This window comes from Papio anubis, chromosome 5 (assembly GCF_008728515.1).
Source record: "Papio anubis isolate 15944 chromosome 5, Panubis1.0, whole genome shotgun sequence".
Lineage (NCBI taxonomy): Eukaryota > Metazoa > Chordata > Mammalia > Primates > Cercopithecidae > Papio > Papio anubis.
In genome coordinates, this window is record NC_044980.1 from 108414761 (window position 1) to 108486849 (window position 72089).

Below are 72089 nucleotides of genomic sequence, written 5' to 3' on the forward strand. Positions count from 1 at the left end.
GAAGAAAGTACAACAAAAGGAGGGAAGCATTTTAGAACTGGCAGAGACCTTAGTTCTTAGAGCTCAGAAAAAAAATCATAGAGCTAGAAAAATGTTAGAAATCAGCTACCGCAATACTTTGAATCTTCTGGAGGAAAGTGAAGATTAGAAAAGTTAGTTCCACAGCAGCACAGTGGAATTAGGACACATAGTTCCTGAGACTCTCTGTCATGAGTTGTGCATACTAGGCAAAGAAGACTAGAATTATGGCAACCTTCTTTCTCACTTAGAAATGGCTATGGTTTTCCCTTTGTACTACTGACCTCTCCTAATTTCTCCACCATGAGAAAAGCAGACAGGTACATTGAGAAGCACCATTATGAAGCCTAAGACCCACCAGGCTTTGGAGCCAGGCCACTGGATATTTCAATGACTCCATCATCTACCAGCCTGTATCTTGGGTGTATTACATTTCCAGCATCTGTTTCTTGGCCCAATATTGGACACTGTACGACTAACCTTGTAGGAATCTTGGGAACACTGGAGATAATGTAAGTTAAGTGCCAAATACAGTAGATGATAAAAAATGAAACATATTATTACAAGCATATATTTCTCTACCCATTGACAGTCTTCATCTTTTTTTAATTCCTCAAATCATTGCATGTGCAGGAAATGCCTACAGCACTTAGCATGACTACAAGTGTATGCTAATTTAAAAAATAATTATGGGCCGGGCGCGGTGGCTCAAGCCTGTAATCCCAGCACTTTGGGAGGCCGAGACGGGCGGATCACGAGGTCAGGAGATCGAGACCATCCTGGCGAACACGGTGAAACCCGTCTCTACTAAAAAATACAAAAAACTAGCCGGGCGAGGCGGCGGGCGCCTGTAGTCCCAGCTACTCGGGAGGCTGAGGCAGGAGAATGGCGTAAACCCGGGGGGCGGAGCTTGCAGTGAGCTGAGATCCGGCCACTGCACTCCAGCCTGGGCGACAGAGCCAGACTCCGTCTCAAAAAAAAATAAAATAAAATAAAATAAAATAAAATAAAAAATACTTATGAACTTTTTCAAACATATAAGAGAGCATGGAAAATAATATACCATCACCAAAGTAAGTATCCATTAAAGATATGGAGCTGTCTTGTATATTTTAAAACTTTATACAAATGTTATCAAATTGTCCATATTATTCTATAATTCACTTCTCCCCAGCATTACATCTTAGAAATTTACTCATATTCTTACATGCAGCTTTCTTAGTTATTTTCAATGCCCTATAGTATTGATGTCATGAACTTGCCATAACGTATTGCTGCGTCCTACTGATGGACATTTAGATTGTTTCCCGTTATTCACCTATTACAAAGAATGCTGCATAGGCATCCTTCTCACTCATGCTCCTTTGGGTATGGGTGAGGGAGTTTCTTTGGGATACAAATCCAGAGGTAGAATTCCTAGATTTATAAGATATGCCCATATTCAACATTACTAGTCATTGCTAAATCGTGTTTCCAAATCACTGTAGCATTTTGTTGCCACCTTTGCTTTATTTTTTTAGGTTCTTTATTGAGATATATGTTACATACCGTAAAATTTACCCATTTCAAGTATACAACTCAATAGTTTTTAGTATATGTGCAGAGTTGTGCAACCAGCACTACAATCTAATTTTAGAACATTTTAATGTGATAGCGTTATTTATAAATAGACATAAAACATACAGAAATCTGTGAAGCTTGTTATGTGTCCTGTCCAGTATATACATGAAAAACCTCTGGAAGGAGCTAGTTTGTAGAGGTCCCCACAAATAATAGAGAAAAACAATGTTCTTGTTTTAAACCTGTAGTTTGAGTAGGTAGCTGGAAGGAACATTTCTAATTAGATTTGGAAACTGCTTAAAGGCAGGTTCCTGTTATTTGCTAATAAAAGCATTTCTAATTATTCACCTCAGAGTAAAATGACTCAGAATTCACTCTATCTGAAGAGAAATAGAAGTGGGTTAAATCAACTAAAGAAGTGATTTCCCCAGAACAGTTCTTGCTCACGCCAGAAAGGAAGGGAGCTGTGAAGGAGTATAGATGTTGGAGTAAACAGTTGTGAGAGGAGGTTCATTGGTAAAGGAGAAGAGAGAGCAACTGTCATTCTTTTTTTCCACAAGGTAATTCATTGAGCTTTTTTTTTTTTTTTTTTTTTTTTCTGTGAGACAGAGTCTCACTGTATTGCCCACGCTGGAGTACAATGCAGTGGCCTGATCTCGGCTCACTGCAACCTCTGCCACCCGGGTTCAAGCAATTCTCCTGCCTTAGCCTCCTGAGTAGCTGGGATTACAAGCACCTGCCACCGCGCCTAATTTTTGTATTTTTAGTAGAGATGGGGTTTCACCATCTTGGCCAGGCTGGTCTTGAACTACTGACCTCGTGATTCACCCACCTCGGCCTCCCAAAGGGCTGGGATTACAGGCATGAGCCACTGCACCCGGCCTCATTGAGCTTGTAATCAAATAATTTTCATGCTCTGAGTTATTAATTAATGGCACTTTCAAGTACTACTTACCTCAATCCAAACTTAATATGTTAATTGACAAGAGGATTGCCACATATGACACATATATACATATACATGAAAGTTGTCCTTATCCAGCTGTTAAGTGTTCAAAATCTAATAAATTTTTCTACTTGGAATCTCATAAGAAACATCAGGTCCATGGACACCACCACCAGTTCTCTTGTTCATTCTTCCTAGTCATTGGCTTAAGCACATCAGCTTCCAGATGCTGTGATTTCACTTCATCAAGTGCCTGACAGCTTTCTGAAATTTCCTCCTTGGCCTTCAGACCATCCACAGGTATGGAGGGTACAGTCGCTCTCTGTGACAGCTCAGCAGGTGACCTAAGACCAGGCGGTGTAAGACTGAGAAGAGGAGGAAAGTCACAGAGGCAGCGCAGATTGCTCAGGGCAAACACACAAAATCCCACCTTACCAGCAATGTAAGCATGGCAACAGCTTCTCACTAGCCCTGGGACCAGCCCCAGCACACTCACGTACCAATGGACTTTCTCTACAGTTGGGAATAGCCTGACTCCACAGCATGACATGTGGTTTCTTTGCCTGCACTGAGGTTTGCTACCTGCAAAATGTACAGATAAAGGACCCAAGATCCTTTGCCTGCACTGAAATGATTCTCCTGAATTAGATACTAATATTGAGCCACTCTACACCCTTTGGACACTTGGGCCTCAACTCAGATTTCCTTTGCAACAAGACTGTGAAAACCACTTTGATCTCTTTCTTGTAGGGTCCTTTGCTGGGCAGACAGATAACTCAGTGAAATCTAGTCTACGTATTTATTTGTTCCTGGAGAGGAAGTGATTAAGCTTTTCAGGCTGGAACAACATCCATCATCAGGAACTGGGATTGAGCCTTAGGAATGAGCTGTTGCAAATGAGAGGGCCCAGGGAAGTTATTTCTGTGACTAGTGATGTTATCTTCTATGCTGTGAGGTGGTTTTGCCAACCAATGCATTAGGATCTGCAAAATTGAAGCATGAGGGACTGAAGTGGAAAATATCACTGACTTGTGCTGGAAAGGGTTAACCCCAGCAAACAGCCTGTTGAATTCAAGGCGGAACTTAAGAAAGAAAGGAGCAGAGCAGACTAGTGATACTCTTACTCCCTTCTCCACTGAACCCAAGGGGAACAGTGTAACTAAACTCATACAGCCTATTCCCAAATAAGGCAAAATTATCTGGGAGTTGCTAAGCCCCAGAAAAGAGCTACATTAAATGGATTACACCCCCTGCCCTCCAAAATTAAATGAATACAAAGCTGATCCAGCATTTTTGAGTGTAAGGAGCCACAAAACTCCACTGAAGGCATCCAGGTCTGAGCCATTCTTCCTTCTAACTGGCTTCAAAGCTAGCACTCCTAGACTCCATTTTCCTACTTTTCTAGTTTATGGCCCAACTTTATTTACTTGTTAGAATCATGGCACTGTGCTCTTGCATCCTTCATGCCCTCAGCTTCCTCTGCACTCATTCTCATCATTAACAGTTCACACATCTCTTGCTGATCAAGGGGGCTCCTCTGCTTTTCAGTGGCCAACTAGGGGCTGTACTGCACATGGGAACAAGGCCTGGCATCTTCCTTTGTCTTTGTCTAAAATCTGTTCCCTAAAAGTTGCGAGGTTTCCAAGGATAGGATTGTGGGTATGTAAAAATGCATATGTCTCCTCCCCGCCAACCCGTGCTGCAGATTGAATGTGTGTAGGCGATAAAAAATAGTTCTAGTAGCATAGATATGGTAGCTATATGTGAGGCACTAGCTCATTAAATCCTCAAAATAACCTTTCAGGGAGGTATTTATGATCTTTATTTTTAGATGAGGACATTAAGACTCAAAAAAGTTAGACGTCTTGCTTAAGAACATCATTTATAGAGGAAAGAGGTGGAATTCAAATCCAGGTAGTCTGACTCAGAATTGGTGTTGGAAGATGTTGGGAGGCAGGGAGGCTAGGAGGTATCCACTTAGGGTAGAGGTAGGGAGAATTTTGAAATAATGGAACCAGCTGGGAGTCAGATGGCTCTTTATTATTATTGGGTATCAACAATTTTCAATAATGCAGTGAATTTTTTTTTCCACATGGTTGGAACACTCCTATCATCTTATTAGGCTGGACCCTGTAGTGTCTGTATACGGTGTCGGACGCTGGAGCAGTCAGGCTACACCTTGGAAGGGAGCTCAACTGAAACACTGAGAATGGCAGAGCAAAAAGATGGAAAGAACCTGGGATTGTTTTTTCACCTTTTCTTTTTTTTTAATTACAAGTTGAGCATCTCTAATCAGAAAATCCAAAATCCAAAACACTTCTGGTCTCAAGCATTTTGGATAAGGGATACTCAATTTGTACATGGTAAAATATATATAACGGCCGGGCGCGGTGGCTCAAGCCTGTAATCCCAGCACTTTGGGAGGCCGAGGCGGGCGGATCACGAAGTCAGGAGATTGAGACCATGCTGGCTAATCCGGTGAAACCCCGTCTCTACTAAAAAATACAAAAAAGAAAACCTAGCCGGGCGAGGTGGCGGGCGCCTGTAGTCCCAGCTGCTCGGGAGGCTAAGGCAGGAGAATAGCGTGAACCCGGGAGGCGGAGCTTGCAGTGAGCTGAGATCCAGCCACTGCACTCCAGCCTGGGCGACAGAGCAAGACTCTGTCTCAAAAAAAAAAAAAAAAAAAATATATATATATATATATATATATATATAAACATAAAATCTATCATTTTAGCCATATTTAAGTGTACAATTCAGTGGTATTAAGTACGTTTCGCAATGTTGTGTATCATCACCATTACCCATCACCACCCCCAACAGAAACTCTTGTACCCATTAAACAACTGCTCCCTATTCCTCCCTCCTCCCAGCCCCTAGTAACCTCTATTCTTTCTGTCTCTGTGAATGTACCTCATATAAGTGGAATCATATAATATTTGTCCTTTTGTATCTGGCTTATTTTACTTAGCATAATGTTTTCAAGGTTCACCCATGTTATAACATGTATCAGAATTTCATTCCTTTTTAGAACTCAGTAATATTTCAGTATATGACTGGGTTTTTAATGACATCTTTGAGCCCCTGTACCTTGGTGAATCTCTTGTTAACAAGAGGTTTTTCTTATGGTTTAGGCCATGTGGCATGGGGTTTTCCTAACTGATACATAAGACTCAACTCGGGTTCTTCTCTGTAAAGCTCCAGGGTGGGCAATAAGGCCCAAAGAGTACTCAAAATGAAAGCTCTTCAGCATGGTGCAAAATTTCCCAGATTTCCTGATATGTGTATGCACTTAGATATGTGTGTGTGCACATGTACATATGTACACAACACACAAACACATGACTAAGCCCACACCTTTACCTGTTTTCATCCTCAGTTTAGCTATTTTGTTACAATTGATAATTTCAACATATATAATAATTCAGCACTCAACATTTTTCTTCATCATAAAAAAATATGGAACTCCAAATTGGGTGAGACATTGTGTCTGGTGCTCTATGAAGTACAAATCGATGCTTCATTTCAAAACACTCTTCCACAATCTTCATTGGAGTTGAAAATAAACAAGTTTAGTCAAGAGTAAATAAAAACATTTATTTTAAAAATACCATTTAGCATCAATTGCCCCAAGTTTGGCAGACATGAAGAGTGGGCAGTTCATGTTTTATTAGTATATAAAATTGGCTTTACAGGAAGCATTATGGCAAAAAAATGAATACTTATTATGAAAACTGAAAAAGAGAAGTGAGTAGTCAGCTACTATCAGAACACTAAGGCTAAGAAAATGTTGCCATGCAATGAAAACAATCTCCTCCTCTAGTAAGTGCTAACAGAATAGGAGGCTTGACTTACTTGCATGCTCCCCATAGAACGCTTTGGTTCATGGCTATGAAGAGGTAACTGCAGAAAGATGTGCGCAGATCCCAGTACTGGTAGGGGATATACAAGTGGGGATAAGAAGAAAGAAATTAAGCAAAATGTCTTTACTCAAGGATCTCTATAAACATTTATTTTTAAGAAAACCTGAGTAAGCACGTATATTTTTTTCTGTGACTTTAAAAGTGTAATGACAGCACTAAAAATCAATTATGCTGTCAATATACAAAAAAGATATTTTCATTTTAAGCATATATAAAGCCTTCTGCAACTATTATATATCACTTTATCAAATCCGAACTTTTTTGCTTGTTCCCTTTTGTGGTTCCTAGTTTTTCACATCCTCATAGAGGACAAAGGCCTTTAGAGATCCATCAATTCAACCCTTTCATTTCACATATAAAGGAGGGTAAATAGTTTGCCCACAGTTACATTCATCTTCAGTGGCAGAGATTGGACTAGAACCAGGTCTCATGATCCTGAAGAGTGCTTTTCTCATTACATGACATGACTCATTCTCCACCCCATCCCTGATCGCAAGTGGACGATACTCCCTCAGTCTCAGATGGGCAGAAGGGCTGTGGTGAAAAGAAACAATCCTGTTTGGGGCCTCTCTGGCTTGTTAGAAGCATGGGGCTCTAGAACAGGAGGTAATAAAATACATCTCCTTCTATCCAAAGTCTTTACAAATAACCCATTACACACACACATGCACACAGTCAGGCTACTTTGAAGACCTAAATGAGAAATACTTCCTGAGAAGAGGATTGTGTGTGAGGGAAACTTCTTTAAAGCTTCCATAAGAGAGGTTATTGATTTTAAAAGTGAGTATCTGGCCACTCACACAGTTATACGCCTTTTAGAAGCTCTGCAAATAAAGCCGTAGTTACAGATGATGACTAATATGAAGAGTTTTAAGCCCCAGGGGATGTCTGAACACCACTCCATGAAGTCCCTGACTACCACACTATCAAATGGGCTGTGAATCGGTGGTGGGAAATGCCTCTGAATATGCAGATTTCAGCAGAAAATACATTTGACTGGGTTCTTTTAGAAAGTTCCACCATTCTCACATCTATTTCTGATTTTATATGCATCAACACTCAATATGCTAAATGTTCTATTCTGGTAATTCATATTTCTAGGTGACAGTACCCGAAAGCTTATTGCAACATCCTTGAGATGCGTCTCAGGAGGAAGTGTGATCAAATCTCCTGGGGCCATTTTTTTTCTGTGTCCTTTGAGATCAAAATTCGGAGAATAAAAGTGTTGTCACATTTTTAAAAATGTCTGTCATACAAGTTCTTGTTCAAGGTTCAGTACGAGGAATATGGATTGAGAATTCCTTTTTCATATCCATGAACTAGGAAAATTGTGAAAGAAAAGTCCTTGAAACTGACAATGTCAAGTTTACTGAAACATCAAAAAGTACCACAATTTTATAGATTGTCCTGCAGAAATTTATCTTTCTTGTGCTCCATAGGTTTCTTTAAGACTAAGACTCTCTTCTATTTAAACATTTCCTAGAAACTGCTTTCTCAAGTGAAGATTAATCATTTGGTTTACAAAACAGGAGCCAGCCACATGTTACATGTTTCGTCTCAGGCAATAAATTGTCTTTGTACCATATTTCTTGTCTCTTTCCATATAGTTTGTTGTGTCTTATACACAGACTCCTGAAAAATTCTTTCTACTTGTGTAGGAAAGCCACGACTTTCTTCCTCTAAGGCATTGATGGTTTGGAGGGCAAAGGGAGTCCTCTCTCGGGGAAGGGGGTTGTTCAGGGGCCGCATGGGTATAACAGAGTTGTATTTATGCTGCCTGTTAACAGAGTTCATTAGGGACGTATAGAACTGGAAATTACACCAGGTATCTCTTAAAAAGTTTTCAGTCAGTAATAAGATTGTCCATGCAGACCCATTTACGGCATCATCTAAATTCTGTAAATGCTGTCTGCCACATGGCATCTCAGCAAAGATTATTCCGGGTTTGATACCAAAGTCATCTTGTAGCAGATTCTGGACTCTGAGGGCTTCATCCGTGTCATCTTCTGCATGCAATATCACAAATTTGAGGAACACCTCTTCTTCAGCTTCTTCTTCAAGCATCTCTTCCACGCTTTGAGCTCCCTCCTGCTTTCTTGTTGACCCCTCTGTTATATTGCTGTGCTCAGCAACATTACGCAAGGATAGGTCTTCAGACTTCTTGGAATCTGACTCATGATATCCTGGACTTGTATCCACACTGTGCCTTTTACCCCAAGAGAGAGAAAGAGGGCAAGAATCTATTTTAGACTTCCCGATACCCATTATAAATATCCAAGGCAGAAGAGGAAAACTTTATGTATTTCTCAGCATTTCTTTTCAATCTAAAAGAAGTAACAAAACAGAAGAATATTATAAATTTAATCAAAACATTTAAAATGGAAAGTTTCATTCAACCTGAAAAGCTCAAAAAGATTATAATAGACAGATCCAACTACATAAATGACAAACAGATAATTGGGAAGCTAAACTACTAGCCTTTTGTAAGCTTCACAAGGGCTCTCAGAGGCAGCTGAAGGGTATGTTAAATAAAGGGTCCAATTTAATAGGAGATATTTGGAAAATGTAAATGGCGTTACATTAGCACTACAAACCTCCAGATTGAAATAAATTACGCTGGTATTTTCGTGAGAGGTACCACTCTATCTTTTTATGCAGTTTAAATCTAATTTCTCCATTATCAAATTACCATGCAGACTAGAAACAGGAAAATCTAAATAAACTGAATATTCAAATATTAAGCATAAATATATTTCGTATCAAGCACCAACAAAATAGAACACAAATATCCTAACAATGACTGGCAGCATCTCTACTGACTTAACATAAATGGAAAATCCAAAATGTCAAGTGAAATCATGTCCAGGATTCACTGGTTCAGAGCTTTTTTTTGTTTGTCAGGAGTCAGGCATTATGGTGATGGTGAACCTAATGGAGAATAAATTATAATAAGAGTGTGTGAAAAGTAAGAAATATCTTTTTCCAATAAATTCTGTAGCTACTGAAGAAAATATATTTATTCACCTAGGGAAAAATTAACATCTCAGTTTGGAAGTGAACTCTAGAAACAAAGACTTGAGACTTTCTCCAGTGAAATCAACAAAGAATGATTATAGTCTAGACTCAATTCTTGGTTTTTTTTTTTTGTTGTTGTTGTTATTTATTTATTTATTTATTTTGAGACAAGGTCTGGCTCTGTTGCCCAGGATGGAGTGCAGTGGTGTGATCTCAACTTATTGCACTGCAACCTCTGCCTCTCAGGCTCAAGCCATACTCCCATCTCAGCTTCTGGAGTAGCTGCGACTACAGGTACACACCACCACACCTGGCTAATTTTGTTTTTTTGGAGGAGATGGGGTTTCATATGTTGCCCAGGTTGGTCTTGAACTTCTGGGCTCAAGCAATCCTTCCACCTCAGCCTCTCAAAGCTCTGGGATTACAGGTATGAGCTACTGCGCCTGGCCTAGACTCATTCTTTTATTTAAAAAAATTCTAAATTCAGAGTGGAAGAACCAGATCAACTGTGAAAGAAAAGTACACCATGTGAATCTAATTTAAATAACTCTTTAGAAAACGTTGGCAATATTCCTAATAAAACCCCCTAAACAGGCAGTTTCAAGGGGAATTCTTTTATCAAAAGACAACATTTAGAATATATAAATACAGGTTTCATATTTTCAAATATGAGCCACAGGCTATATTCCAGAGCATTTTTACTTATTCTTTATGGGCAAAGGCCAGACCTCAAGAAGAAATTATAACATTCATAACAACATAAGTAACATGGCTACATATGCCTAAATAATTCAGGTTTAGAAGAAACTGTTCAACAAAAGTGGTGAAAAGTGTCATGGGAACGAAAACCAAGGAAAAAAACATAGAGAATTTCATTCTAATGTATATGAGTAAAAATGTTTGCAGCTGCCTCTGACTAGTGAGGAAACTGCTGACCACTCCCTGTCATTCACTCTGTCTGTACTTTAGGTTCTCGCTCCATGGTATATTGTGCTAGTTACCAAGAGGTATTCTAAGGCATAATAACTCTAAAATGTGACATATATACATCCAAAATAATAAAACCAAATTAATTTGGACTCTTCACTGATTAGGATTCACTGCTGACTTTTGTTCCTGCATTATAAAAATTTTTGCTATGCAAAGTTGCAGAAAGAAGTTTCCCCTGAATGAGAAAACAATTGTTAAACCATCCAGAGGCATCTATTTTCTGTCAATTAAAATGATCTACACTTATCATTGAATTCAACACCATTATCTTAGTCACTAGCTGGTACAGACAAGTGCTTTGAAGGAATATAACAGCCATTTATAAAGAATATGAAAAACTTCTAGGGTAAGATAGTGTGTCAAGGCAGATCACAAAATCTTTTAAAATAAAAACAAAGAATTACAACTTCGACTTATTTTTCTTAAATGCCAGTTAGCAAAAAAAGAGCAAAAGACTTCAGAAATCTATGATGCATTGTTCCAACTTCCAAGCAGTGTCACCCACCTAATCACACCGAGAGAAAAAAGCTAGTGGCAATGTCTATAAAACTTCATTATAACCTTCTAATCTGGAGGGAGGGAGTAAGGAGACTGCCAAGGGAACAAGCTGTGGAAAGCTGTGCTGTTCATAACATCACTGTGACTCAGACATGGAGAGATGGTAAGGATTCATTACTGCAGTGTGGTTCCCAGGGCTGGGAGGAAGTGAGAGGACATGACTGTGCTTCACTGTGGGCTGATTAACTCCATCAATAAAAAGGGCTCTATTGGAACAAAGGAAAGGCATGGCATGCTGAAGGAAACCTGAAGTTGGCCAAAGGAATCCTGGAAAGCCTCCTTTAAAGTCCTCCTCCATCAGAACAATTAATACCAGGCTTAAAAAATTTAGGTTTCACCTCCTTACTTCAGCTAAATGGAAGGAGAGTGAGGGTGCTACTTGGGAGAAGCATGTGAGACCACTGTTCATAAAAATTAAAATGTGTATGTATATACATTTTCATTTACTTTTTTTAAAAAAAAGGTGGTGGTGTGTCTCCATCCATTCTGTTACTTATCCCCATGGTCTCCTGCTAGTGACCACTTTTATCAGTTTCTCCTGCATCTTTCCACTGTTTCTCTATGAACATATATTCTTATTTTTCTTTCCTTTTTTCAAAAATGTCCCAAAATTCAAAATAAGAATATTTTGAAAGAATATTCTTGTTATTCTTTTCAAAAAAAGTATCATTATTCATATGTATACATGGCATATAAATGCCAAACAGCAGTGGATAGATAAACATTAGTATACATTGCTTTTTCCCTTTATATCTGCAGGGCTTTCCATAACAGCGCATAGAGAACTTCCTCTTATTTCCAACTACATAATCATGCAGCATGTGGCTATCCCATAATCATTCCCTGTTCTTGGATATGTGAGTTGTTTCCAGTCTACTTCTAGGACAAACTATGCTGCAATGGATAATTCTGTACAAAAAGCATTTCATATGTGCGCAAGTTTGTCTATAGAACAATTCCCCCAATGGGATTTCCATTTGGAACAGTGATTCATTTGGTCAAATTGCTCTCCATAGGGCTAAGCTTTTTTTTTTTTTTTTTTTAAAAAAAAAAAACTTATAACTTGATAGAATGACACCCCAACTCTATCCCTTGCCCCAGAAAAGACATAAGACAAAAACTACCAATTACTATTCACCAAAGCCCAACAGAATGAATCATATCCATCCCCTCAGGAAACAGAAATGTGAAGAAACATAATCAATCCAAATGGTGCCCTTAAACTAAAGTTCTGAAGGGAAGATCTTTTTTTTTTTTGAGACGGAGTCTCGCGCTGTGTTTCCCAGGCTGGAGTGCAGTGGCGCGATCTCGGCTCACTGCAAGCTCCGCCTCCCAGGTTCACGCCATTCTCCTGCCTCAGCCTCCGAGTAGCTGGGACTACAGGCGCCCGCCACCACGCCCGGCTAGTTTTTTGTATTTTTAGTAGAGACGGGGTTTCACCATGTTAGCCAGGATGGTCTCGATCTCCTGACCTCATGATCCACCCGCCTCGGCCTCCCAAAGTGCTGGGATTACAGGCTTGAGCCACCGCGCCCGGCCTGAAGGGAAGATCTTATCTGAGATAAGAAGGAAGGAGAGTCCAGAATGTATCCACTTTATATTTATGCAAAAGAGGACCCCAGTAGAATTCTCTATATTAAACAGAAGAGGAATGAAAGAAAAAAAAAACATGGCAAATATGCTATGGTAAATATGTAAAATATTACAGGAAATATAAAAGAATATAAAGAAGAATCATAGCATACAAAAACAGATTTAAAATTCCATTTCATGAAGACTATGCACTCTGGAATAAGACTGCCTGAGTGTAAATCCCCTTCCTGCTATAAAATAACTGTGATTTTGTATAAATTAATTAATATAGTTTTGCTTTGATTTCATTATCTGTAAAATAATTATAGTCCCTATCCTTAGGGGTTTATGAAGATCAAAATGGCTTAGAATGGTGCTGGGCCCATAGTAAGTACTCAATAAATGTTAGCGGCTATTATTGCTATTAAATATGTAACAAAGAAGCTAAAAAATTTATACAACAAATGTTTACATTTTAGGATGGTGCTACTCAAAGTGTAGTCCACGAACAAGATGCCAGTCTCTGAACTGTTTCTTACCAATGAAGACATAAGCAGATTGTGCCAGGATGTAAATCAACTACATCACTAATTATGCTGTTTAGTTCAGCTGACATTTTTTTTCCTAGCAAGACACTCTCAAAGCAGGAAGCAGCACGGTTTACATTCTGGTGCATGCGTCTTAGATTATCATGGACAAGCACTTTGAGTACCCTTGCTCTAGGAGGTACTAAAAAGAATATGTAATCAATGAAACAAAAATAGCAAAGATGAGATACATTAACAGAATTAGATAAAAAAGGGAGGCTAGAGACAAATCAAGGATCCAAACACTATTAGGAAAAAATAGAAACTGCAAAGGGGTGCCGTGGGGCTGGAGGGAGCCAAGGGTAGCCGAGAAGGAGATAAGCAAGAGGAGAAGCCAGGGGAGGATTTTGAGCAGAGGGGTGACATGATCTGACTAGTTTTCCTAAGATCACTTTGGTTGCTGCATTGCGAATAGAAGGCAGGAAGGGAAGGGTGGAAGCAGGAACACTCATTAGGAGTCTGTTGCAGAAACCCAGTAGTAACATGATGATGACTTGAACCAGGATGGCAGTAGCAAAAGTTGTGAGAAGTGGCTAAATTTGGGGCATATTTTGAAAGTAGAACTGAGAAGATTTGCTGATGATGTTGACTAGGCATTGAATATACAGTCTGTAGTGTAGGAGAAAGGTCCAATGGGGAGATGCATATTAGACCTTTATCTTTGTATAGATAGAATTTGAAAAAGACAATATAAGATCATGAAAGACTACACAGGATTTTAAGGAGGTGAGTACAGATAGAAAAAGAAAGGCTGAGCCCTATGGCACGCCAACATTAAGAAGGTAGAGTTATTGTGGTCATTATTATTAAGATTAACTATTCCTGCAGTGATTTTTTATTTGTATCATGTTACAAATGATTTTTGGATAGTTGATGATCTGTCTTTATTTTAGATTTATGGCAATTTGTTAGTCACTTCTACCCATTACTGCTATGACAACATGCAATTCATAAACCATTAATAAAACCATTAATAAAAGTAGAGTGTTGGGAAAAAAACAGACAAACAAAATAGAACAGAATGAACCAGCAAAGGAGGCAGAAAAGAACTAGTCAGGAAGGTTGATGGGTTGATGGAAAACCAGAAGAGAGGGTACCCCAGCTGCTAAGGAAAGAAAACAATTCAAGAGAAAGACAGTACTTAATCGACTTCAAATGCTTATGATGGTCAAGTATGGTGACCAATGAATGTAGCAATATTAAAATTTTAACATATTTAAAGTAATTGCACCTGGTACTGAATCCTTCAGCCTTGGGGAGCCTTTTTCTTTCATATCTGAACAGCACCATCTTGTGGCAAATATTTGTAAAATCAAGATTCCTGTGTTCAATTAATAAGTTTTGTTAATGTTTTATTTTTATTAATAAATATTTTGTTGGAAACGCACTCTGCAGCCAAACATGCTAGGTTTTAGAGATGTGAAGCCAGGACAATTAAATAAGACAATTAGGACCCACTGCACAGGTGCTTTATTCAGCATATCAGGTGCCATGAAAGCACTCAGGAGGGCCATCTGCAGCAGGGGACACTTCACACTTGCAAGACAAAGACAGGTGGACATTTTCTAGGCAGTGTAAACAGCATTTGAAAAAACACTGAGGTACCAGAGGGCAAAGACTATATGTTAGAATCATTTTGCACCAGATATTTATGGCTCAAGTCCACGAAGGAGGAGGTAGAAGAAGAAGGGAAAGAAGTGAGAGCAGGGGAAAGGTAAACTAGATTAAAAGAGGTTCCTTATAAGGAACCTAAGGTATTTTGCTCAGGACTTTGGCTTTCATCATGCTGGCAGACAGACAGCCCCCGGTACGTGTTAAATACGAGTGATCTGGTCTGACTTGATGCAGGTTAAAGTAGTCCTAAAATTGTTGATGATGAATATTACAGATATGGTCACCTATGGGACTTTGGGTTGTACCTGTTAGAGAGAAGGTGAGTGCACTTTTGTTTATATGAAAGAGAGTTGTATTCTATTGGAAGATGGCATACCATTATAGCTATTGCTGTTGTCTGGAAGTTTAGGCTTGCAAAGAAACTAGGCTACAGGACTGGAAGATGCTAGACTGGGAGAACAGTTAGTTAAGAGGCTGCTACAATAGTATAGGTGAGAAAGCAGAGCCCCAAACAGATGAAGTGATAGTGGAGACAAAGACATATAGGAGGTAATGGGGGTGGCAGAGAGGGAAGAGTCAGGGATGCCTTCCAAGCTTGTGCCTTGTGTAACTTGGTGGATGGTGGTGCCATTCACTGAGAAAAGCAATATAATCAGGATGAAGTGGGTTGGGGATGACCAAGTAATCCAGTCTGGGACCTATGGAGCTTGCATGCCCATGGCCTCCAAGAGTTGTCCAGTAGGCACGTGGACATGTAGGTCTGGGGCATAAAAGAGCATTTTGGATTGGGGATACAAGTTAGGTGCTTGCTTAAATCAGGTGAGTAACTGAGAATAGGTAGTGAAAAGAGAGGAGAGAGAGCTAAAGACAGAATCAATGACTGAAGAGCATATGCAGGGTGAGGGGCCCATAATGGAGCAGGAGTGGCCCAGGAGTAGCAGGAAACTCAGACGCAGAATGGGATCTGAAAGCCAGGGGAGGAGAGGGCTTCAGCAGTGGTGAGCACCCATGGCTGCCAAGAAGTCAGCATCCACTGCATTTAGCACCTTGACATTCAGAGGAAAAGGTTGGCTGAGAGGGAAAAGAAAGGCCAATACTCACACAACTAAATGCAGGGTCAGGAGAGGCTTTCATTAAGAGAAGAAATACTTGGAATGCTTACAAACTGAAGGGAATTTGCTAGTAAAGAGAAAGAGGGTGAAATACATGTGTAGAAGCTTCTTAGAATTAAGGTCTTATCCTCTTGGGCACTGGGTAAGCTCTGTCTCTCTACCACTGCTCCTTTTCTGAAGAGGAATAGGATACTTAACTCTTGAGTGTGCTGGGTCAGAGGATAATGTCTGTGATGAATATTACAGATGATACAGTGACCTATGGGACTTCAGGTTGTACCTTTTAGAGAGAGGGTGAGTCCACTTCTGTTTATATGAAGGAGAGTTGCATCATATTGGGAGATAGCATACCATTACAGCTATTGCTGTTGTCTAGAAGTTTAGGTTTGAAAAGAAGGGTGTCCATGACGTTAATTAGCCAAAGGGGTGTTCTGTGGATCTGCTGCAGTATCTACTAGAGATTTGTTCATCCAAAATTTATTCCTGTCTCTTTTTACTGTATCTTCCTGTACTTTATGTACCACAAGTACTAAAAACTTTTATCTCCCAGACTCCCTTGATGCTAGGTTTCCTAAATGTAATTTAAGTTCACCAATCGGATGTACTTACATGTCTGAGTTAAATATGCCAGGAGGTAGAACATGAAGCACCTGTTTTGCTGGCTACGATTCTGGTAGAGTTGGTGTAATTAAGAAGCTAGTTGCTTCCTGATTTGGCTTCTGAGTGTGCCAAAAGCCCCAGGCGAGTAGACAAATCTGTTATGTGGCTTTGAGAGGTGTTTCTAGAAACTCAACCTAGAGTGCAGTTCTTCAACTTTCCCAGTAATACTGTACATCTTGTAATATCTCATAATACATACCTTTCTACTTAAACTAGCTAGAGTAGATTCTGTTGTTCACAACTAAACTGTGATTGATACAACATCCAAAACACACTGTACCACCTGCTTCTGTAAATAAATTTTTATTGGAAGGCAGACATGTCCCTTCATTGATGTATGTATCTGTGGCTTACTTCATATTACAAAGGCAGAGTTGAGTATTGCAACAGAAATCATATAGCCCATAAAGCCTACAATATTTACTCCCTGGCCCTTTACTAAAAGTTTGCTGATTCCTCAACTACAGCATGGGAGTGTGCCAAGCTCTGCCGAGCTGTCAGGACACAATAGAACAGATCTGTGCCAGCCAGATGAGAAACATGTGGACTATTCTTAGACTTCTTAGACACTGGAAATATTAAAAAAATCGCATCTAGGGTAATAAGTATTTTCAGGAACAGAATGAGTAGAATTTGAGTCCATCTTGATCTTAGATTGAAATAACATTCTTGAGAATCAGCTGTCATTTGTTTTCTTTCTTTGGGGGATTGCAGAGAATCAATAAGGATGGCAAAGGCCCAGCCTAAATAAAAGGATTATCAAATATCAAATATTACCTATTGGCATTTATTTACAGTTAGAGTAAGCCAGTACCTATACTTTTCATTCTTAGCTATTAGAGCTTGCATTAGAAAGGTTAGAGTTACGGGATCTATCAAAGCCTAGCACTCCGTATCTTTCCTTCACTGCACTAATCAGAATTAATAATTTATGTGTATGGTTATCTGCTTAGTTTCTCATCTTTCCCTCTATACTGTAAACTCGATCAGAACAAGGATCAACTTGTCTTATTCGTCACTGTATTTCCAGAGCCTAGCATATAGTTAGTATTCAAGAAATGCTTTTTGAATGAATAAATTAATTAGACAGCTCCAAAGATATGACAGAATTCTGTAGCTTTAGAGAGACAGCCAAACAGATAGCTTTTGATCATCCCTATTATATAAATCATTGACTCAACCAGAATAGAAAGTAACCAATCAAAATATATTTTGTTGGATTTTCAAAATGATCAATTATGCTACATCTTTTAAAAAACTATGTGAATATAGGGTCTGGCGCAGTTGTTCATGCCTGTAATTCCAATACTTTGAGAAGTGGAGGTGGGAGGATCACTTATGGCCAGGAGTTTGAGACCAGCCTGGGCAACATAGCAAGACCCCATGACTACAAAAAACATTTAATAAATAAATTTAAAAAGCATGAAGATTACTTGAGCACAGGTGTTTGGGGCTTCAGTGAGGCATGACTGCACCACTGCACTCCAGTCTAGGCAACAGAGCAAGGCACTGTCTCAAAAAAAAGAAAAAGTTATGTGAATATAAATATGACATATGCATTATACATAATATGGAAAACAGAAAAGATTACAAAGTAGACAAAAGGACCATTATCTATCAAGAAATGAAATATGAAAACTTTCCATAGTGCTTCCCATACCTGGATTCAGAAATTTCTGTACAAGTTGGTTGTCTTATTGACAGAAAGCAATATTAATGTACATTTTCTAAATTGCTTTAGTTTGGTTTTTGTTTTAACGAGGGAAATCCTTTCAGGGGATACATTGTATTAAAAACTCAAGTTCACTTTCTTTATTACCCATCCATATCCTATCTATTAGCTACAGATGTATACAGATGTCTCAGCTGCTGACAATCAGTTTTCTTTAAGATATTTCAGGTTCTTGTTTTCACTTTTGCTCTCCTGCTTTTACTTGCATGTCGTACTTGTTTTATATCTTTCCCTTTAGAACCATCATCTTATCTTTCTCTTCCAAAGATATAGACTACAATGGAAAGAGGAAAAAACTCCTATGAAAAGTTATCTAACTCTCTATTATGGCTTTAAAGTCACGAAAGGCATTTTCCAAGATCCATTTAACTGTATCATCATGTCTCTGTCTCTCTCGCATCTCCTCCTTCTCAGTCTCCTTTACTAAATGCTCTTTCTTGGCCTGTTTCTCAAATATCAAAATGTGGCTATTGGAAGCTTCCACTTCTAGTACTGGTGGACTAGGTAATTTGGATCAATGCTACTGCTGAGGATAACTAGAGAAGCTAGACAAAACAGAAAAAAAAAAAAAAGAGGCTTGAAGCATCAGAGAACTACTGACATAGTGAAGAATTATGGAACACAAATCCAGAAGACAGAAACCCAGAGACAACTTTCCCCCTAGAGTATTTTTCAAGTCCAGAAGAAGAAAGCTGGTGTTGTGCTTTTTGACAGCCCCTCATGGCTAACGAGACAAAAGTGTGATTCCAGTCACGTGCTTTGGGTTGGGACTCTGAAGGCTACACCTAGGTGTAAGGGTGATCTAAAAACAGACTGATCCTCCCAGGAATTGAAGCATTCTTTTTAATAACCCCCATCACTGAAATCAGATTAAAGTGATCACAGATTGTTACCGCTGCCAGGAACCTGGCAGAAGCAAAAATTAAATCCTCTCTGGAAGAAGACAAGAAAACCAGCAAACGCAGCTGACAATAGAAATAAATCTATGTAGATTTCAAACTTTTATTAATAACTATGATTGTACAAGGGGAGGAAAGATTGAGAATTTTGTCAGATAACTACAAACTTAAAAAGGCATGGCAGGTAAGAAAAAAAAAATCTAAAATTGAAAAATATAGTCATTGAAATTAAGAATTGAGTGGGTGGATTTATCGTTAGATTAGGTCAGCAGAAGAAGGAACTCACGAACTAGAAAACAAGCTAGAAAAAACCCTTCGGAATAAGGCAGAGAAAAAAAAGAGAATTAAACCAAAGCAGTAATTTAAGAGATAATGTGAAGACTCTGCAATATTAAAGAAAGACATCAAATCACACATTTTTTTTTTTTTTTTTTTTTTTTTGAGACGGAGTCTCGCTGCGTTGCCCAGGCTGGAGTGCAGTGGCCGGATCTCAGCTCATTTCAAGCTCCGCCTCCCGGGTTTTTACGCCATTCTCCTGCCTCAGCCTCCCGAGTAGCTGGGACTACAGGCGCCCACCACCTCGCCCGGCTAGTTTTTTGTATTTTTTAGTAGAGACGGGGTTTCACCATGTTAGCCAGGATGGTCTCGAACTCCTGACCTCGTGATCCGCCCGTCTCGGCCTCCCAAAGTGCTGGGATTACAGGCTTGAGCCACCGCGCCCGGCCCAAATCACACATTTTTAAAAATCCTATGAAACTCAAGGAAAATAAAAAGAAAACCACATCTAGCTATTCTTCCTAATCCTCTCTCTCAATTATTATTAAAGATATAAATTAGCTATTCTTCCTAATCCTCTCTCTCAATTATTATTAAAGATATAAATTCATAATTGGAAATCTCCCCAAAAAGAAAACTCAAGGTTCAAATGGTAGCCAGGGAAGTCTATCAAATATGTAAAGAAAAAAATAATAAAACTAGAAGATTAAAAAAGAAGAAACATTCCCCAACTCATGTTTATGAGGCCAGCATAATCATGACACCAAGGACTGATGTGAATATTACAAAAAGGAAAATTATAGATCAATCTAACTCATGATTACTTCAAAAATCATAAACAAAATATTAGAAAAATGGATCCTTTTTATAAAAAGGATAATACATCACAACCAAGTTGGGTTTATTTTAGGGATGCAAGGTTGATCTGACAGGTAAAAATTGATCACTGTGGCTGGGTGTGGTGGCTCATGCCTGTAATCCCAGCACTTTGGGAGGCCAAGGTGGGCAGATCATTTTAAGGCCAGGAGTTCAAGACCAACCTGATCAACATGGCAAAACTCCATCTTTACTAAAAATACAAAAAGTAGCCAGGTGTGGTGCCACACACCTGTAATCCCAGCTACTCAGGTGGGTGAGGCAGGAGGATTGCTTGAACACAGGAGGCGGAGGTTGCAGTGAACCGAGATCCTGTCACTGCACTCCAGCCTGGGTGACAGAATGAGATCCTGTCTCAAAAAAAAAAAAAAAAAAAAATCAATATAACTAATCACATTGACAATTAAAAATAAAAATCTTTTGATACAATTTAACATCCATTCATTATACAAACTCTTAGCAAACTGGAAATAAGAGGGTCTTCTATCATCTGAAAATTTAAAAAATTACCAGACTACTAAAAGATAAGCAAGTTTAGCAAGAACATGGATATAATAAGGTCAACATAAACAATTCGATTGTATTTTTGAATACCAATAACAAAGATAAAAGATACAATTACAAAAAATGTCATTTTTCAATAGATCAAAAAATATCAAATACTTGGGCATACATCTAACGAAAAAAACGGGCAAGATTTCCACGCAGAAATATTAGTGAGATAAAATATAAAAGGAAAATACTAAATAAATGCACATATATATCATGTTTATTATTTGAAATATTCAATATAGTAAAGATGCCAATTCTCTCTAAATTGATATATAGACTCAATGCAATACCAATCAAAATCTCAACAAGACTTTTTTAAGTTGAGTTTTACAGGTTCAATTCCAGAATTTCTATGGAAATATAAAGGGTAAGAATAGTCAATACACTTGGAAGAATAAGTTGGGAGGACTTGCTCTATCGGGCATCAACACTTACTATAAAGTTACAATAATGAAGACAATGTAATACGGCAAAATGTTAGACAAATTGCTAATAGAATGGGATAAGGAGCTCTGAAACAGATTCACACATATATGGACACTTGATGTACAACAAAAGAGGTACTGCAGAGTCGCGGGGAAAAGAAAAAATCTTTGGGAAAAGTGACTGTAGGTCAGAAAATGGTTACATGGGTGATTGTTTATTTATTCAACTATATACTTTGCTCTATGCACTTTTGTGTTCTATGTTATTACTATATAAAAACATTTTTCAAAAATGTGAGTATCACGCTTGGTCCTTTTCTCTTCTGCCAGGATACTCAGCCTTCTCAGCTCTGTAACTTCATCCATGCCTGAAACGTGTTTCCTCTGACTAAAATGACCTTTGTAACATTATCTACTTATTTTTTTAAAAGTTATCAAATTAAATATATTATAATACTTACAGTATGATCCCAATTCTGTGTTAAAATTACACTGAATATGTGCATCTTTGCATATGCTTGCTTAAAAGTGTGTGTATGTATACATACATATTCACATACACCCAAACACACATATGGTTGTGTGCTTTCCTATGCAATACCAATCCATGAGAGCACTGTTTGTCTTAGATGTCTTTTTATAATTTTAAATAAACAAATGTATGTAAGCATGTGTGTTTAAATACCAAATAGCAGAGTTATACATTTTTTGCTAGTAGATCAGTCAGCTTAGGAGACTAAGTTCTGTCACTGGCTCTTAGCCAAGAAATACAAAATTATTCAACTTACTAAGTTTTCCTCAGTCTGAACGGCAGCTTGACAAGGTGTTTATACTGTGTGCCAAAATGTTGTTTTCTAGCAAACAGTTTTCATGCATAACGTCTACATAAAAGTGACAGTGGCTAGACCTGTTAGAAAAAAAAAATACATGGCCGGGCGCGGTGGCTCAAGCCTGTAATCCCAGCACTTTGGGAGGCCGAGGCGGGCGGATCACGAGGTCAGGAGATCGAGACCATCCTGGCTAACATGGTGAAACCCCGTCTCTACTAAAAATACAAAAAAAACTAGCCGGGCGTGGTGGCGGGCGCCTGTAGTCCCAGCTACTCGGAGGCTGAGGCAGGAGAATGGCCTGAACCTGGGAGGCGGAGCTTGCAGTGAGCCGAGATTGCGCCACTGCACTCCAGCCTGGGTGACACAGCGCGAGACTCCGTCTCAAAAAAAAAAAAAAAAAAAAAAAAAAAAAAAGAAAAAAAAATACATGATAGATGTTTTGGCTAAAAGTACTTTCAGGAAATGACCACAGAAAAAAGAGGATACAAAAGCAGGCAATTAGGAATTGGTGAAATCTTTTGGCATTAAGAAGGTACCATAAATACCCTTGCAGCCTAGGAGGAGGAGGAGGACTGACTCACAATTGGATAAACTGAAATAAATGATGGCTAAAGGCGTATCATGACTTTAGGAGATTTTTTTAGGAGACAAGCTCATCCCCATCTGAGATGACAGATACAGACTCAATTCAGTCTGTGACTTGTTTCCAAACAGCACTCCCTTCTCTAGGTTTGTAGCACCCCTGATTCTGCACACGGCTCTGACATGATTCCAAGGGAGACTGGGCCACAAGAACTAATATGAGTGATAGATATCAAACGGGGCTTGGTACAGTCATTCCCTCTGTTGACCAGAGTTTGCTTACTGGGTCAAGCTAATAGTACCTGGGCCATAATAGGCATTCAATAAGTATAGGGTAAATGGACACATGGACAGACAGATGGATCAACCAATCAATCAGTCAATCAATCTTTCCTCTTCAATCTTCTCTGCCTCGGTCAATCATACTAATATCCTCTTTACCTATGAAGACAGAAACCTAGAAATTATTCTCATATTCTTTCACCCATTCAAACAAACCCTCCCCACAACTCCACCCACTAAACTTTAGGTCCTGCTAATAACTCTGTCTCCTAAACATATCTGTCTCTTTTCCCATTCTCTCCATTTCCTGCCTATGCTTTAGTTCAAGACCTATATTATTCCTCCTTAGAGGATTACAGATTCCCATAATATCCAACTAGTTTCATTGCCTCCAGTCTCTTTCCTCTTTACATCATTTCTAGATAGATCTTTCTGCAATGGAAAATTGATCCTGTTTTTCTCTTGCTTAAAGATCCCTTTGATAATACGCTAATGCCTTCAAGAAAAACTCTGTGTTATGGGAATAACATTCTAGGCCCTCTATGATCCAATCTCTCCTTTTATCCATAACATTTGCTCCTACCATGTTACTCTTGAGACTTCTAATATCCACCTGTTTACAGTTTCCCCAAATGTCATGTCTTACCTCCATGTTCCATGGGGAAGAATATACCCTTCCCCAACCATCTACATGAATAGCTCCTTTTTATGATTCAAGACACTACTCAAGGATTGCATTTCCTTTTATCTCCAAGTTAAATTAAGTACTCATCCTCTGTATATCCATAATATCTGGTTCACATCTCTTATAATATGTATTGCACAGCACTCTTAATTTGTCTTACTTGCTGACCTGGAAGGTAGCTTGGACCTCATTTTCCCAGACTTCTCCATCATGGTAAATGGCATTATCATTTGTCCTGTTCTGACCCAAAACCTGGGGTATCCTTGACGCCTTCCTTTTACTCTCCTATTCCTACACTTCCAAGTGATCACCAAGTCCTGTGTATCTAACTCTAACAGACAATCTCAAATCGTTTCAAGTTTCCTCTCTACCACATTTTCATTCTAGATCAATGTCTCTACCCTGGTCTCTGCGTTGCCTCCTAATTGGTCCCCTACTCTCAGTCAGTCTAATCTATTCTCCACTCAACAGCAAGGATGATCTTTCAAAACATCTGATTTGACTTACTCCCATTTATAACCCTGCATTGGCTTCCTACTGTGCTTGATATAAAAATTTCTTGATATGACAAATAATACCCTGCATAGCCTGACTACTTCAGCTCCAACCCCATCTCATGCTTTTCTCCACTTTGTTCCTCCGGCTCCCTGCACATGGGTCTTCATGGGTCTGTGAGAGTTGTCAGAATCAAAATCGAGTCACTAGTGTTAAAAAACCAGACAATCAGAGCCAGGGAAGGCCATGAAGGAAAGGTTCTTATATATATATGCCTAGTAACCAGAATTATCAAAAAAAGTCTCCACAAAAACCAGAACCTTGCACAAATGCCATCACAGTCCTATACAAAAAGTACTTCTGTGAGAACATCTGCCCCACAACTTCCTGTCCAACTTCAGACTGGTGCCACCCTTGTTATTTATCCACAAGCCAAAAATAATATCTCAAAACAATTATGTAAACCTCCTCATTTTTACTTTGAAAATTTTTGTCTGCCTTTACTTCCCTGAGTACACACAATTTACTATGGAACACATATTCCCACTGCAATGCCCATTTCTGAATAAATATTACTTTCTTTTAGAGAGCCCCTCTCTCTGTTATCTAGGTTGACAGACCTTTTTGTCAGTTTCTCAAACTGGCTTAGCTTTCTCTTGTCATGAAATCTATGGAGATATTTTCTTGCAAATTTGAAGTGTGAGTTAGATGACTATATTTTATTATCATAAGAGATCTTGTACATAGTGTCATAAGCTAGTTAAAATTCCACTGGAGGTAAAAATCAAAATATCCCAAAACTGGGGAATGACAATATTAACTATGTCACATTATTCATATGACTGAATCCTATTAAACCATTAAAAATGTTTAGAATGTTATAATTTTAATGACATGAGAAAATGCTTCTCATGACACAAAAATGAAATGTAATTAAAGCAAAAAGAACTGACTATAAGATAGTATACAGAATACGATTTCAGCTTTGTTAAACAAAATGCAGTACAGTCATCTCTTGGTATACTTAAGGTTAGAGAAGACTGATTCTAGGAGTTCCAGGACCCCTGAATATACCAAAATCCAAGAATACTCAAGTCTCACAGTCAGCCTGCACAGCCTGCCTATACGAAAAGTAACCTCTCCATATGTGTGGCTTTTGAATCCTGGAATACTGCATTTTTGATCCATGTTTTGTTCGAGAAAATCCACATATGAGGGGAGCCACATAATACAAACCCGTGTTGTTCATGGGCCAAGTGAATACCAAAAAAGTAACATTGATACTCTGTGAATGGTATAAGCATAAGAATATATAAATGTGTGTGTATATATGTATTCTTTCATGTATGTATATGTGAAGAACTCACATATGTTCTTCACATGTACATATATAGACACATATATGTTCACTTTTTCAAACGATGATCATATAATCTGAAAAAATAGTTTTTTAGTAAATAAAAATTCATTTTCTAGGCTTTATATTTTTATAAATATCAATTATGTCAGTAATTGTCAACAATTATGTCAATTATGTCGACCTGATTTCCATCTAAATAGTAACTTCCTTATACATATATATCTTTTCCAACGCCTTTGGTAAGTGTCTTCCTTACAAGCTCTATCTGTACATTCCAAATGAGTTTAGCCTATCTCCAGGTGTAGCTCTATTTCATCTGTTTTTTATTCATATGCAAATATTCCAAGAGCTTGGGTTTGCTAACTCTAAACCAAATAGGGCTTCTCCAATACTCTTCTTAAGTACCAGAAGACAGAACATTCATCTTCATAGTATCTAAAATAGGTCCTTGAGCAAGTCAATGTTTAAAAAATGCTTCTATCTGATCTTTACCTGGGCACTGCTTTTTCATCTTGTGGACCCTATCTCTTCACTCAGTTGCTAGGAAGCTCCAGATTAATGAGCGCTCTGGCCAACAGACAGAAGCTTATGGCAGGTGTTTTGATGCTATTAATAACTTCACTCCTAGCTTCCGCTTAACCCTCTTACTCTTCTCTTTGTTCCATATTCCAAATCTACTTATTTTATTTAATCTCATTTTGGAAATATTTATTTAAGTATCTTAAATCCTAATTCTAAAATGAGAAGGAATTTTCTTCTTTTCCTTTAAAAGAAGGGGCAATAGTACCTGTGCTACTGATAACAGAACCAGTTCCTAGGGATTAAAATGAGAAATAAGGATTATAAATTAAACAATCTTTTAGTTGCTACACCTCTTCATAAAGATGAAAATATTGTTTTTCATTTCTACATAGTCCTCAAGAGAGAACTGGAGCCAGGTGCAGTGGTATGTGCCTCTAGTCCCAGCTATTTGGAAGGTTGAGGTGGGAAGATTGCTTGAGCCCATGAGTTTAAGGCCTGCGTGGGCAACACAGCAAGACCTTGTCTCAAAAAAAAAAAAAAAAAGAGTTGAATGTATACAATATCTTATAAAATCTTGACAACTCTGTTATTGGCTTAGTCACTGCAGAACTTAGAAACTTGTATATTCTTCTCTGAACAAGAGTCTTTATTTTTCTTCTTCCCATAAACTACCTGTTGCTGGTACCATTCAAAGAGTCTCCAAATGTTAGATTATTGCTTCCTATTTCCCATTGCCCCTATTGGTGGGGGTGAGGGGGTAACTGGCCCCCACCAAATATTCCTTTTAGTGAACTGGATATTTTTCTTCCATTTTCTGTATCTAAAAATGAAAACTGATGTTAAAGGGCAAATCTCCAAATCGGGAAGAGATTTTATAAAAACACAGAATTTAAAGGCAAACTGTCTATCTTATCAAAATTAGGCTAAAAAGAAAAATGGTTGTGCATTTTTAATATTAGAGAACTCAAGCAACCAACAATGTTTTAAAGGTGCCATAAGCTTCATGGAATACTAGAGAGTAGCATTCAGTATTTAATAACAACCTACCGCACAAGTCCAGCAGCAAAACAGATCTTGCTGCAATAGCACAGTAACCTTTGAGGCAGCATGCTAACAGAGAAGTGAGGGAGTACAGTGTGCAATGGTCTAGCAGAGACCCGCTGCAGGCAAAGGCAACAGCAGCACAATCAGTGTTACTACAGTGGAGTGGGTGAGAGGGAAATCAGAAGATGAGTTCAGAGAAGTAGTCAGGGACTAGATCATACAGGGCTTTAAAGCCATTGTAAGTCTGTTTGTGTGTGTGTGTGTGTGTGTGTGTGTGTGTTTTATTTGTGTTTTTTTGTTGTTGTTTTTTGTGATTCTGATGAGAAGGTTTTGAAGGGAAATGAAAGTTCTGAGTATGTATGATAAAACTCACTGCTGTTTGGAAAAGACTATAGAGGAGGAAGGGCAGAGGCAGAGACTTCTCAATCATGTAGGTAGGACTGTGGCTTAGCTTACAGAGAGAGGGAGAGGTGGGCAGATTTGGATCTTTTGTTTCAAGATAGAGTGAACAGAATTTGCTGGATGCTTGGATGCGGGGTCTGACCTAAAAAGAGAAGTCAAGAGTAATTTCCTAGAATTCCGGCCTACTTGAATGGCAGTAACTGAGGCTGTTTATTGAGATAAGGGGAGGGAGCTGAGGGGAAACAGAGGGAGAACTTGGTGAGTGTGGCATCAGTAGTTCTGTCTGTCCATACTAAATTTAAATGCCTATCAGACTTCCAAATGGAAATGCTGAGTAACCAGCTGGACATACACATCTGGAGCTCAGAAGAGCAGTAAAGCTAGAAATAAAATTTTGGAAGTCATTAGCTGATAGATGTTATTTATAGTCAAGGAATATGCCTTGGGATAGAAATTGTCCTGGGAGAAAGTATGGCTAGAAAAATATGGCCAAGAAATGAATTTTGTGGCATACTAAGATTTAGTGGTGGGGAAGCCTGGAGACACAAAGAAGCAGAATGAAATGCAAGAGAATGTGGTGACCTGGAAGCCAAGTGAAGAAAAAAGAATATTAGTGCAGAACATTAGTGAAGAAGAAAGAATATTAAGGAGGAGGGAGTGATCAAATGCTACTGAGGGGTCAGGAAAGATAAGAACTGTGCACAGATACAGGATTTCACAAGACAGCCATTGGCAATGTCAGGTCCATGTAGGGGGTAATGGGGACAAAAAGCCTCAGATGAGAGGGGGTAGGAGGAAACAGGGGAAATGAAAATGGAGACTTAGAGGTAAATCTTTCAAAGACGATTTTTGTTTGTTTGTTATAAAAATAAGCAAAGTAGTGGAGTGGGACCTAGAATGGGATGTGTGGTCTAGGGGGATTAAAGACAAAAGATTTAACAGCAGATATTTGTTAAATGAATACATTTTAAGAATATCATAAGGAACAAATGACTCAACAGATATATAGGTGTGCATGATTCAACAGTGTAAACATGATTTGTACTTCAAGTTCCATACAGTAAGACGTACATGTCACATTTACTTTGCTTCAAATGCAGGTGTCAATATCCTATATCTGCTTATCTATTTTCTGACTTGAATGAAATATAAAATGGAGTGGCTTAACTCCATTGATAACCAACCTACTACTTCAAAATATTAAAATGTAAGGATTGATGGGCTGATAGGTGCAGCAAACCACCATGGCACACGTTTATGTATGTAACAAACCTGCACAAGTATCCCAGAACATAAAATGAAATTAAATAATAAAAAAATAGAAATACAGATTCTGGAAATCAAGCTTACCAAATTAAACTTTCAGAGGTAGGGGGGATGCATTTTAAACAAAAGTCCCAAATGCGTCTTCCCATCAGGCTTGTTTGAAAAACACTAATCTAAGGAATACTAAACACTTGGAGAAGGACAAGTTCTTCTCCTTTGTAGACGTGCAATGCGGGTTCAGGGGATAACACTTCAACTCTATACAGTGGTGTATTTTTACCTCCAGATCATATAGCCTTTCTCACCCTTGCTTTCCAAAATTAAAAGGATAAATTAAAAAAATAATGTGAGAATATTTTAAAAGACTTTCTTTTTTTAAAAAAAGTTTACTACCATGGAAAGCTGGTGAGGTCCTAATATACTGAAAAATAGCTCACAGCTGCCAGTCAAACTATTTTTATCCAAATTAGCTTTGGACAAAAAGCCAAGTAGGAAAAACCCACGCCAAAACCTCCAGCACTGGTTCAGTGTGCCTGGCAGGGGCTCATCCAGAGCCTTTAGAGCATTTAAGACTCTGGGCTATTTGCTTATGGTTCTGAGGTGTATTTTCGAAAATGGGTTTTCTAGTCAAAATGAAACAAAAAGGCAGACAGCTGTGCGGATTTTCCCTTCAGAGTAACCCAAGAGACGGAAAGGCCTGCCTGCTCGCCCGCCCCTACTGGGGACAGCAGCGCCAGCACCCGCGCCGTCCGGTAGGGTGGGCTGGGGAGGTAGCGCAGGCGGCCTGGCCCCCAGCCCACCCCGCGCCCCTGGCGGCCTGGCCCCCAGCCCACCCCGCGCCCTCGGCAGCGGCCCCCGCCAGAGTGCCCGGTACTTGCCTGCAGGCGAGCGCCGCCACGGTTAGCCCGTGGCTTTTCTGTCTTCCTTTCTGGCCCAGAGAGCGCCCCAGGCGGTGGGCGTCTTGCCCCGGGCGTCGAGAGGCTGGGGCCGCCCCCTACACGGCGGGCGGGCCGCAACCCAGTCCTCGAGACCACAGCAGCCTGCTCCCCGCCGTGCTTGCGGAGTCGGGACGCGCGTGAGTCGCGGGCAGCAGAGACCCCACGCCTTTGGAGACGCGCTGCCTCAGCCCTTGGAGGTCGCCTCTCGCCAGGCCTGACTGCTGTTGACGCCCGCCCTGCCGCTCCCGAAGGGCCACTCCTGGCCGGCCGGGCTGCTGCGTTGCCGCAGCGGGCCCCACCCGGGATGTGGCGCTCCGGGCCGGGGCGGTCCAGCTGCGAGTCAGGGGTTAATGTGGCGGGATAACTCTCGGCAGAAGGAAGGAGCTTGCAAAGAAGGGTGGAGGAGGGGAAACCACAATGGGGAACTGTCACCGAGGCTAGTGGACTCTCTCTGCCCTTTCTTTTTTGGCATGTACCCCAAAAACCAGACTTCGAGGCCCAGAAAAATCTAGAAAGGAATTCCACCATGTTTGCTCCTTACAGACCAAACCCTAGACCCTTCAGAGGTACAGGGACTCTCCTGGTTCCCTAAGATAGTCTCGACATTTCCTGTCCCTTTGCGGCTGTCTCACTTGACTACTGCAGCCAACCATACCCCTGACTAGGGTGTGCAGCACAACCGCCCCTGCCGCCAAAAACTGCCCTGAGAAAGATCCCTTTTCTCAGGTTCGTTCTCCACAACTGAACAGATTGGAACTCCACTGAACATCAGGAGAGAAAAAAAAAGCAATTAGGTAAATGAAGCATAAGAAGCCTTATAAAGCTCTCCATTGCTTCCTCAGGCACCCAATCCTAGTCATAACCTAAGAGCTCCAGTTCAGAAATCTCCCCTCCCCTTTTAATTCTCAGGCAATACCTACTCCCTGCCAAAGGAGAACCCAGTTACTGAACATCGGATGAGAACATGGATAGCAAATTGGGAGTGAAGGTTCATACCTGGGTCTCAGAAGCACAGTACAGGTAAAGCTAAGAGTTATTTCCTCCTCCTCTTTCCCCATCCAACAACAGGATGGCTTACTGAAGGTAGGCACTTCAGGTAGTAATTACTTGGTGAAATGCCACAATGTAGTCAGAAATACCGTATTATGTACCGTGTCAACACAATTCATTATTCATGCAGTTGATTCTCCAACCACTGCACCTCCCAACAATTCTACCTAAACTCTTTGGGTAAGCAGTGGCCTCCTAAATCCATTGATACTTTTGTTGCCCTCATTTTTCCTGGGAGTCTCTCTTTGGCGATTGACAGAGTTGACCATTGTCTCCCAATACTGTTTCCTTGATGTTGACAACCCCACTTTGCCTTTATGCTCATCCTGCTTGTTAAAATTCTTCTTTCAGTTTCCTCTGCCTGTTCCTCTTTCTCTGGCAACCCTTCAAAATCAGAGCTTTTCAACTCTTTCCACTGAAATACCACCAATGAGATTCCATAAACGCATACTTACCTATTCATCACTTAGGTTGCATACATAAAAGAGCCTGAAGTCACTAGTATCATGGGCAAATTTACTTGAACTGTTTCATCTTTTTAAATTGCTCCAAATTTTGCATTGTTCTTCATAATACAGTCACATGTACTAAAAAAAAAACCTTAAACTGGTTACAAGTTTAATTGCTTAACATTTCCTCTCCAAATGTTCAAGAAAATGCATCAATCACTCATGCCACATATGGTTAGAGTACATTCTATGTGCTAGGCATTAGGGATATTGTGTGAACAGGAGACACAGTCCTAGTTCTCATGGAGATTTTATAGTCTAAGCTGGGAGACGGACAGGTATGTAAAGAAGTGAGACAATTTCAGATCTATGGTAATGGGGACAGGGAATCTTCCTAGTGGGCAAATGCTAGCTACATACCTGGTTATTCACATTCAAAAAAGGCGGGGACGACATGACGAACTGATAAATATACTGACTTATAGGCAGTGTCTAATGGATCATCCAGCTTTTAGGTTATTGGAAAGAACAAAATGGAAAAATTTGTAAAAGATCTGTCAGTGAGGCTTACAGATAACCCTCTTGGAGTGGTGAGGGCATGTGAAGATATTCATGTCCCACATAAGTGCCTAATAGGATACATCAGGTGGAGAAGATTTTCAGTAATAAGGGGAACAAGATGAATTGTCTGGTAGATGTCAGTCTTTCTCCAGCCAATCCAGGGCTTGGTTAATGGGCCCACGTACCAAGCGGCCATCAAAGCAATGATGGAGGTTCAATAGTATGGTCTTCTCCTCACCTACACTATTTGGCTACTATCCTTGCTGAGTGTCCAACCTGGCAACAATGTGGAGTGTGACTATATTTCCAAGGCTGGGTTCCTAATATGGCATTATTCTCAATGAGACTTGCTGGCAACCCGGTAACATGATGGTTACACTGGGCAATTTCCATAAGAAATAGGTAGCACTTTGTCTTCACAAAGATAATTCACATTCAAGGTATGAATTTGCATTCTCTGCCTGCAGTGTTTCCACTGGCACTAATATTCTTCACATTTCTGAGGGTTTTATCCATTGCATAGGAATCCCAAAAACATTTCTTCCAACCAGGTACACAGTTTATGGCAATGGAAGTGAATTCAATGGTTTTAACACATGATTTATCTCCTAGAAGTAGCTAGCTTGATAGAATGGTTGAGTGGCTAAATGAGAGCTCAGTTACAGAGGTATCTGGGAGGCAACATCATGAAAAGGTAGGGTGCTATCCCATAGAATGTGGTATATTAATTTAATATGCAGTCAGTATATGGAGTTGTCTCCCCACTACCAGGATGCACAGGTCTCAGAGCCAAAGGGTAGAAGGAGTGTTTCTGTTCAATAGCATACCTAAGAATCTACATGAATAATTTTTGCTTCCCATTCCCAAAATGTTGGGCTCGGTGGGTTTAGAAATTCTAGAGTCTAAGAGTAGAACACTTCCTTCAGGAAAAAGAATCACGTTTTGATGATTTAGGAGCTGAGACTGGCCCTGGTCTTTTGAGGTTCCTCATGCCATTAAACTAACAGAAAAGCAGCTCAATGGACTGGCCAGCATAGCTAATTCCAGTTATCAGAGGAAAACTGTGTTTCTGTTATACAATGGAAACAAGAAGGCTATATCTGGAAACTAGGAAATTCACCGGAATGCCCCTTAGTGCTAACAGTCCTAGTCAGTGGAAAACTGCAACAAGACAGGCCTATCAACGGCTCCATTCTGTAGAAATGAAGGTTTAGGTCACTTCATTAGACAAAGAATCCCATCTAGTCAAAATCCTGGAGGAAGGTAAGAAAAAGGATTACTAAGCTTGATTATGGTACTTTATTCCCCCAGAAATAAAACCAAAAGATGGTTTACTAAGATTTCAAAATCAATAAACTTCTAGCCAGGTAAGTCAAGAAAAAAGAGACCAGATGCAAATTACCAATATTAGAAATGAGAGAGGTAACACGACATACCAGTTATTAAAAGGATTAGGAACAACTTTATGCCAGCAACTTCAACAATTTAGATGAAATTGAAAAAATCCTTAAAAGACAAACTCAGTCAAGATAAAACATTTTATTTTAAAAGCCCTACATCTATCAAAGAAATTAAAGGTATAGTGAAAAATGTTCCCACAAAGAAAACTTCACGTCCAGGTGATTTCAATGGTAAAGTGAGCTCTACCAAAACATTTAAGGAAGAAATAATACCAATCCTACACATACTCTTCAAAAAAATTCAAGAGGAGGGAATACTTGTGAAATCATTCTATTAAGCCAGCATTAGTATCATACTAATCAGACAAAAGACATTACAAAAACAGAAAACCACAGACCAACATCTCTCATGAATACAGATGTAAGATTCTAAACAAAATTTGAACAAATCAATGATGGTTGAGAATTTTCCAGAACTGACGTATCAACCCACAGATCCAAGATGCCAAACAAAGCCCAAGTGGGAAAATACAATAAAATCCCCTTATATACAACATAATGAAACTCCAAAAAAATAAATAAAATAATAATAATAATAATAATAATAATTACAAAGAGAAAATCCTGAAAGCAACCAGAGGAAAAAAAATGGATTAGTCTCAATGGAGCAATAGACTGACAGGTGACTTCTTCCCAGTAACAATGGAAGTCAGAATACAACAGAAAGTTATCTTTACCTTTCTAGATAACCATCCATTTAGAATTCTGTCAAGTGGGGGGCAGGGGGAAGTCCTTCAAAAAGAAGGCAAAATAACGACATTTCAAAAAACAAGAACAAAGTAAATGTGCCACCAGGTGAACTGCACTAAAGTAAATTCTAAACGTATACTCAGGCAAAAGAAAAATTACTCCAGATGAAAGCTCAAAGACACAGCAAGGAATGGAGAGTAAGAAAGGTGGTAAATTTGTGGGTAAATCTAAGTCAATATTAGCTATATAAAACAATAGTAATGACTTACATTTAAAGAGATACAACATATGTGACAACCACAGTATATAAGCTGGGAGGACAGTAAATGGAGTTAACGTGTTCTAAGGCTACTGTACTGCCCAGAAGTCTGGGCAAGTTTAGGCTTTGGTAAGTCAGAGATGCATAATGAAATTTCTAGAATAACCATGAACAGAAATATACACAACTTCCAATCTAATAGCTAGAGAAAAAAAAGGAGTAACAACAACAACAACAACAATCAAAAAAAAAAAGTAGAGAAAAAGAAACACAGAACAGATAGGACACATAGTAATAGTAACAGCAATATGATATAAATAAGAGGCACCTCTAAAAAATAAATATATATAAAGGCTGAAAGTAAAACTGTGGAAAATGATATACTACACAAGTGATAGTCAAACGAAAGCTCATGTAGCTACATTAATATCAAATAAAATTAATTTTAAGGCAAAATGTATTAGTGGAAATAAAGATAATTTTGTAATGATAAAGGTTCTTTCAATTAACCTGGAAAATACAATTGTACATTTGTATCCCAGTATGTCCCCAAAATAGAAAAAGAGAGAACCTGAAAGAATCACACAGACACATCTAAAATCATGCTAGCTAGATTTTAACACAATTATCTTAGTAATCGAGAGACATATACCAAAAACAAAAAAATCACCACTAAGGATACTGAAGACTTGAAAAATGATTAATGAACACGACTAAAATGATTAATGAACATAAATAACTGTAGAACTTTCTTTTCAAGCACCCTAAAATTTATAAAAACCAGCCACTTAGCCATAAAGCAACCATTAACACATTTCAAAGAATTTAAATCATATAGAGAATATATCCTCTGATCACAATTCAATTATGTTAAAAAATCAACAATAAAGGAAAACTTAAATATTCATATTTGGAAATTATAGTTCCAAATAATATCTATGGATCAAAGAGTAGTAGTGATAATGAAAAAAAAACTTTGCAGTTAATGAATAACTAAAATGCTAGATATTGAGACTTGTAGAATGGAGTTAGTAGTAGGCAAGGTTGCTGAATAGAAAAATCAATTTAAAAAGTATTCCCACAAACCAACAAAAAATTAAAAACTTAAAAGATACCATTTATGATGACAGCATCAAAAACATAAAGATACAAGAAAGTAAGATTAACAAAATATATGTATACAGTATTTCTATGAAGAAAATTATAAGACTTTATTCAAAGATACAATGGAAAGACAACATTAACTCACCAAAAAATGTACTATTGTAAAGAATTTGTTCACAGATAAAATACAATCCCAATCAAAATCCTAACAATTTTGTTTTGTTGAAATTCTAAAATTTGTATAAAAGTGCAAAGAAATGATCACAACCAAAATCTTGAAGAACAAGGTATAAAAAGACTTATTTTACCAAATATCAAGACTTTTAAAAGCTTTAGTAATTAAGACAGTGTGTTACTGATATACGGGCAAATTGATCAATGGAATAAAAGAGAGCCCAGAAATAGATTCATGTAAATATGAACATTTCATAGATGACAGAAATGGCATGTTCAACCAATTGAGAAAGATGACTTTTCAAGAAGCAAGGGGAAAAAAAAGAACCTGGATACCTACCCTCACCCACAAAACAAAATTCAGTTTGAGTGGAAGACAAAACTACACATATTTTAGAACACAGTACAGAAGATATTCATGACCTAAGGAGAGGGAAGTATTTTTTAAATAAGACACAAAAACACCAAAAATAGAGAAGAAGATGGATACATTTCACTAGGAGCAGAAAGTAAATAACTTTGAGAAGATATTGGAAATAGTTATAACCAAATGATTAAGTAGTCTCAGTATATGAAGGAATTTTATTAACCAAAAAAAGTCAATAAAACTGTTAAAAATGGGCAAATGATTTAAACAGCAATTTTGCAAAAAGGGGAAATCCAAATGTTAGATAAATTTGTAGAAAAAAATAACCTCATGGAAATGCAAATTAAGCAACAATGAGGTACCATTACAAGCCTAGATTTTCCAAAGTTTTAAAGTCTAACAATACCAAATGCGGAACCTTTTAATACTGCTGGTGAAAGCACTGATGGACATAATTACTTTGGAAAAGTTAGGTATTACCTAGCAAATTTGAAGATACACATATCCTATGACCCACCAATTCCACTGCTGGATGTATTCTCAAGAGATCATACACACGTACAACCTGACATATATACAAGGATGTTCATAGTGGCTTTGTTCAAAATAGCAAAAAAGGTGGAATGCTCCAAATGCCTTCACGGAAGAAATACATAACAGTAGTAATATTAATAATAAACACAGTAACAAAAACTATAGTCATATGCATCATCATGGATGGTACTAAATGTTCAGCAAGTCACAAAAAAGTGACATTTCTATTTATTAAATAGAATTTAATACTTTATTAAATTTTATTAATGTTTACTTCTACCTGTTTCGACTATTTTTAAGGAATGCAGACATCAGTACTACTCAAAGTGTGGTCCCATATTGATCCCATATTGATCAACTGTCATTGGCTGATGGAGAGGTAAGCATATAAAGTGAGTAAACATTCATAAACATTTAGAAATGCTGATAGTAATCTGACAGTGCCAATACATTCAAGTACATGATTTTGTATTTATGAAAGTATCAGTTTATGATGGCTTAGAAATTATGTTTTAAAAAGCGTGAGAACTAGTATACTTAACTGGTAAAAATACAAAGAAAAGATTATTTGCATTACAAGCAGAATATTGGTTCTCTCTCTTGGGGTGATTCAGGAAACTGACCAGGAAAGGATACATAGGAGCTTTTCTAAGGTATTGGCAATGTTACATTTCTTAACCTGAGCATTGGATATATGAGTATCTGTTTTATAACTTTATTTCTCATTAGATTGTACACGCTAAATGCTCTCTTCTATATGATAGATTTCACAAATGTAAAAGTGTAAAAATTTGTTATAGAAAGTACAATACCAATTTCTTTAAACAATAAATTTTTTTGTGTGTCTATAAAAATAACTGAAATACACCAAAAAGAATGATGAAATTCTGGGTAGACTTTGTTCTTTGAACAATTATTAATCAAATTCTTATGCTGTTGCCTTTTCAAGATAGTAGTGATCATTAGGAATCATCCAGCACTAAAAAGCGTACGCCAGACCAGTGTCACTTTAGTACCTACATTTCAGGAAGGAAGCTGATTCTTAATGATAAAAATAGGATAATATCCTTGTATTTTCCTCCAGAATTTGGAAACTCCTGAGATGGAGAAGTTACTCAGGAGATCAAACATCACCTTTATTGTTAACAAAATTAAAGAATATGTCTTTTAATCTGTAGCAGGAGGGACTGGTTAATACCCATATCCCTAAACTGGAGATTAAACCACTCAATTACTGGCATAGTCACATAACCAGGGCTTCCACTGTGGGGAGATGATGTAAAACTCCCTAAGAAATAAGTCTTTTGACCTATATATTCTCTTCTTCCTCTAGCACCCTGTAAATACCTTAGACCCTTAGAGTCCACTCTGCTTCACTACCTGTGTAACATTAGTTGCTCATACAGTTATCCTATCTACACCATCTAGGTTATGTTCCTGGAGGTCAGACTATCTTATTCACTTTTTTTTTTTTTGAGACCAAGTCCCGCTCTGTTGCCCAGGCTGGACTGCAGTGGTGCAATCTTGGCTCACTGCAACCTCTGCCTCCCAGGTTCAAGTGATTCTCCTGCTTCAGCCTCCCGAGTAGCTGGAATTACAGGCATGCACCACCATGCCCCATTACTTTTTGTATTTTTAGTAGAGACAGGGTTTCACCATGTTGGCCAGGCTGGTCTTGAACGCCTGACCTCAAGTGATCCGCCCACCTGGACCTCCAACAGTGCTGGGATTACAGGCATGAGCCACTGCGCCCAGTCAGTCTTATTCATTTTTGAAACTTCTAGTGACCATCATGTGCATGACAGACATTCAAACACTGTATTTGTGTCATGTATTGTTCATGTAAGAGTCACATAAATAGAAGCCATAGTAAGGACTTTAGGAACTAAAGAAAGATCAAGAGACCAGAATTAGACTAATGATAAAAAATATAATTACTAAATGCTTGTATATGCTAGGCACTGATCCTCAGTGTTTAATAAACATCTCATTTCATTCTCATTATACCAGATGGCATCACCTTAGCAGCAGATGGAAAACAGAAATATATAGTTAATAAAATCCAAAGTCACACAACCATGACTTGAACTTGGCTGTGACTTCAAAGCCAAAGCACTGAACCGCTACTGAGCTGTAGTGAATTCAAGATAGCTAAGCCTTCAGAGAACTATCCTTAATTGGTTTTTTGTAAGGCAATATTGCATAGTGCTTGAGAAAGAGGGCTCTGGGGCCAGACTGCTATGGTTCATATTCAAACTGTGCCAATTACTGTGTGATATGAGATTTCTTAACCCCTCTATGCCTCAGTTTCCTCATCTGTAAAATGGAAATAATACATTTCATGGAAACATTGCAAAGATTAAATGTGTCAATACAAATACTCAGCACAGCACCTAGCACAAGGTAGGCATTCAATAAATGTTAACCTATATTTACAGTTATTTCCCTGTTGTTTTTGGAGAATTGTGCCCAGGAACCAGACTGTCCCCTGACTACATTATTAAGAAAAACATTGATACAACTGGGTATTATACAACCTAAAGTTAATTTACTTAAAAATTAAGACCTCTTTAAAGCAATTGATGATTTAACTGCTTTTCACCTACACAAACTTTCAGTAAGGAATGCAAAGAGAACGTTACCAATTAGGCAGTACAGATGTGGTATTTCTCTTTCACCTTCTTTCTTGGACAGTCCCTCAGATATTTTAATAAAATACCAAATAAATAATCACTCTCATTACAGAACTGTACTCCAGGCTTTAAGGTAATAAGGAGCTATAGAAAGATTTAAATCCTGACAGAAACAAGTGAAGTCAGTTTGTTGAAAGATTTTTTTTTATTCTACAAGAAACTGATAGGTGCAATCCTGTTAAAGAAGTTTCTTTTCAAAAGTAAATGAAAAACCCCTCTGAATTATTTATATATTAATTTAATTTTTTGAAAACAAATAGTCATAGGGCCTACTTTGTCCTATTTAACTACAAATGTTACACATTTACAAACTGAAACAAAAATGCATAGTACAGAGATTTAAATGAAATTTTTGAAAGAATAAATTTGCTTTTCAGTCCACTGTATTTTCAAAGTTGATTATCACCAAGCTTGGATGAAAACTGTGAACCACAAACCGTTTCTTTAATAGAAAAAAGAATGTGTAGATTATTAGCAAAGTAATACCTTAAAATGTATCTTCACACAGTTGAAATTTTAGTATAAACTTGTATATCAAGTTGCTTTCCATTATTTATTCTACTTTAAAAATATATACAACTATGATGTTCAAATATGTATTCTGAGCCATTATGTCCAAACATAAATATTTGGGAAATTCAAACTGCTGCAACAAGTTAGGAAAGGATTAAGGAAAGATGATGAGCTACAAATTATGTAGTTGGAGGAAGAAAAAAAGGTTACTTAACATTTATGTCTGGATAGGTATGTATTTTCTAATTTACATATACATATCCAGTTGAGTATAGACAACCATCAAAATGTAACCAGTTACACAGAGACTAGACTAAGCCCACACTATTTTCTATAACAGGTAACAGCAGTGATTTCAAAAATTTTAATATCTCAATAGTTTCACCAAAAATTATTTGTGGTAATATTCTAATATTCTGAAGTTTTGAGAGGCACAGATTAAATAAGTGCACTATCTATGCCGAACTCAGCAAGATCTATACCTTACTGTTTAATTATGGTATAAGTATCTGAACACAATAGCACAGAGAGGCAACCAGAAAAGGACATTTTACATATGCCCATGCTGATCAATCACATTAACATCAGTTCTTAAAACTTTCAAATTTAAATATAAAGGGACACTTATAAAGCCGCAAGACAACCTCAATACAAAAACCCAAATTGATAAATCTGCAAAATCTTAAACTTCTTAATCCATTGATAAATATTAAGGAGTAGTTAGTTGGTCTTCAAATATCTTAAAAAATTAAAGGTTTGAAAACATGTTCACCCTTTGCTATACTGCGGCATCTGAAATTACCAAGTATGACAACTTGAATTTGTTTTGCTCTTCCATGCAAGAAGTATATATATATGCATTTTAAGATAGCTTAGAATTAAGAGTTAACTTCTAGTCAGTATTGGTAAGTGACTAGGATGGCTATCCAATCAGTATTCCATGGTATCACATATCAAAGTCTCTACAATATGACAGTCTTGTCTTGTTCAGAACTCATCACTTTTGGGTAGGGAAGAGAGGCATGGCAGAAAAGCAGTTGCAATTAAAAAAAAAAAAAAACAGCAGAAAAGCTTTAAATATCTATATAATTTTGAATCATCTTGTATTCTATCAGATAATACTTGGAACAAAATCTTATTTCAATCAGCTCAATCTATACAAGTTATGAGGTGCAAACACAATGTAAACCCTATAGTCTATAGAATATGCAGTATTTAATACTCATTAAATAAAGAACAGTCAATGAAGATTACCAAATAGGAAACACATAGCATTCTAAATTTTTTAATCACTTTAGGGTAGCTAACCAGAAACTACAGAAATAAAATATGCAAGACAAAAAGAAAAAGAAAAAAAGAAAAAAAGAAAAAAGAAAAAAGGAAAGCAACTAACTTTTCAGTGCATCACACCCATGAGGATAAAATGTACGGCACTTATGTGATACTAATACTAACAATTGTTAATTTAAGCTGGGAATGACTCACAAAGACATTAAAGTCATGTAAGGGCAAGAGTCAGCCAATTAAAATGTTAAAATTAAACATATCACCTTTTTTCTTTGTAAAAGCACTGAAAATGTAATGAGTACAGGTAACTCACTAAAAATTTTCCTATTTCATTTGCCCCCATTGTAGTGTCTTAAATTATTTTGTAATATTTCTACCTGTTACAAACAGTCTGATATTTAAGGCCTGTATAAACTCTTTTATGCTACTGAAACATATGTTCTGTGTGTGCTACAAATGCCTTTATGAAAAAATAGCATAGCTGGTTATAAATCATAAACCCCAAAAACAAAAGTCTGACATTTTCTAAGCTAGTGAGAAATAAATTTTACCATGATGTATCAATATTAACTAACATTCCTATGGTAGACTTTTTTTCCTCCATAAAATTGAACAGTGCAGAATAGGGCTTGGGCTACAGTTCATCACATTTGGTTTTCTTATTAACAATTAAAAGGCAATTTTCTTCCTCTTTAACATATGTAGACATTAAATCTAAGGTTTTTAAAATATCAACTACCTATAAGAAAGTAGTTTTAAATGGTTAAAAGGAATCAAAATACCAAGGTTTAGTGTGCGAAGAGTAGATAGAAACAACCCAGAACAGAGTAGATCATTGGTGTTGAATATTTAACATGAATAGCCCAAAATGAGTTCCAAAGTTTTTCCACCTTTACAAATAAAAAAAGGTGTCCTTTCCACAGTTTGGGGATATGCATTGTACATCCCTCCCAACAAGTGTATGAGTAAGGTTTTAAAAATGTTGCCAATATTAAGTTCTTCAGTACCTAAAATTAATTAGAGGACAGCAATATTACAGTGGCAATGGTGCATCAATTCTCAAAACGTAGTTATGATCCAACACGAGTTGTGGTGGTTCTTTTATCTGAGAAAAAACTTTTCAAAAGAAATACCTGCCCTATGCTAACCACCAGAAGAATGAGGGCTTCTCCTACTGACCAATAGGCCACTCTTGTATTTAGATCCTCTGCTCGGCTTCGGCCTTGAGCTTCTCTTAATCGGAAATGAGTCTGATAATCGATGACAGACTTCAGAGCTTCGTGAATTGAAACACAGGCAGATTCCATCTGCAGAGAAATATTTTCAGTCAGTATGTGTGATACTTTCTGTAGACTTCATCTATCATATTCAGCTTTTCTTTCAATTTGATCTCAATTCCTCTTTTGACTAACGTGCTACTAACCTGGCATTCATTCATACATTTATGCCAGTTGTCCTTGCAATGAAACCCCCCTGCTCATTTTCACTAGGACAACTGTTAAGGCCAGAGATCTCATGAAGCAGCTGTTTTCCCGAACTGAGATATCACAGCCATGGCATCAGTAAGGGGGCAGATGGAACACTAAGCTAACAATAGCAGAAATACTTATCAGCTAAGGTTGGTGACTACAGAATTTCTAGCCCAAGTTCTTTAAACAAGAATTAGGAGGAAGACAATGGCAGTGAGCTCATCAATAATGAGAATATAAATCAAAGCCCAAATATCTATAAAAATAAAGCACAGTACAAAAAAAAAGGCCGAATTAGTCAGTTACTTCAACTATATTTAAAACAGCTACATCAACATCGTTAGGTAACTTTTAAATCTGAAAGGGATATGTAAGAATAGGAATGACTTTTTTTTTTTTTTTTTACATTTATCTATTTGTTAAATCAGCCTTTTCCCTCATGCCAGTCAACTAAACCAATGTATGTTCCCAACAGGATGCAAGTTTCAGTTTCACTGTGTAATCACTTTGTGAGCCTTTAGCTGATAACAGCTTGCCTTTTTATACATTTATTATACCGTCTGTTTTGAGAAAGGTTAAGCGACTAGTTTTTTTGTATACCATGGTTTAATATTTTTCTACTGCTGCAAACTTAATCCTAGTGGTAAAATATATGTTTTATTATTATTTTATGCAACAAACCTGTATTTAAAAACAAATCTAAGTTTAATTTTAGTTAAGGAATATAGACATTAGAAAATAACGTTTAATAAAGTTCTGCCAAAGTAAGTATGAAAGGAATAATTATTAAAATATTCTATTAAAAGTGCTTTTAAAAAAATGTAAGAAATTATGAGGCCAACAAACTGCATTCGCCTATTAGAAGAGTCAAATGTTTTGTTGTCCTTGCTTTGGGCCCCTAGGAATGAAAAATTTGCTTGGCTCACTGCAACTTCCACCTCCCAGGTTCAAGCAATTCTCCTGCCTCAGCCTCCTGAGTAGCTGGGATTAGAGGCACACTCCACCGCACCCAACTAATTTTTGTATTTTTATTACAAACAGGGTTTCACCATGTTGGTCAGGCTGGTCTCGAACTACCGACTTCATGATCCGCCCGCCTCGGCCTCCCAAAGTGCTGGGATTACAGGCGTGAGCCACCGCGCCTGGCCTGAGATGTGATTTTTAAAAAACTTTTACAATGAAAACTTCCATACATATTCAAAAGTATTGAGAAAAGTATAATGAACCTCCATGATGTCAATAAAGATTAACATATGGCTAATCTTGCTTCATCTACATTCCCCATGTATTTTCCCCGATTATTTTTAAAGCAAATCTCAGATATTTTATCACTTCAGCTACAAATACTTTTATACTTTATTTCTAAAAGGTAACACTTTTTAAAAACATAACCCCAATAGTATTGTAACACATGAAATAATTTAAAACAGTTCCTTAAAGTCAGGAAATAGTGTTCAAATTTCCCCTACTGTTTCAAAACTGGTTTTCAAATGAGAATCCAAGTAAGGTTAACACAATCATTTGGCTGATACAAGTCTTCCTTAATCTTTAGGCTTCTGTCCTTGTTTTTTTCTTTTTTCCTTGCCATCTACCCCTATCCTGTGGCATTTCCCACTTACTGGATTATGCTGATTGCATTCCCATGCTATTCCTTTATCCTCTGTATTTCTTGTAAACTGGCATTTAGAGCTAGAGACTTGATGGGATTCAGGTGCAATGTTCTGGGTGGGAACGCCTGGTAGTCAGTGTTGTGTACTTCTTACTGCAAATTATTCATAAGGCACATAATGTCTAGTTGTCTCTCCATTTGTGAAAGATCATTCACTCTGATCCACTCAGTATTAAGTTCCCCACCAGCCTTTAACTTAATGGTTTTGGTAGTGACTGGTGATCATTGCCTACTCTAAATCTATCATTTTATCAATGGGCAAAAAATGGTGAGAGTAAAACTCTTATCATTTATTCTGCATTACTAGCTGGTAATTTTCCATTTTAAAGTATGAAAAGTTGCTTTATAACTATCCCTATTATATGAGACATTATCTTTTTGAAAGTAGAAAAATAAGACTAAGAAAAATAAAAAATGTAGCATGGATAAAGAAGGGTATGATACTAACTGCTTTATTACCATTCATTTCTTGTATTTACCCACTTAGGTTTTTAGAACAAGCCACCTTATACAAGTTAAAATTCATGAAGCAATGGACACAGGTTAAGGTAATGGCCCCAAAGAAATATCATTTTACAAAGCAAAGTGTCTTCCACACAGGACCTTAAAATAAAGAGAACATTTCTAAAATTAAGAGTATTTGAATTTATCTTGCTAATTCTTACAACAGGTTTATGAATTAAGACTTTTACACATTCTAAAAGCTGTCTCTTTCACCATGACTTTGGCCAAGAGACTAAATAGAAATTGGGAACGCTAAAATATCGGTTTAAGATTTTTAACAAATAAGTGGTAAATAATTCTTTTTCATGCCTAATTGAGTAACTTTTAGATATGATCTAAGCCCATACAGGTTGAGTACCCCTTATCCAAAATGTTTGGGACCAGAATTGTTTGGAATTTCAGATTTTGGAATATCTACGTACACATAATGAGATATCTTTGTGATGGAACCCAGGTCTAGACATGAAATTCATTTATGTTTCATATACGCCTTATACATGTAGCCTTAAGGCAACTGTATATGATATGTTCAATGATGTGTCATGAGATCAGATGTACAATATTCCACTTGTGGCATCAGGTTGGAGCTAAAAAAAAAAAAAGCTTTGGATTTTGAAGCATTTTGGATTTTGCTGTATTTGAACTAGAAATAGAGAGCAGTCCTCATCACCTAAGCAATAGCTGTTCACTGGGTTTGAATTTTTTACGCTTTCTCTATTTCTCCAAAATAAATCCGAATTTAGCTTTTGTAACTATTTTTGTGAGATGACTTACCATTAATCTTCAATATTTCACCTAAAGTTACAGCACAAGTTACTGTTACAGCAGCTTGAGTAACACTAAGTAATGGTATAAAGGCTATCATGTGGTATTATTTCTCTACTAATGTAGGCATCATTTTGCTTCCAGTTATACCAGCCTGAGTATGACAGCAACATTCCTTTAGGGATTAAAGAAAATGCTTCAGAAGATTGGAACACTGCTCAGCCTTCCCAAACTTCTTTTACCACTGATGTTTCTACCTTAGTGATCTTCCTCCCATTTTGATGCTTCTTTCTCTTTACACTTAAAAGTTCATAAAATCTTTCAACATTATTTTTCACTATAAAAGTTTGAAGTTCTCTGTGAAATGCCTACTATGTAAGAATTAAGATAGATTTTAAAGATTGTTAGTCTCGAAACTCCATGCTCATCAGTTAGTGCATGATATTAAATTATGCTTTTTTCCTCCTTTTAAATATATCAACATTATATTGCTGATTTTTTTTATTTACCTGGGTAAGAGCACTGACTCGGTTCTCACTAGGAAACAAAGGTGGGTCTTCTCCAACTTGAAAATCAAAATATACAGTTTTATGTGTGAAAGTAGAAAATTCATTGCTGAAGCAAAATTTGTATGTCCCATTTTTGGAGGCTGTGAAGGTAAAACTATCATACTGTTTCTTCATCTCTTTGTATAACACTTTACCATCAGGATCTTCTAATCGACAATCTACATCATAGTGACCACCAGTAATCACCTGTAAGAGATTAAAAAAAAAATTACTGTGAAAAGTTTGAAAAATTAATCAGATTTAATCAGATTTCCTAATAAAATGGCAATAAAGTAATGGGCAAAGGACTTTTACTATCACAGACAATTTTACATTTTTAAATTTTCACCAGTGGATGGAAGTTGGGAGGAGATTTTACTTCAACTAAACTTTACAGAAACTGAACAAGTTTCCTCCAACTTTTATTCACTTTGAACTAGCCAGAGAACTGTGCTAATTAATGTAGATCTATTAGATCACTTAATTTTCCCAGCAACCCTACAAGAGACTTTTTTCCTTCCATTTGACAGACTGAAAAACTGATGTTAAATATGCGACCCATTTAAGAGTATTCATCCAGTTAAGTGGGAAAGGCAGAACTTGAACTCCAAAGTCATATTCTTAACCTCTAAGCTTAGTGTCTGCAATATTTTCCTTCTGAAAATTTTCTCACCCACTTTCCTATTAGCATCATCCAAGCACACACACAGTGAAGTAATAAGGTAGGCCAGTCCTTAGGATTACACCCCATTCATACTTCTATCATAGAACTTAAGTTCATTTTACTGCCAAATTACAAGCGGATTGTGTTTATTAAGTTCTTTTATAGTCAGTTATATGGAATTTGATATATATTTTGTTTTGAACTACACAAGTTGAGTAATGGAGTGGGCTATTCTAAAAGTATATAATCATTTACAACCTTGTTTTCAGGAGACACATAACTGATTAAACAAAATATTGCTGAACCACTTGTGATTAAAGCAAAAATGAGTAACATAAAGGACAACAAGTCTGTTTATTTAGAAAGCCAGTACTTAAGGGCAAACATACTGAATGGAAGGCTGGAGGTAGTTCTGAACAGAACTGTAGAACTACTTTCAAGGGCTTATGCTTAATCAGTTACACTTCCAGCCATTTGGGTTGTACTAACAGAGGAGGGAGAGATTTTTCCTGCGGTAACTGGATAAGTATTTTAAGAGACAAAAGGGGGAAAGGATTAAAGAGAAAGGCTTCCTTACATGAGAAAGAACTGAGTAGGAAGAAAGAGGGAGTGGAGAGAGGTGAAGAAACAAGAGGAAACGTATACACTTGTGAAAGAGATGATTAGGAAGAGACATTGGGTTGAATGAAGGGTTCCCAAACCACCATGTGATTGGGTAGCACAAGACTGTTATTTTCAACCTTGAACCCTCTTGGTTAGCATACTGACATTCTAGGTTAGTAGAACAGAGTTCAAACTGTGGATTTAAAAGAAGGATCTGTGACCTGTGTGACCTTTTCTCACTTAAGAGAGAAGATACTAACTGAACTATGTTACAGATCATTTTGATAATCAAATGAAAATAATTATGCACTTAGGAAACTGTAAAAATATGTAAATGTTAATATACAGATAAAATGTTTTGATATAAAAATGTCTTATCAATTGGGGATTTACCAATCCCCATCCTCACCAAAAAGTAACTTTTTCTCCAGGTGAAAATAATAACTTCATTTTGCTCTACTGAATTATTCATACCTGACCATTGTATTTTGAATAATCAAACACATACATACAAACTGAATAGGACCAGAACTTATCATCACCCCACTTCTCTTCCATCAAACTTAAAACAAGTAATCTTGTTAAGTATCCCTTTAAACCTATCCAATCGCCTACTATTGAAATTGAGGATCATCCCAAACTAAGTATCCCTATCTATCCATACGATCACACAGATCTCTCAATCTTTTTGCCCCTCTCAAATTCATCGCATTCCTAAAGCACAATCCAGACACGACTATTGCCACAACTTCCTAAAAGGTCTTCCCACTACCCAATATCTTCTCCCTCTAACTCAGGGTTTCTCAACCTTGGCATTATTCCCATTTTGAGCTGAATAATTCTGTGTTGTAGGACCCTGTACTGTCCTGTGCACTACAGCACGTTAAGCAGCATACCTGGTCTCTACCTACTAGATGCAGCTAGCTGCCCTTCTAACATGATGCCAAATGTCTCCTGGGAAGGGGTGCCAGTCTCCTCATCCTTCCTCATTCCCCATTGAGCAATCACTTAAAAACTTTTTGATAATTACCTGTGGCCTGCAGAAAAATCGAAACCTGTTACCAATGGTATACTATTCACTGTTCTTCCTCCCAGGTAGCTTCAGAACCTCTTTTATTGACAGCCTTACTCGTTCTATGTTCCCAAAATGCCAGACTACCAGAAATTCTCTGAACAAGTCTTTGCTTTACATCTGCACTGACAGTGAAGTTCAACAGGGTTTGCTAAAGAAGAATCACAGGGCTCAAAATGACAGTATTTGCAAATCTACAGTTTATTACTGTATGTTATAATGTCATAAATCTACAGTTTATAATATTATATGACTATATATGTCTATGTAAGCTCTCTGAGGTCAGAGTCAGTCTCTGGGAGGTAGTATAATAAAGTGGTTAAGAATTTAACTTGGGACTGAAAAGAGTCCCAAAAGGAAAAGAATATAAAACATCACAGCCAAAGGCTGTCTCACAGCAAGAGGTCTAAAAAGGTCAGGTGTGGGCTCCTTTGTCTTCCCTCTGTTAGGTCTGTGGCCAGACACATACTCTTTCAGACCTGGAACCACCCAAGTGTGCAAACAAAACACCCTGGAACCAAGGAACACAAAATGGAGTCTTGACCACATTTTTAAATATTTCGCTGGTCACATAGGCATATTCCTGCTATGGAGCTAGTCTCAACAACAGAGCTCTGTGTTGGGGGTGTGGTCTCACCAAGACCAGGAGCAAATCATCAACCTCACTGTTACCGATAAATAATGTTGACAAACTGGTACAAACTGCCCCCAAAGTCCTTGGACTCACAGTCACAAAGCTATTATAATAGCTTTATATTAAAGCTAATAATATATAGTTTTGTGACTATTAATATATGTAACTATAGTCACAAAACTATTGTTATTCAGTGTATTTCAATGTCATGCACAAATGTTAGCAATATAGCTCAGGCTAATTTCAGGCCTGCTGGAACTGTCATGAACATATCTGCCTAGGGCCCCTTCTCTCCTCTGCTGCCTTGTAGAGCAACGGCTACTTACCTTGCAGACTCAGCTCCAACATCAGCTCCTCAGCTAAATTTCCCAATGATCCTTCTGTCTTCTGCCAGCACTATATCTAGTGTGTACCTTTATTGTTGCATTTAACATTTATGACTATATATGTCTATACAAGCTCTCAGGTCAAAGTCAGTCTCTGGAAGGTAGTATAATAAAATACTTCAAATTCAATTAAATTGGAAGTGTGGAGTAGAGAGTTGACACTGGGTACTATAGAATATAAATGATTTTCTTTAAGGGAATATTTTAAGGAAGGACGTTCAATAGGCCTTAAATATGAGAATGGAAAGAAATGCTAGAGGGAGCATTTCTGGAATTCATACATTTTAACATCCGGTCTTAACATCTCTCACTCCAGGTTTATTAGAGGAAAGTCAAATGCTGGGCATCAGCTACCTGGAAGCGATTTTTGAATTAGCCTAAGAACAGGGAAACACGGACAGGAAAGTGCCATCCCTCAACTTACACCCCCAACCCTGGAGCCGCGAGTTGGGGCCCAGGGACTGCTAGGCCCCTGATACCTGGAACTCCAGGGTGCACTTGGTGCCCTGAGCGATGTCCTCGTAAAAGCACTGCTTGGCGTTGTCAGGAAGCTCGAAGGTGATCTCAGAGGCGCCTCCAGGTCCAGGCACCAGCAGCAGCAGTGCGAGCAGCCTGCAGCCCCAACGGCCCGCGGCGGCCGCCCAGCGCTGCGCGGACCCCGGCCGCGACATCCCGAGAAGTCGGAGGCGGCCTCAACAGAGCTGCAAGACGCAGGGTCAGGTCTGCGCGGACTCACCGCGCGCGGCAGGCCTCAGCGCAGGCCGCCCCGCAAAGATACACGGCAGAGCAGGTTCGTGCCTGTGGGAGATTCGGGATCAGAGCTACCCTCCGGGTTCCTATGAGGGGCGCAGACGGGCGCACCTGGAGACGTGAAAGAGAAGCGGAAAAGGACTATGAGGGTCGGAAGTGGGGATTAGCCCTTGGGGGGGGGGAACGGGCGGAGCCTGAAACACCGGCTCCCGTGACCCGGATGTGTTCTCCTCCGGGGACAGGCGTTAGAGTGCGTACGTGGAAGCCCGCGAGGCGTTGGCTCTTCTTCCGTCGCAGCCTGGGACGAGGGGCGGGGCCGGAGTCGTGGGTGGAGAGGGGCGAGGCCAGGAAAAGGGGAGTGGCGGCCGCGGTGGTTACAGGCTATTGGCTAGGGTAATTACGCTCCACTCACTCGCTTTTTTTTTTTTTTTTTTTTGAGACGAGAGTCTCGCCGGGTCACCCAGGCTGGAGTGCAGTGGCGCGATCTGGGTTCACTGCAACCTCCGCTGGGAACTTAGCGCTGGGGAGCATCGAGGAAGTAAAGGGCTCATTTTGCCCTAGGGTGCTAATCTTTGGTGGTAGAGCGCTTTGCAATTTGCAGAGTTTTCTCGTAAGTAATAATAAATATTTGGACAGGAGCTGGACAAGGAGTGCGAATTCTAAGAGCAGGCTGCAGGAGTTTTGCCACGTACTGGCTGTGACGTCCGGCCACTTGCTTAAACTCTCTGCCTCAGTCTGTGTCTGTAGAATGGAGATAATAACATCTACCATAGAGAATTATTACAAAGTTTCAATATTTGGAAAAAGTACTTAGAAGTGGTTGGTACATAGCAAGCACTAGATGAATTTTTGTTACATAAATTAAACGTCTTCGAGCACGCCTTATCATCAAGCACTATGCTGAGCACATTACATATGTCATTCCATCCTTCACACAACCTCATAAGGTATTATTACACCTTTTCACTGATGAGAAAATTGAGGATCAATAACATTGAGTAACTGCCTATGATCACACCACTGATTTGTGTTGAAGTGCTTAAAAATAATAGTATTAATAAGTAATAATAATAACAACTAACAGGTGATGATTCTTATAGTGCATTATACATTTTCTCATACATTATACACACGAATTAGATGTTATTCCTTTTTAAATGATTAGATGAGGGTCTAGTCAGCAGAAGATGAGTAGAGGGTTTTATGAAAAGGAAATAGAGGCAGATAGAAAGCAGTCAGACAGGGAAGTGAGAGGGTGAGAGTAGGGGTGGGTGGGTAGTGGGGTATGAAGGGAGGAAGATGCAGGGCTGCTGTGCAGTCCTCCAGCCGCCTGAAGTGCCCAAAGTCTCCACAGTGGGGAAATGAGGGGAGAAGATTTGAAGTCAAGGTTCTTAGTTATTGGGTGGGGATCTGGGGAAGGTTGAGCCTTCCTGAGAAATGGGCCAGAAACCGAAGCATTATTTGTCTTAGTGAGTGGGAAGAAATCTGAATTCGAAAAGAGAAAGCATGGATTCTATTTACTAATTATGTGACTGGGGACAAGTAACATTGATCTTCTGAATAAACCTCAGTTTCTTCATACATCAAATGGCAATCCAAACAAACAGACACAAAAGGATGAATATGATTAAAATCACAATGCAATACATTACGTACCGCTAGATAGGCAAAAATTTTAAGTGTAACAATAACAGATATTGGTCAACTTACAGAGCCACAAAACCTCTTATACACTGCTAGTGAAAAAGCAAATTGGTTAATTAAGTTGGAAAACAATGTGCTATTATCTAATAAAGTAGAATATATGTATACACACAACACACCTATATTCAGTGTGTGTGTGCATATATATATAGCCTGGAATATATAGCCACTGCCTGGAAATTTCACTTTACATATATTTATAGAGTATATGCTTTAGAGCAGTGGTCCTCAAGTGTTTCTCTGAAGACCCCCAGAGGCCTCTTGAAACCCTTTCAGCGGGTATGTAATGATCTGTGTGAAGCTGGATTTTCATTATATATTTCAACCAAAACAGCACAACAGAGTGAATATCAAAGGAAATGAGCACCCAGCTTCTTCTATAAATCTAGATTATGAAAGATTTATAAAAATAAGGTCACTCTTCTTGCTAAATTTTTATTTGGAAAATATTTTTATTAAAAGATGTGTTATTTATGTAAATGTGTGCAGTGAGTGGAATTGTGTCCCCCTAAAAAATACATGTTCAAAGTTTCAACCCTTCCACTCCATGAATATGATTTTATTTGGAAATAGGGCTTTTCACAGATGTAATTAAGTTAAGGACCTCAAGATGAGGTCATCCTGGGATTTAGGGTGGGCCCTAAATCTAAAGACTGTTATTCTTATGGTATGGTTTGGCTGTGTCTCCACCCAAATCTCATCTTGAATTGTAGTTCCCATAATCCCCACATGTCATGGAAGGGACCCGGTGGGAGGTAATTGAATCATGGGGGCAAGTTTTTCCCATGCTGTTCTTGTGATAGTGAATAAGTCTCATAAGATCTGATGGTTTTATTGTGGTTCCCATAATCCCCATGTATCATGGGAGAGACCTGGTGGGAGGTAATTGAATCATGGGGGCAGGTTTTTCCCATTTGTTTATGTTTCCCATAAAACAGTATTCGTGTTTATAATGCACTAATCGTGTTTATAAACATATAATGCACGTATAATGCATTTTCATGTTTATAACAGGTAGTTAGCTACATGAGATCTGATGGTTTTATAAAGGGCAGTTCCCCTGAACACGCTGTCTTGCCTGCTGCTATGTAAGATGTGCTTTTGCCATGTAAGATGTGCTTTTGCTCCGCCTTTGCCTTCCACCATGATTGTGAGGCCTCCCCAGCCATGTGGAACTGTCAATTCATTTAACTTATTTTTCTTTATAAATTACCCTGTCTTGGGTATTTCTTCATAGCAGTATGAACATGGACTAATACCCCTTATAAAAGAAGGGAAGATTTCAGATGCACAGACACAAAGATACAGGAGGCAGAGTGGGGGGAGGGGAATGGCATATTGAAGACAAAGATACAGATTGGAATGATATGTTCACAAGTCAAGGAACATCAAGGATTGCCCATAGCTATGGGAAACTAGGAGAATGGCTTGGAACAGCTTCTCCTTCAGAGTTTCCAGAAGGAATCAACCTTGGCAATACTTTACTTGCAGACTTCTGGACTCTACAGTTCTGAGAGAAAAAATTTCTATTGTTAAAAGTCATCACATTTGTAGTAATTTGTAACGGGATCCTTAGGAAACTAATGCAACATGTAATGGGTTTATTGTTTATTTTAAATGAATTATCAAATATTTTAAATGTCTCAGATCTCAATAACCTTTATTGGACATTTTTTAATTTTAAAATTTTTACTTAATCTTTAATTTTTTTGATTCTGTGGCCCAGCTGAGAACATGATGGCTCACACCTGTAATCCTAGCACTTTAGAAGCCTGAGGTGGGAAGATTGCTTGAGCCAAGGCATTCAAGACCAGCCAGGGAAACATAGTGATACCTCTTCTCCATAATAAGTTTTTTAAAATTAGCTGGGCATGGTGGCACATGCCTATAGTCCCAGCTACTTGGAAGGCTAAGGCAGGAGGATCACCTGAACCTAGGAGTTTGAGGTTGTAGTGAGCTATGATCACACCACTGCACTTCAGCCTCAGTGACAAAACCAGATCCTCTCTTAAAAAAAAAAAAAAAATTCCGAGACTAAAAAGTATGAGAATCACTACTTTCAAGAAACTCATGCACAGGTATACCAGAATACGTATACGAGACTACTGAAAGCCAAAGCCTAGTAACAGTCTCAACTGGAAATACCCCAGATATCTATAAATGTAGGTATATGTAGGAATATTCAAAAATGAGACATAACATAGCAATGAGAATGAACATATTATAGCTACACAGCACAACATTGCAGAATCTTACAAGCATGATGCCAAAGAAAGTGACAGAAAAAAAATCAGCATATAAAGGCTGACAACAAGCAAAACTGAACAATCCCATTTTCCCTAATACATGGCGAAGCTACACAAAAAAGCAAGGGAATGATTATCTCAATAGTCAGGAGAGTGGGGAAGGATGGAGTAGTAAGTGAGAGACAACACAGGGTGGGGAAAGTGGGGGCTTCCTTGGTGCTGGTGATGCTCTTTTTCTTGACATAGGTGGTGGTGACATGTATGGTCACTTTGTATTTACTTATTATTATATGGTTTATGTACTTTTCTGCATGTATGTTAGGTTTCACAGCAAAATAAGGAAAATTTAATATACTGGATGCATCAGTAGTTAGTCATTATTGTGAGAAAAACACATCAAAACTTGTAGCTTAAAACAATCTGCATTTATAGTTTACCGCACATTAGAGCCCAGGTCAGCTGAGTGGGTCTAGTCTCACCTGGGCTCACTCATCCTCAGTGGTCCACTGGGGATTGGACAGACAACTTTGCTGATCTTGGCTGGGTTCATTCATATTTTGGCAGGATAAGTGGCTATAGGCTGGTCTAGGACGGTGTTGGCTGGGAAAACTGAACTCTTCTCCATGTAGGAGTCTCTCATCCTCTAATGGGCTAGCCTGGGATTATTCATGTGATGATCCCAGGATTTCAGGAGAGAGAAGGTAAAAGGCCCCTTGAGGGCTAGGCTCAGTACTAAGCCCTGTCACTTCTGTCTCATTCTATTAACCAGAAGTCACAAGGCCAGCCCAGATTCCAAGGATAAGGAAGAGTTATGTCTGTCAGGGTTTCACTAGAGAAGCAGAATCACTGGAAGGCTAAATAAATAAATAAACAAGTACATAGTTATCTTTGGGTATACATATATTATACAGTGTATGAGAGGCTGTTTCTTCTGTGTCTGGTGTTAGAGCCTGAAGTCTGAAGGTAATGACCATAGTCAAGAAGGAAAGATGGATGTGAAGTGGAAAAATAAAGAGAAACTAGAGCCTGTGAGAATGGGCCACAAGTACAGCCATTCCTCACTGCCTCCAAGCCCCGACCTTTCAGCAATAGGTGAACTGCAGGAAAAGCTGTCATTCTTCTTCATGGAACTAAACATATACCTGGCCTGGGAGTCAGAAAACTTCAGGCATAAAAAAGAATATCGCTGCTGCTTCCTTACTTCAGATACACTGACCTTTATCTATGCAAAGAATAGAATTCTAGGAAACAGTAGCTCTGAATTAGCTAATTTAATACAATACAAATCCACCACAGACACTTTGCAAAGGTGAGTATGGGGCCAGGGAAGAATTTTGTTCATTTTTGCGCTGAATTCACTCTGCCAGATAAAGACAGAAAATGAGCTAAACAAGATTCTTGTCCTTGGAGGGTTCATAATCTAGAGAATATGAATTTAATTTTGTTCCAGATTTTTAGTTTTTTTCCTTTACTTCCCTGGATTATTATAAGGATCAGAAAGAACATATATGTGAGAAAGCTTTATAAAATACACAAATTAATATAATCTTTATGTAAAGTACACGCTTTTACTAAGGACTACAAAATGTTACAAGGAAAAAATAACCCATAATTTGGTCAGTTTACAGTGAAAACACAGCAATGGGAATTTTGACTCAAATGTAATCTTTGAGACTACATTGTCTCATATCCCCTACTAATATGTAGACTTGGGCAAATTACCTAACCTTTCTAGTACAGTTTCTTAATCGATAGAACGGGATAATTGTAGGTGGCTGAAAGGATATTGAATGAGATAATGAGAAAATGTCTGTACAGCACACAGCACAGTGCTTGAAATACAACAGGGAGTCTAATTATTCAACAAAAGGCCATTATTGAAACAAAAACTATCATTTTATTCCTATAGATATGGGGTTTCCTATTATTTCTGTATGTTAGAATATTAGATTAGGTTAAATAATATTATAACTAACATAAATATAAGATAGAGAAGTTTCAGAGGACAAGGTTTAGGTGGAGGAAAGGAACATAGCCATGACCTCCTTGGTGTCAGCATCAGATGCACATAAGTGAAACTCTGAGATAAAGCATTTGCTGCCCAGAGATGGAGATCCCCTATTTAGGCAGCTCCTGACATAAGGGAGTGAAGACTAAAAATGTCAGCATATTTACTGTTACACCTAGAGCCTACACTCATCATTATCTGAATCTGAGATATTCCTGAAAACATTTTGGATAGCAATTTTGGGAAGAGTCAGCCTATATTCTATTTCCTATTATTTAAATAGGAAAAATAATAATCTATTCCGTATTCATATAAAAATATCTAACCAGTTGTTCTAAATATCACCAGCAATACTCTTCAACTTATATAGCAACTCACATATATCTTCATAATATAGTCATGTGCTGCATAACTATACTTCAGTCAACAACAGACTGAATATATAACAGTGATTCCATAAGATTATTTTTTTCAGGTTTTAAAAATAACCTTTATTTTTTAAAAGTTAATGTGTGCATTATAGGAAACTGAAAACACGAGAAGGAACAAAGTCACCCACAATCACAAGCAGTTGTCTAAGATTATAATACTGTATTTTTACTGTACCTTTTCTATGCTTAAATACACAAATACCTGCCATTGTGTTACAGTTGCCTGCAGTATTCAATGTAGTCACATGCTGTACAAGTTGGTAGCCTAGAAGCAATAGGCTACAGCATGCAGCCTAGGTGTGTAGTAGGTTATACCATCTGGGTTTGTGTAAGTATATTCTGTGATGTTCACATAACTATGAAATTGCCTAAGGATACTTTTTAAAAAAATATGTCTGTCATTAAGCAATGCATGACAGTATAAGCATTTAAAGCACTAATTATCTAATTTCCTCAACACATAATGAGCTCATCAATGGTATGTTCATATGCAGCACTCAAGGATACTCTACATTATCAGATATAAATTATGTTTTCCTTCTACACTGCAAAGAACATGCACTGTAATGTAAATAAACAAGGACACACTATGTTAAAGATACATCATAACACTTAGCAAAATAACTTGATAAAACAAGGCAATTAAGAAATACTTGTTCTCGATCAGCCTGGGCAACATGGTGAAACCCCCTCTCTACAAAAAAAATATAAAAAATTAGCCAGGCATGGTGGCACATTGTGGCTGAGTAGCTGGGACCTACTCAGGAGGCTGAGAGGGGAGGATCACTTTAGCCTAGGAAGTGAAGGTTGCAGCAGTGAGCCGAGATTGCACCACTGCACTTGAGCCTGAGTGACAAAGTGAGACCCTGTCTCAAAAAAAAGGGAAGGAAGGAGAAAGAAAAGAAAAGAAAGAGAGAAAGAGAGAAAAAGGAAGGAAGGAAGGAAGGGAGGGAGGAAGGGAGGGAGGGAGGGAGGGAGGAAGGGAGGGAGGGAGGGAGGAAGGAAAAATAAAAGAAAGAGAAGAGTTACTTTCCAATTGCCCAGGTGAGATTTGGTAGTGGGAAGAGAGAGAGGGGGCTGTGATCTTAGTAGCAGTTTGGTGATGGGTGAAGTTTGAGGGAGAATGAGTAAATGAAGGAGTTAAGTCATGCAGTACGTGCCAGAAGTTTGTCCAGGTCTAAATTTGAGGAGCAGATAAACAGTCTTCTCACCTTGGCACTCAACAGTCAGTCAGTGACTAAGAAGCAAGGCCTGCAGCAATAAGATAAACCCCAATTGCCTTTTGTTGAGTAGGCAATCCTTCAGGATGGACAGCATTCCCTTAGCTTGCAGATATAAAGTTCCTAATAATAGGATTGTACCTGTAAATGTATTTTGGAGTGTGATACTTCTGCTTATGTCATAATCACTGCCATTTATGATATCAGTCTTTCCTGTGCATGCTCTAAAGTATATTTTAAACATTGGGCACTGAGTATTCAGGGTTGCTTTTCTTTTTCTTCCTCTTCTGCTGACCAACTGTGATTATTAAGTTGGACAAATTTCAACATTTTCCTTGACTATGGACACACACACACACACACACACACACACAAAATATATAAACCTTGGCAACTTCTGTGATTTTTTTGTTTTGAAACTATGACTGCCCCAAAACATTGTTAGGAACTAATTGCAGAATAGATTTTCTAGAATATATTTTTATTTAATAATATGGAGAAGATAATATCTATAATGTGCAACCCATTTAAATAATGAAAGCAGGGACTCATCACTCAGGAAAAGGTTGGAACTAGGTCTGCAGTGTACTCTGCATCCTCTCCTTTAGATATCAAAGTAATGTACATGCTTTGACTGACAGATGCATGGCAGATTCATTATAGCAGGCTTTGATTCAGAGTGAATTTGCAGAGAAATTGTTTGCAATCTTTAGATGATGAGAATTCAGAAAGTGAAAGATACCTATATTTTTGCCCAGTTCCACAGATTGCTCCGTAGTAAAGACTTGTCTGATATCCCTGATATTTAAGAGAAAACCAAATAGATACATCAATGCATTATTTTTCACAGTTCCTTAATCTGTTTGAAGAGATGGATACAAAGATGTACACAAAGGACACATTTTCAGACATTTGTGAATTCCCAAATCTATGAGCACTTCTGCAGCATATGATTTTTCTACAGCAGGCAATGCATTTGAAGTTTAAAAATTCATGTGAAATTTTCATTTCGTTACTAAGAGTGATTGCCTACTTGATAGTGTATTGAATAGAAAGCAAAACCACAAGGAAACCTTGATGTTGGCCAGTCACACAAATCATATTTGTGTCTCAAGAAAAGAACAAATTGTCATAAGCCACTAGTCCTCAAAAGCCACTTACCAATGGCTGAAACTGAAAACACGAAATCTCTGGAAGCCAGAAATCCAGGCTACTAGATTGTCAGCTCCTCAGAAACCTCTGTAGTGGGACCATGTTGCTCACCTTCCTGCAGAAATTCCTCAACATTGTAAAGATTTCAGATTATAAGCATAATATTACGGGGCAGTATTTCAAGTCCTCATTTAAAATGGAAGTTGAAGACAGTAACAAACACACCACCTTCCTCAAGAAAACCAGTTTTGCATTTTCCAAAATGTAGGGAGCAACAGAGAAGGAAGTTTCTCTTGTAAATGGCCAGTGAACCGGAAACCATACTGTGGGCTTTCATATTCATCGGCTCACTTTCAACTCTCCCTCCTACCCCACCAACACCACGCCGACCACTAGGTGGTGCTGCTCTCATTCTAATATTTCTGCCCGGGCACCAATAATGGATTGTTCCTCTTTCATCTGAGATTTATAGTAGCACAGCTATTATATTTTTTGAAAATATAAAATATTTTTAAAATACTTAAAATATTTTATATAAATTATATAATTTATGATTTACTATAAATTATAATATATTATAGTATAATATATAAATATTTAAACTATTTAAACTTTTATAATTTATATAAAATAATTTATTTATATATTAAATATATTTAATATATTTATAACATTTTGTATCTCAATATTTATAAATATATTTAGTGATATATTTATAAATATGTCATAAAATATATAATATTTAAAATACTTTATAAACTATTTTGAAAATAAAAATATTTCTTTGAAATATTTGAGCGAAATTTTGCTAAAAGCACCGGATAAAAAACTAGAGATGAGAATGAAAAGTTATTAGTGAATGGATCACACAATTACATTGACAACTACTTCTGAAAGGTCATGTTGTGGGAAATGTGGGCATTTTCCTAGGGCAGTGCAGAACCATGGAAGAGTTTTAACTGTGAAATAACCTAACTTCTATTGTCAAAAGAGCATTCTGACTGGCATATGAAGACTAAATTAGAGAGGTGTACTACTTCTCCAACTCTCTGACATCAGCTGGGTTTCCAATAATTCCATTCAATTCTCATGCTATCTATCTGGAGTTACAGTCAGTTCCCACAGGTTAAAGAGCTTAGTCCCAGAAGACTACCCCCACATCAGACACCAACACAAGTTCCAGGCGACCTGTACTTCTGACTGATCATCTATAAATCGAAGATTCCCACAACTCCCAGCTCAGGTTTGACAGTTCACTGGAATACCTCGCATTACTCAGAAAGGCACTTTACTTACCATTACTAGTTTGTTATAAAGGATGAAACTCAGGAACAACCAAATGTAAGAGATGCATAGGGCAAAGAAGGGAAGGGGATGCAGAGCTGTCATTCCCTCTCTGGGCACATAAACCTCCTAGCAAACCACCCTCCTGCTACCCCGAGATGTTCACCTACATGAAAGCTCGCTGAACCTTGTCATTTGGCAGTTTCATTATGTAGGTAGGAGGGGTTGATTACATCTTTGGCCATTGGGGATTAACTTAAACTCTAGCCTGTCTGCCCTCTCAGGAGATTTGGGGGTTGGGCTGAAAGTTCCAGGCTTCTAATTAAGACTTAATCTTTCTGGTTACCATCGCTAATCTTAAAGCTATATAGGGGCCCACCAAGAGTTACTTCACTAGAACAAAAGATTCCACCATCTCCCTTATTACTTGGGAAATTCCAAGGGTTTTATGAACTCTGTGCCAGGAACCAGGCACTAAGACCAAATATTTTTCTGTGGCGCCACAGCCGCTGTGCACCTGTGCTCTGATTGATGAATCATAGTGATATTTGGGGTTCCAAGAATCGGTATTAGTCAGTACATAATAATCTTCAAAATTGAAGTTATTTTTCCAGTGCATGGTTTCTGAGGTAAAGGTTCAACAATCCCTTGGGGGAAGACAAGCAGTATGATCACGGAAAGGCCTTTCTCAACAATATCCAACATCTTTTTATTCAAAACATTCTAGATGTGGAAACCGACTCAGGTCTGGAATTGGATGGAAGACTGGGATTTTCTAATGTGGAGGTTCGGAGCAGATTTCTGTTAGCCTTCAGCTTACTTGGTGTTCTGTGATTGTATAAATCAAGGACTTTAGTAGGTTGCTTATCAGTTTTATTCATGTAGACCGCACAAATTAGTCACAACCAGAAATCTCTGCATATTACCCCTTTCTTTAGGTCTAATTAACAAACCCACTCTGCTGCCTTTGCAAATGAGCAGAACCACATTCCTTAGGGCACTGTTCTGGGAGATCCTCTTTATCCCCCTGAGTTCAGGGAGCCCATTTTTATTCAGCTTTTCCCTCAAGCCCTTCCAGCTTACTAAGGACAGACAATAAACCATGTTTTAATGATTCAAGTGCACTCCTCACCAATCTGATTATCATGGCAAGTGTGAAAGGAGAGCCTTCTGGGCTGCAGGGTGGTGAAGGTGGATGGGAGGGATGCTTATCATATTCAATTCAACATGGATGTCCTCTGAAGTCTTCAAATTTCTTCCTCAACCTCATGCAAAGGAATTTGCTGCCTTTTAATATCACTTAATGAGCCATTCATTGCAGGCTTGTATTTGCTGGTTCAGCCAGCACACTTTTAGAATCAGTGGATTGCCTGAGCCAGCTCAACGAATGGCAACACCTGCATCAAAACATAAGCTATCTGAAAAATTCCCTCCCAAACAAAGAACCTTCAAAATCTCTTTTCATTAACATTCTCCAGATTTCTTATGGCACGACATGAATTAGCAAATGCCTGCAATTCCTTGTGAATGGAACTCTTATTTTATTTTATTTTTTCTACTCTGATTCTGTACTTTATTTGTTTTGAATTCTGGTTACTAGCCAAGCTACAATAAGACTTGGGTAATGATTCTTAGCTTTCTTCTGCAAGGGAGGTGAGATACCATGGCAAAGGCAAACAGTGGTGAGCATTTCAGAAGATTTTCAGGGCTCTCAGTGTGCTCCAATGTTGCTCTTCTAATTGTCAGGGTCTTAATTTTTCTTGATGATTGTCCTAATTTAACCAGATATAGTGAAGTTTTAAATTCAACCAAGATTGTAATAAGGCAGCCCAATAATTAATCTCTGCATTTGTTTTTCAGGAACCTCAGACTCTAGCAATCATTGGAAAGGTTCTGAGTATTGTGCTGTGCTTTTGGGGAAGAATTTTAAGATTTGAACATGCCTTTCTTTCATTTTATTAGTTACTGCCTTCAAGAACAATTCTCCTGCCCCCATACACCAGAGATTTGCAAGGGAATATAAACCCTCAGAGATGAGCCGTCTCATCACTACCTGCCATGGGTTGTCACCTTCACATCCTGGAATCTGCACATAAGTTTTACTACCTTTTGTCTAATGGCAGCTTCTTCCACAGGCTTTTCCAAGTTATTAAGAACAGCCAGTGGAGCACATTTTAGTGATTCCAGTGCTGCTGTCACACCATTCTAATTATCATGGCAAGAGAAAAAGGAGAGGCTTCTGAACTCTGTTGTGATAGTAGTGAGAGGGTGAGTGGCAGAGATGCTTATTATAGATCCAGTCCAACATGACTGTCTCTGAAAATCTGGGAATTTCTTTCATAACCTGATGAAAATGAATAATTGAAGTTTAAAAAATATCATTTAATACAGTCAGTCCTTTTAAAACCACCATGTTTCCCAGAGGCACTATTGCCTCCCTCTAACTCTTTGATACTAGTATCTGAATTAGTCAGAGTTCCTTGGCTGCAAGCAATAGAAACCAGCTCTGGATCACCTAAGCTGAACAGGGTATTTGCTGAAAGAATAGTGAGTCAAAGCACTACTCAACCTCAGGAAGGACCAGAATCGGGGAAGCCCCACTTAACTCTGCAGATGTCTAAGTGTTCCCATTGGATGACTCAGGTCCAACAGTCTTCCATTCCTATGTCCCCACTCAAGAGTCAAATTCTCCAGAGCATATGATAAGCCTAGCTTGGAGCATCCACTCTTGTGGCAGGGTAAAGGAGGGAAATGTCTCATCACTGGTACATTTCAGAATCACAAGCCAAAGGTGTCCTCTGAGTTAGGTCCCTGCAGTGACCAGATGGCACATACATATGAACATACACACACATCCACATGCATGCAAACACAATGGTGGCCTTTTAACTTTCCATTTTAAATGCAAACATTAGAATACTCATCATGTACTTTCTGTTACATGGTCAATCTGAAGTAATTTGGGGAAAATATTTTACAAAGACAAAGGATTGAAATGTATTTTTACCTTATACTTCAGTTCTTTGGTAATCTAATTTATTATTACCTCTCACCACCGCTTGGGCAGTGGTACAAAGAGGGCAGTCAATCTCTGACTTGTCCAGCTGCTAGAAGTTTAGCCAGTAACCACTATATCTCCACCCACCTTGCTTGCTGGAAAGTTACATGTTGAGACTGACCAATGAGCTTAGCACAGTGGCATATTGAGCATCATCCTTCCAGTTCTGCAAAAGGTAGCACTGACTTAAACAAAGGAACCGATGGCAGGACAATCCTGGCTAAGGGATTCTGTGGGGCTATGACCTGCTCAGCCCGGATACAGGGGTTCCTGAGTTTCCTTGCTTGGTTCAGCTCCTGTGTTTGTAAGGCTAGACCTGCAATGACTGTTCAGTAGATTTAGAAAAAGAAGAGGCTGCTCATTCTACCACATCCCCTATCTAGCCCTTGAGACTACCTTGACAGTCTGAAAAAGCCTCTAAAACTGTACCCACCTGTACTTGATGCAGCTGGTATTACTGTAGTCACAAGGGGCTTCTTAGTGGACGTAAATCTGTAATAATTTAAGTAGTGGAGGATCAGGATTGTTATTTTTGCTTTTAGCAAATCTTTAATTTTTATTTTTCAGATCTTGTTGCAAATCTTTAGAGAGGAAAAGTGAATTCCCAGTATCTGAATGGCTGAGAGCAAGTCATGCTAAGATTGGGACCTACTTTTAACCAGCGGGAGTTAGGCAAGAAGGTTTCTGAGTAGAGATTGTTCTGGATAACATAAATGAATGAATGGAGTCCCCGTCTTTCACTCTCTGCTAATCCTGATACTTTCCCTCAGGGGCTTTGAGCACAATCACTACTCATTAATTATTTCTCAGCTTATTGGTCTTATGCCAGTCTAACATGTTCTACCTGGCAAGCCCATGGGAGTTGGAACTTTTCTACATTTACTCACCATTGGATCCCCAGCACCCACCTACTGCCTGGCACACAGAGGGCACTCAGTGAATATTTCTTGATTGATTATGTAGCAGGGTTATACATTGAACTCACACTGGATTTAAAGGTGCAGAATTGCTACATTTTCTGAAACTGTTCTGCTCTGGCCTTCCTCATGAATACCCTCAACCTCTTGGGTAATACCTTATCTAGGGTATGAAGATACCTTAGACGTGACAATTGAAAGATGTTGCTGGGCATGGTGGCTTAAACCTGTAATTTCAGCACTTTAGGAGACCGAGGAGAGTGTATCACTTGAGGCTAGGAGTTCAAGACCAGCCTGGCCAACATTGTTAAATCGTATCTCTGCTAAAAATACAAAAATTAGCCAGGTGTGGTGGCACGTGCCTGTAGTCTCATTGACTCAAGAGGCTGAGGCACGAGAATCGCCTGAACCTGGAAGGCAGAGGCTGCAGTGAGCCAAAATCACACTACTACTGCACTACAGCCAGGGCGACAGAGTGAGACTCGGCTTCAGAAAAAAAGGAAAGAAAGATGTTTCAGTTTCTTTTACTTTAAACAGTGTAAGTAGACAGAGCTGGTTTGTAGAGTGTGTGTATATGTGTGTGTGTGTATGTGTGTGTATGCCATCCTCTTTAGGTAAATGCTTAGTCCTCCTGAGTACTTTGTCCCTTTCCTGTGACCTTCTCTAAAATTATATCTGGGTGTAGGACCAGGTGCTTTGACAGAAGGATGAAATCACTGAATCCAGGAAGTGTCCTCTGGAGTGTCCTCTGGTGTCCTCAGTGGTATCTCTTGAGTGCTAGCCACATCCTGCCCTGCGAGGCATGAGTGGCTGATGCCTGAGGCAGGTGGAGCTCTGTTTGTGATCCACTGGCCCAGTTCTTCTAGTTGGGTCAGGGCCTGGCAGTGCCTCTGCTGCAGCCTCACCTGGGCTTTTGCCAGTGCTGTGGACCCTCTGAATCTCTGCCACATGCCTCATCCAAACCTTGACTAAGCAATCTACCGCACAGCCTCTGAAGCAGGATGACTTCTTTCCTCACCATGCCAACACCTACTAAGGCTGCCTGCTCTCAACACAGCCTTCTTCACAGGGTCCCCTGTGTTGTATAGGAATCTCTGGGTCCTGACACCTGGGAACTAATAGAGAATTGGTGAAGTTAATCCCAGCCCTCCCTTTGTCTAATGAGGCTACACAATAGATTCATAAACCTCCCTGTTTTGTGGGGCAAATGGAGAGAGAATTGCCTCTTTCATGTTCCAAACATGAGTTGGATGAGCATCTGCCCCTTAATTCATCTACCATGCTTCCAGTTAAAGCCTGTAGAGGAGAACTGGGGCTCCCTGCCTTTTTCATTCTCTTCCCATAATTTCCCAGGCCTAGAGTTTTGGGCTGCCTACTCTTATGTCATATTTTCCTCCAACTTGACTGCAGCCTTATAGCTAAAATAAAATGGCAGACAGCATGCTATAGGGAAAACAGTGCCCAAGCTACAGATGAGGAATTTTAAATTGGGAAAGACTAAAAAATTATATATTTTGTAAATAGATGGCTCCCTTCAGGCTTTCACTAATATTACAGTTTAAATTTTATTTTGCTATAAGATGCAAAATAGATCTATGAGAGCATCTAATGTGGAAGTGAGTTATTGACCTAGTCAGGGCGGTCAAAGAAGGCTTCCAGGAGGAAGTGAAAAGCAAGCTAAGGACTGTAGATTGTGCTAAAGGAATAGTGAAGGGTTTTCCCTGTGGAAGAAACAGCAGGCCTAGGTGTCCTGTGGTCAGAAGGTGGCCCATTACTATTTATTTTACCTTCAATGATGGTTGGTTGTCAATTTAACGTATGAGAAGGATATAATCTGACCATAGACTGAGCTAGGGCTAATGAGGACAAATGGCAAGGAAGACAGTTTCTAATTACCATCTCCTGTATAGTTCCAGTCTAATGGAGAACGATTTGTTAAATTAGTAGAGCTTGGTATCTTTTTGTTAAATGATTCTCTGATAATATTAACTTTTCTGCAAACTAGAAAGTAGAAAACTATTTTCTTTTTTTTAAAAAAAACAATGATTTCAAGGAGGCACTATTGCTTAAAACAAAGAAATATTTTTAAATTCATAATAGGAATATAAACCTGACCTTAACAATTTTTTTATAGGGCTAAAATTTTATTTTCCTCTTTAGAGGCATTGACTCAGTTTGATCTTTACAGAATATGTATGAAACACAATACAATAATCATTTAGATTAAAGAGGCTTGTGATTAAAACCAGATGGATAAAATGTTTTATTATTGGGCATTTCGATATTTATGCTGACTAAACATTACTCTTGAACTTGTCTCCAAAGGTCCTGACAAAATGATGACAGCGCATCCCTTGTGAAAATTCCACCCATCAGACAGTGTGAGAACATGAGCTCAGAATTACATCTGATAATTGCTCATCTTTAATTCATTTTAGAATATGATACACATAGGTGAAAAAAAACAAAACCCAATGACTAATGACTCATTCTTTTGTTGCCTCTAGCTTTACTTTCACAATAGCTTTTTGAAATACTGTGACTTGTATGGTACAGAATCTGACCCCATCAAGAAAGGCACAGAAAGATTATATAACATGTGTTAATCACCATCAGAATATCAATATGATTAGATAACTGCACACTGACGTTTCTGAAGAGATAAAAGAAAATTTGGTATGTTAGCAATCCCCAGGTGGTAATCATTTGTTATCTGCCCAATATACAAATTTCTCAACATACAGCTAATTAAGCAAGAGAAAGAAAAATATCCACCAGTAATTTGACATATGATATACTCAGTATTGAGTGTGGATACTTCATATTTTATGTATTTGCATAATTCCAGTGGAGAATAGGGTAAACTTTTATTTTTGAGGTTATAATATTTGTGATGAAAATGAACCTGCCCCTTATTCCTCACTCACTGGTTACATGTGATGAAGTAGTTAATCTTCAAAGTGGGCGAATTAAGCTTTTTTCAGGCTAAACCATAATAAGTTTATGGCAAAGACACAGTTTCTGAATTATGATCTACTATACATATATATGTATGTATATGTACATATATATTATATATATATATTTGGTTTGAAAATTCCCTTCAGAAATTCGATGTGGGGAAAAAATAGAAATAGGACAAGATAATGTGTTAAAGATGAAAATGGTAAAATGCTAGGGTGCAGAGAATAATCTCACATGAGCTTTCTTAATCCTTGGGAATAAAACATAACAACATGCTGTTCTTATATAACTCCGGTCTAGTTAATAGTATGTTGTCTGTATATGGCACTACATAATACTGTGTTTTCCCTAAACCCATGCATGATACTTTACACTAATTTATAAAAAGAAAGTATGTTCCCATGGACTAAATGCAAGAATACACACTGCAGTAGGTAGACAAGCTCAGGGAGCAGAAGTCAAACAATGAAGCTCTTCTTGAGGAACTGTGGTCACAAGATGAGGTCCTGCCACAGTATACGACCAGAGCTGCAAACAGTTGAGAACACTGAGAATCTTTGGGGAAGGTGGTATGCAGAGTTAAGCTTGGGTATGGGTGGCAAACCACAGGATGTGTGTGAGGGGCAACCATGAAGTCATATGCAAGATTTAACTCATGTGCCAAAAGTAAGTGTGGTCCTCTCTGCCCTCAGTGTTGTAGCTTAAGAAACCAATATCCCAGGGCACAAAAGATTCTCTTGACCTCTTCCTTGGTTATTACTCAGAGCATATTCTTTTGAATATACTGGGGTGGAAAATTTTTTAGATTTAGGGGGACAGATGATTTTAAGGAATTGCTAAATGCTGTTGGATGGGGAGTAATTTAGCTTTTTTTTTTTTTTAATAATATTGCGATTTTTTTTCTTTTTAGAGAAAGAAGGAGAAAGAGGAAGGAGATTATTAAAAAATAATGAGGCATTTTCTTGCATATCTTCAGTAAATTTATTTTAAAATATTATATACCTCATATATGTATGCTCCTAAGTATAAAGCATGTCTACTCAAAAGTGTATAATTACATAATATTGCCAAGTTGTTCTTAAAACAAGAAAGGTAGCTAATTTCTATCTGGACTACAGGTCTTGTGTGATTGGTTCATATGGAATATGTTCATAGTACCCATGTCAAGTCTGGGGATGGATAAAAATAGGAAAACAAAATACATGGACAAAGAATAAATCTTGGTGCCAATATGCATAACAAATGAAAGCTTTAATTGCATCAAAAAATGAATATAGTATAGATGTAAGGAGCTGGCACAAACTCAGCACTCAATATGTGCGATCTGTCAGAGGATAGAGCTGCCACAAAAGCTATCATTATGAGCATTTACTGTGTACTAGACCTGCCAAATTGCTTTACACATATATCTTGCTTCTTTCTCGGGATGGCCCTATTACAGGGAAATTACTACTTTCCACTTTTAATATAGGGAGGTCTAGAGAGGTTAGATAAATCAATTAAGGTCATACACCTAACAGTAGCAAAGCCAGATTTTGAAACCATATCTGTTTAAAACCAGATTCTGCACTTTTAATCCCTTAACTCTCTTTTGTATGTTTTCTGCAAAAGTAAAAAAGGAATTGAAATGAATATACTCTGCTTATATTAAAACTATTACACCAAAAGTCTGTTCCTTGGCTGAAACACACACACACACACACACACACGGCATGGCCCTTACTGACTTATACACATATACCAACTTACTCAGCTGAATGAGTGCTTCTCTCTTGTCTTTTATCTTTTGTCTTCCTTTACTTTCCTTCTTGACTGTCATCCTTCCCATTTGACTTTGCCTTAACCCCACTATTCCCATCTCTTTCACCTGAATCCCACCTTTACTTTTCTCCTTTCATAAAGGCAAAGACTTTGATGCTGTGGGTAAAAAGAAGAGAACCTGCAACCTCTAGCTGCCTCGTCCTCCCCAGCCATAGGCCATTCAGCTGTGTCTGAGGCATCTTCTTGTTTCCCCAACAGCCTGCTTGCCACAATCCCCAAGCGCTTCTCCAGCTCACAGTCAGAGATGCCTAGAGTAATCTCAGTTTAGTTTTCCTCTACATTGTAGTTTATCCTGGCTTATGGCCTCCAAGACATAGCTCCACTATCTGTTTTCCTTTCCTAACAAGGTTAGGAGTACGGAACATGAGAAATGAGGTGCAGGAGGAAACCTTTTCTACATTTAGATGGTTTCTAGAGTGTGTCACACTGCCAGATAGAAATGAGGCTTGTTAAAAGAGTACTCAGTAAGTGGGACTGTCCACCTGACATTGCCTCCTCTGGGTATCAGAGTCATGACTGCATCAGGCAGGTGAGGTCCGTGACTTGTCCATATTCCACAGTGCCCTAGGAGTCGGGGCAGGAGGAGGGTCCTTTAACTTCAGATTTCATTAAAACACTGTATTAGTCCATTTTCACACTGCTCTAAAGATACTACCTAAGACTGGGTAATTTATAAACAAAGGAGGTTTAATCGATTCACAGTTCTACAGGCTTAACAGGAAGCATGGCTAGGAGGCCTCAGGTGAAACTTACAATCATGGCAGAAGGCGAAAGGGAAGCAGGCACCTTCTTCACGAGGTGTAAGAGGGAGTGTGTGTAGGAGGAACTGTCAAACACTTATAAAACCATCAGATCTTGTGAGAACTCACTATCACAAGAACGGCATAAGGAAACCACCTCCATGATCCAGTCACCTCCCACCAGATCCCGCCCTCAACACGTGGGGATTACGGGGATTACAATTTGAGATGAGATTCGGGGGGGGACACAGAGCCAAACCATATATCAGACACCAATAGCATTTTCAAGTAATGATTACATCAACACTATAAAATAAGAACTAATTTAGCTATGCTTATGTATAAAAAATAAACAAATGCTATACAATGTCCCTGATGTAAACGTCCAATTCTTTCAAAACTTAATAGCTTTATAATATCATTGGCTAAGAATAGCTAAGAGAGTAGTCTAATAGTCTCTGTTCTGCTTAAGTAAACATCTCTTCTATAACACATTATCCGAATTCTGCTTATCTTTGACTTTTAATGATTCCCAGGCTGTTCCTGTTTCAAACTGAGACATCACCTCTCTGTGTGAGGACCCCTGTTGCTAGTCAGTAAATGACCCCTATCTGCAACTACTTAAAGTTCAGATTTTAAACAACAAAAGTCATTGTTATAGAACTGCCAATGTGTGTTTTCAATATACTCACCGAGATGCCTGGCACTAAGTACTTGTTGCTCCAAGAATAGCATCAGGCAAGGAACAGGGGCCTAGTAAAATGAGGTTAAGGAGAAAAAAAAAAGCAATTTATTAGAAGGATGGGGGTGATGTGGGTAGCTTATAGTTCCTAAAGAGAAGAAACTCAACTAGCTTCCCCAAGTTACTCTGTCCACAGTCACAGGATCTCTTGTTTCCAATTTTCTCTGAGCAAAGGCTTCATTCTTCCTCTTCTAGGCTGGCTCTCTCTGCTTATCCCAGCGTATGGGAGGATATAGCCACTGCACCAGCCCTAGTTGTTCTTCCCTTCCAATTCATACATTCAATAAAGACTTAGAGTTTGCATGTGCCTAATCCCATTTGCAGGAAAATGAACAGATTGACCAGCAGAAATTAGGTTTCCATTGGGTTCAACACACTAAGAGAGGGGGCCAACATGGGAGCCCATGAGAGAAGGAGGTGAGGAAGGGTTCTCAAAGGAGAAAGGTAGGATGAGGAGAACAATGGCTTCTGTCTCTGGGATAAATGGCTTCACTTCTTTCTCATCGCTCTGTCCTGCATGCTTCTGCACTCTTGAGCAGGACAAATACTTTTTTTTAACCAGAGCCCAAGAGGCAAACTGATCAACCACTGGGCTTAATAATGGATGTTAGGACATGTCCCATGTATTACCATTAAATATGCTCCTGATAATACCTTTTCAAGGCTACAAGGGTATAGCTGTTTAACGATGGTATCCTCTTGGTTCAGAGACATAGAAGCAAAGAGGGGAGAACCAAACCTCTTTGTTCATGAGCCAAGAATGAAAGGAACAGCAATTGAAAGAAGTTCGTTGTATCTTATTCTTATTCCCCCATTCTAGGTTGTTATCTCTTATCAGGATTTAAATCCTATCCAAGGGAGGCTCTCTCCCCGACATAGTGGAGGCTAGAAGTCAGTCAACTAATTTTTTTAGAGTCAATTAAATGTGCAATTATAAAAAATACACATATACCTTAAACATTTTATTTTATTATATTTTATTTAATAAATATAATAAAATAAAATGAGACAGACTCTCACTCTGTCGCCCAGGCTAGAGTGCAGTGGCGCCATGGTGGCTCACTGAAAGCTCCGCCTCCCGGGTTCACGCCATTCTCCTGCCTCAGCCTTCCGAGTTGCTGGGACTACAGGCACCCACCACCACGCCCGGCTAAATTTTTTTGTATTTTTAGTAGAGATGGGGTTTTACCATGTTAGCCAGGATGGTCTCGATCTCCTGACCTCATGACCCGCCTGCCTCGGCCTCCCAAAGTGCTGGGATTACAGGTGTGAGCCACTGCATCCGGCCTAAACATTTTATTTTAACTTAAAACATGTAAATGCATATTCATTTGCAAATGTTGTGATGTAGCCCTGCCTTTTCTTTGAATATAGAATCATTGTTTGGTATTTAGTTCCACATTGCTTGTCTAAACCACGTTTATTTTTTCTGATCTCCAGATATGGTTTATTTAAAGTGGAATGAATAACGACTCATAAAAGAGTACAAAACAGTAGATGTTCACCAATTTTTCTCTTTCAAGAACATTTTTTAGTGACTTATCTTCATTGACTTTCTAAAATAGTCAATGTGGTTGTCATAGAAACAATCATTCCTTTTCTTTTGCCCTCATATTTCACTGGTAAACATAATCATTAACTAAAATATGTAAATCGAGTGACAAGTACAATTGTCATGAACAGGTGTGAGAACTAGCTCTGCAGTCTCTCAGTAAGGATGCAGCTCAGCTGAAGGGAGGGGAGTTTTGCAGCCTGCACAGGAGCAGTGTCTTCTCAAACTTGGGTGTGCCTCAGAATCACCTGGAAGGCTTATGAATACACAGGTTGTGGTGTTTTAGCAATTCCAGGAGGTCTGGATTAAGCAAATCCAGGAGGC

General features: G+C 38.4%; 2 protein-coding genes and 1 long non-coding RNA gene across 4 annotated transcripts; 1 reads left to right on the forward strand and 2 right to left on the reverse strand.

Moving 5' to 3' along the window:
* Positions 1–6100: 6100 nt before the first annotated feature.
* TICAM2 (toll like receptor adaptor molecule 2) lies at positions 6101–35988 on the reverse strand. 2 transcript variants are annotated; one of them, XR_648371.4, is made up of 3 exons: positions 29662–29771; positions 7559–8771; positions 6101–6456 (listed from the first exon to the last, which is right to left on the reverse strand). XR_648371.4 is itself a non-coding variant. In XM_009208914.2 (2 exons), the coding sequence occupies exon 2, from the start codon at positions 8710–8712 to the stop codon at positions 8005–8007; it is 708 nt and encodes a 235-aa protein (XP_009207178.1). In that variant the 5' UTR covers positions 8713–8771; positions 29662–35988; the 3' UTR covers positions 6101–8004. The 2 variants fall into 2 exon arrangements, 1 of the variants encoding a protein (XP_009207178.1); XM_009208914.2 differs by having other exon boundaries at positions 6101–8771; positions 29662–35988.
* Positions 35989–36341: 353 nt separating this feature from the next.
* On the forward strand, positions 36342–45764 carry LOC103885340. Its single transcript, XR_004183804.1, has 3 exons — positions 36342–36748; positions 44488–44548; positions 45414–45764. It is a non-coding gene; the product is annotated as an uncharacterized LOC103885340 (long non-coding RNA).
* TMED7 (transmembrane p24 trafficking protein 7) lies at positions 39189–50230 on the reverse strand. The gene is made up of 3 exons (XM_009208913.3): positions 49656–50230; positions 45779–46024; positions 39189–42169 (listed from the first exon to the last, which is right to left on the reverse strand). Exons 1-3 carry the CDS (start codon positions 49845–49847, stop codon positions 41933–41935), a joined length of 675 nt encoding a protein of 224 aa, XP_009207177.1. The 5' UTR covers positions 49848–50230; the 3' UTR covers positions 39189–41932.
* Between the last annotated feature and the right edge of the window lie 21859 nt (positions 50231–72089).

What these genes read in the sequence shown, in the direction of transcription:
- TICAM2 (XM_009208914.2), bottom strand. Translation starts at nt 8,712, where the DNA reads ATGGGTATCGGGAAGTCTAAAATAGATTCTTGCCCTCTTTCTCTCTCT.
- TMED7 (XM_009208913.3), bottom strand. Translation starts at nt 49,847, where the DNA reads ATGTCGCGGCCGGGGTCCGCGCAGCGCTGGGCGGCCGCCGCGGGCCGT. An exon ending in AGTGCACCCTGGAGTTCCAG is followed by an intron (nt 46,025 to 49,655) that starts GTATCAGGGGCC and finishes AATCTCTTACAG; the next exon opens with GTGATTACTGGTGGTCACTA. An exon ending in GAGTCAGTGCTCTTACCCAG is followed by an intron (nt 42,170 to 45,778) that starts GTAAATAAAAAA and finishes ATTTCTCTGCAG; the next exon opens with ATGGAATCTGCCTGTGTTTC.